The sequence below is a fragment of the Castanea sativa genome, chromosome 9 (assembly GCF_040712315.1).
Source record: "Castanea sativa cultivar Marrone di Chiusa Pesio chromosome 9, ASM4071231v1".
NCBI lineage: Eukaryota > Viridiplantae > Streptophyta > Magnoliopsida > Fagales > Fagaceae > Castanea > Castanea sativa.
This window is the reverse complement of record NC_134021.1, coordinates 21,145,409-21,217,497: the sequence shown is the minus strand read 5'-3', so window position 1 is coordinate 21,217,497 and position 72,089 is coordinate 21,145,409. Positions and strand designations below refer to the sequence as shown.

At 35.1% G+C, this 72,089-nt stretch overlaps 2 protein-coding genes and 1 pseudogene across 2 annotated transcripts; 2 read left to right on the top strand and 1 right to left on the bottom strand.

Moving 5' to 3' along the window:
• Positions 1-19,093: 19,093 nt before the first annotated feature.
• On the bottom strand, positions 19,094-21,949 carry LOC142609434 (glutathione S-transferase U8-like; annotated as a pseudogene).
• A 6,884-nt stretch (positions 21,950-28,833) lies between these two features.
• On the top strand, positions 28,834-29,232 carry LOC142608897 (uncharacterized). Its single transcript, XM_075780555.1, has one exon. It carries the CDS (start codon positions 28,834-28,836, stop codon positions 29,230-29,232), a length of 399 nt encoding a protein of 132 aa, XP_075636670.1.
• Positions 29,233-58,514: 29,282 nt separating this feature from the next.
• On the top strand, positions 58,515-60,528 carry LOC142608596 (glutathione S-transferase U8-like). The gene is made up of 2 exons (XM_075780286.1): positions 58,515-59,120; positions 59,912-60,528. Exons 1-2 carry the CDS (start codon positions 58,809-58,811, stop codon positions 60,284-60,286), a joined length of 687 nt encoding a protein of 228 aa, XP_075636401.1. The 5' UTR covers positions 58,515-58,808; the 3' UTR covers positions 60,287-60,528.
• The last annotated feature ends 11,561 nt before the right edge of the window (positions 60,529-72,089 follow it).

Sequence of the window (72,089 nt, the reverse complement as noted above, 5' to 3'; positions counted from 1 at the left end):
TAAAAAAACATAAATAGCTATTGAGTTTTTAAATTATTTTTAAGTCATAACAAAGTACAATTTAGTACGTGATTCTCAAAAAAAGAAAGAAAGTACAATTTAGTACCTAATCATTTTTATTTTATAATACTGAATAAAATAGTTTTTTTTTTTAAATGACTGAATAAAATAGTTAAGAGACATGCCCAAGCCCATTTGAATGTGCATATCTTTTTTTTTTTTCCCCAACGCTCAAGCCCATTTGAATAGTCAATGCTCACCACTTATTATAAATTTAAAAAAAAATAAAAATAAAAAACTAGATGAGATCTGAAGAGCCATTTGAATAGTCAATGGTCCATGCATTTAAAATTTGTTAAAGTTAAAAAATAACAAAACCCAAGAGGGAGTGGTTGACAGTAAGCCATCATTATAGTTGACAGCAATAAAGCACACAGTAAGTATTCAGAAGCAGCAAAGAACTCTACAACATTTTTAGTAATACTTTCACAATAAAATTTATGTGAAAAGTTGTTACTAATTTTAATTTGAACTCACCATTAAAATTATTTTTTTACTTACCAATATTAACTAATAACCATCTTTTACTTAAAATTTATTGTAAAATATTGTGAAAATATTACGGTAAATTGTGATTTTTTATTCTTTTTCTTTTTTTTCCTTGCATCACAGACCATACATTTCTCTTTTTTTTTTTTTTAATTTTTTTTCTCTTGATTTTTATCCTCCACACACGTTTCCCCATCCCATCCCATCCCCACTCATCTTATTTGACTCCTCTGTCCTCTCCTCTTTTACTTTTCTTTCTTCGTCTCTAGCTCTTCTTTCTCTTTCTCATTCTCTTTCTCTCATGCTCTCACCCTGTGACACACAATTACCAGCAGAGAACAAAGCTAGAAATCTCCCCTCTCGTCTCCGACTCTCCAGTTCCTTTCCTCCTCCAAAGTCCAAACTCGACGACGATCTCCCCTTCTTGCTCAAATCCCTAAATTACCCTTTCAAATTCAACAAATCCATTCTCAAAGCCCCTGGTACTCCTCACCACTAGCCTTCCATTCTCTCCATCATTCACAGGCTCGTCCAGATTGCTCTTTTCAACGATAATCTCTCCTTTTCTGTGTTTTTTTTTTTTATAATAAATTTTTTAAGGTTCAGATTCAAAGGGAACCGTGAGAAGCGGTCTGATCGTGGTTCTTAGAACTGTGAGGTCTGATCGCGGTTCCTACGGCTCCCTGATTTTTTCCCATAGAGCGGTTCTTGAGGCTAAAAGAACCGCAAACATGAGCGGTTCGAGGTTTTTCCGGTCGGACCGTACGGTCTGGTTCGGGTTTCAAAACTATGCTTTACAATGAATATATTTTAGCTTTTAACACAATAAAATAATATAAACATCACAATAAAATAATATAAATATTATAATAAAATAATATATCCACTGCAATAAAATAATATATGCACTCCAATAAAACACAATCAAAACCACCGCAACTGCTGCCACTACTGCCGCCACCATCGGTGTGATTTGATGCATAAATACTTAATTTGACATGTACACTGATAAAGAAAACAACAAATTCACTCGGCACAAATCAAATTCACACAATGCAAAAAAAAAAAACCCCAAAGCTTGGATCGACGGAAAACCAAAGCAATGGGCTGAGGAAGGCAGCGGCGGCACAGCCGGCTCTAACATATAAGCAAGAGAGGCAGTCGCTTAAGGCCCCGTGTAAAAAAAAGACCCCCTAATTTTAACCAATAGAGTTATTTCTTTCATTTTAATATTATTAATTAAGTCCAAATATTAGTCAATAAATAAAAGGCGAAAATGCACTTTTGGTCCCTACATTTTGGGTCAATTCCCATTTTGGTCCCAAAATTGATTTCTTTGCTAATGTCATCCCTAAAAAAAGAAAATCGTTTTTAAAATGGTCCTTTCCGTCAGGCTAGAAACGGAGAAATCCTACGTGGCTAACGGAATGTCATTCTTGACGTGGTGCTGACGTGGCTATTTAAATATTATTAAAAAAGATTATTTGGCATATTTAAATGCCATGTCAGCATTTTAATTTTTTTAAATAAAGCCACGTCAGAAAATTTATATAAAACAGAAATTAAATTTAAAAAAAAACCTTAAATCTAATTTAATTAAAAAAACTTGTTTCTAAAAAAAAAAAAAAAAAAAGGTGTTCTTCGTGTTCTTCCCCATCAAACCCAGGAAGAACTCAAACCCACATTCCCAGAAAACAAAATCATTAGTATTTAATAATGCTTAATGGAAAAAAAAAAAAGGGAGATCTAATTTAATTCCTAGTAGAACTCTTTCAACAAAATCAGACACATACACTCTCTCTCTCTCTCTCTCTCTCTCTCTCTCAAACTCAATCAACCATGGAAGATTCATCATCAAAAGACGACAGCCCACGAGTTCTCAGAGTGCTAGAAGCTCTAAAACAAGCCTCGCACGAGTTACAAGCCCACCCGAGCCCCAACTCGGACGAGCTCAACTCGTCCTCCGCCATTAACGCTCTCCTGGAGCTTGAAACCGAGTCCGACGCGCTTCTCTCCAGAGACCCAAATCTCTCTACCCTCTCTCAACACCTTTCCAACCTCAAAGCCCTCCTCGAGACCCTCAAGAATTCACGCCGCCACCACAGCATCCAATCGTTCTTGACTCGCCGAGTCTCGACTCACTCCATCTCCCGAGTCGCGGCTTCCATTGAGTCCGAAATTCAAGCCTGGATCGACCGCGAGAGCATCGAGACCTTGACGCGTGGACTACGCGAGCAACCAAAATTCAACAACGAGGACGAGTTGATAAGGTTTAACAAAGATGTGTTCGTGGGTTTGAGAGAGAGAGAGAGAGTGTATGTGTCTGATTTTGTTTCTGGGTATGTGTTTGTTGTTTGGTTGCTGGGTTTGTTTTCTGGGAATGTGGGTTTGAGTTCTTCCTGGGTTTGATGGGGAAGAACACGAAGAACACCTTTTTTTTTTTTTTTTTTAGAAACAAGTTTTTTTAATTAAATTAGATTTAAGGTTTTTTTTTAAATTTAATTTCTGTTTTATATAAATTTTCTGACGTGGCTTTATTTAAAAAAATTAAAATGCTGACATGGCATTTAAATATGCCAAATAATCTTTTTTAATAATATTTAAATAGCCACGTCAGCACCACGTCAGCAAACAGGACATTCCGTTAGCCACGTAGGATTTCTCTGTTTCTAGCCTGACGGAAAGGACCATTTTAAAAACGATTTTCTTTTTTTAGGGATGACATTAGCAAAGAAATCAATTTTGGGACCAAAATGGGAATTGACCCAAAATGTAGGGACCAAAAGTGCATTTTCGCCTAAATAAAATAGTATTTTTTTATGAAAAAGAATTCTACATTCACAATATTTTTCATAATACTTTCACAATAAATTCTAAGCAGCAGGATGTTACTGGCTGTTATTGGTCGTTAAAAAATTTATTTCAATGGTGGGTTCAATTTAGAATTAGTAACAAATTAACACCTAGAATTTGTTGTGAAAATGTTATAAATTTAGCACTTCTAAAAAAAAAAAAAATCAATACACAAAAAATTTCACAACAATTGAGTTGGCAAATTTTTACTAATTCTCATCTAGATCCACCACTAATGTCATTTTTTGACTTACCGTTATTAATCTGCCACATCAACAAATGTGAAATGTTTTGTCAATTTTTTTGTGTCTATAGACATTCTCAAAAAAAAAAAAAAAAAAAAAATCTAGGTGGTTCATATTAATTAGTAATTTTGCATCTAATAAGAGAATAGAGTCTAAGCAATATTTAGATTATTTTTTTAAAAGTAATTTTTAAATATATAAAAGTCCTCATTTTATTTTTCGCCTTAGGCCCCTCAATGCATAAAGTCCCCACTGAGCAGCGGCTTCGACGATGAAACCTAGAGCTTGGATCGACGATGAAACCCACGAAAACCAAAGAAACCCAGGCTTGTCGGTGTTGGGTGAGCGTTTAGATGGAGGACTGGGTGGAGGCGTGGGTCGAAGACGTTGAGACAGAGAGGTGAGAGTTCAGAAGGAGTTAAGAGAGGGGTTGGAGAGTTCAGAGGGAGTTAAGAGTGAGAGTGAGAGGAGAGTGAGAGTGAGAGGAGAGTGAAAGACACAGTCGGTTTAAGGCTGATCGGCGGCTTGGGAGAGTAAGCTTGAGAGAGTTTTGAGAGATGAGATGAGAGTGAATTGAGAGAGAGGCGTGAGAATAAAAGAAAGAAAAAAAAAAACCAACCTATATTATTTTAATTTGCCCAGAATAAAAACTTGTTTTTTTTTTTTAGCTCTAAGTTACTGTGCACATCTATCAATAAAGTTAAAAAAAAATGCCTTTCACTCCATTTTTGAATGGTGGTTTTTTGTGTTTTGGTGGAGCTAAAATAGCTATATAGCTATTTAGCTCCACTGATGCAAGTGCTCTAAACTAGCTAACTACTGTATAATACTAGCCAAGTCGACAGCCTTTGGGTCATGTGGCTCATCCAGCCCACTTAATGTATATGGGGTGGTGGGCTACTAAGTTGTACTGTAGTTCCCCTCATAGTCTTTACCTAACATGGGAAAATTTTTAGTTATGAGAGAGAGAGAGAGAGAGAGAGAGAGGCAAACTTGAAACATTTAGGGTTAATTTGGATATGGAGATGAAAAAATGGGAGGATGAAAAAAATTTAATTTTTCCTTGTGTATGTTTGATTGGAGGGATAGAAAAGTGGACGGATGGAAAAAGAAATTTTTTTTGGTTGAGGAGAAAAGTAAAAGGATAGAAAATGTAATTTATATAAATTACTTTTATGCCCTTATTACATACTACTTTATAAATATTTTCTTTTTATTCATTAAAGAAGAAGAAAAATATTACTTCTATTAATTAAAGTAAATTTATAAAAATTCTCGCATCACACATATTATATTAATTTAATTTTCTTTCTTATTATATTTTTTAATATAACAATTACTCTATTTTTTTTTTTATATAAAAGAAAGAAAGAGAGAAAGAAAAGTAGTATAATACTATTTTATTCCATCAATATATATATATGTTTGAGCTACACCTACACATCCTAATATTTGGCTGGGTATAAGTAAAACAGTGTGTTGAAAAAATAAAGAAGAAGACAAGGGATGGGTACAAGTAAAACAGTGTGTTGAAAAAATAAAGAAGAAGATAAGGGAACTGTAGAAGATGAGGGTTGTAAACGAGCTAAGCCGAGTATTAAAAGTTCAAGTTTGTTTATTTAATTTGTTGTTTTGAACACGAGCTGAACTTGAGCTCATCACCAAACAAGATTTTATGTTCAAGCTTGTTTGTGAGCTATTTAATTAACTTATTCTTTTTTTTATATATTGTGAAATTATGACTAAATTGTTTTACCACTACACAATTTTATGAATTTTACTACAAATAGGCTATTTATTTTATCAAACTTATACAATCCAATTTCAAATTTATATAAATTTATTTTCAAACAAGTATACTTATAAAAATATAATATTACATATAGTTTAAGTGAGCCCTCATGTTCACAAGCTTATTCATGATCACATTATTATATTTGAGTTTGACTCGTTTAATAATCAAGTTTAAACTTAAGACTTGAACTTAGCTTGTTTTCTAAACAAACAAACATAAATAAGCTTTTTCCTAAGCCAAGCTCAAGTTATTCATAAACAATTTGGTTCATTTACAACCCTAGATGTGTGGCTGGGTGCGTAGTTGAAAGTTATAGTAAGAGCTAGGGTGGATAGAAATGTAATTGGACCCAATTGAAGCAAGTTAGCACAAAATCACCGATATTTTCTCTCCAAATTGGAGATCACATTTTGGTGGGCTTGGGTGGAAAATACTTGGGACTGCCACTTTTCTCTCATCTTTTCTACCCTTAACCAAAAACAAAAAACACAATTTCTCCCTACTTTTCTCTTCCCCATTTTCCATTCCTCCAACCAAACAAAGCCTTAGTCTTTTGTCATGTTGTCTTGTGGAAATATAAGATATTCCATAACTTGGGACTGCCACTTTTCTCTCATCTTTTCTACCCTTAACCAAACAACAAAAAACACAATTTCTCCCTACTTTTCTCTTCCCCATTTTCCATGCCTCAAACTAAACAAAGCCTTAGTCTTTTGTCATGTTGTCTTGTGGAAATATAAGATATTCCATAACTTCCCCATTCCACAAGTGGAGAACACTTTATAGGAAAACTAAAATAGGGTAAGTTATAGGGGCGTAGCCGGAATTTTTTACTTGAGGGGGCTGAATTACATATTCATATGTTAGTCATAATTTATTAATATATGGTATACAAAATGATCAAATTTTAAAATATCATAAAATTATTTTTAAACTCAAATCAATGTATATAAATTGTCTAATTTGCTATAAAAATGTACCAAAAAATATTTCTTAAAAAAAGAACTTAGCATTTCCTGTAAAAGTTATGGTTGACGTTGATCCATCATATTATAAAATTAATTCAATACTAATTCTATGTGGAATTTCTTAACAGTTTCCTTTTCAAACTTTAAAACAACAATAACAATAAATCTTGTCTCTATGGCAACCTAAATTGTCTTCTAAACAATCAAGATTAGCACGACTTATCAAGCATCTAAATCCAAAATTAGAAGACAAAATAAGCTAGGGAAAATATGAGATGATGAGAAAAAAAGATCAAATTTGTGAAAAAAAACTCATAAGGTTGAGCAGTGCTACCAGTGCACAAAATATACACAAAGGAACACAATGCACTGCACTTTTATATGCTTATAAAATACAAAAAGAAAGGACATATGGTGTCTAGGAATTTGTTATGTTTGGTAAAATTTTATGTTTTAATTATGTGGGTCGACTTGATAAACTACTGGGGCAGACTAACTAAATGGGTCACTGCAGGATTTAAAAAGAAAGAATAGTCAAACTCTTGTATACTAGGCTCGATGATTTTTTTTTTTTTTTTTGGGCTAATCATTTCAATTCTTTTGTGGGGGCCAATCATTTCAATTCTAAAAACCCATCTTATTTTAATATACTATCGTAAAGGGATTTCATTAGTTTTCCCAATGTACAGAGTTGAGTAGAACTTTCTATAGCCGATGATAGTCTAGTATTCATCCTGTAGGGAATTTTCACGAATTCCTAAACTTGTGAGAAACAAAATATAGAGAAAAAACACACGCCAAAGAAAAATAATCACATGCACAAGACAGTATTTACGTGGTTCGGCAATTTGCCTACGTCCACAGAGTTGCAGGGATTTCACTATTATCAGGGAAAAATACAAAGTGCGGCTACAGTATTTTTCTCTCTCAAAACCGACTACAGAAAAAACCCTAATCACAAAAATTGTGTTTTCTACATCTTGCGCACAGAATTCACAATGGGCTACAAAATAGGCCAAAATTTTTTTCCCGGGGGCATTGCCCCCGGACCCCCAAATGGCTTATCCATAAGCACTCTAGCTTAGGCCTATCAACCCAAACCTTAAAAAATCTCCCATTAAAAAACCACACAACATTATTCAAGTTCAATTGAGTTGTCAACCAAATAAAACATAACTAAACTCCATAAAGCCCAACAAATCTCCCACTTGGAAACTAGTTCAATCATCAACATTAGTTGCTATCTTCCAAAGGCAATCCCTCATCCCTGCAACTCATCCTCCCATCCTTAAAAAGCTAGAAGGCCAACTAAAGCTACACACAGTTTCAACATTTCAATAGTGACACCCTTAGTCAACATGCTTACCGGGTTCTTGGATCCATAAACCTTCTCAAGTATTACCAACTTATCTTCAACAAAAGTACCAATATAAAATGGTATTTTGTTTGTATGTGCTTCGACTTTGAATGAAAAATTGTACTCTGACTGTCACTATGCAAAATGCCCATCTCTTGCTTTTTACCCAATTCATCTAAGAAGCCATGTGGCCAAATCATCTCCTTTCCAGCTTCAGTTGCTGCAACATACTCAACTTCTGTAGTAGACAGAGTAACAATCTTTTGCAAATTTGAGACCCAAGATATAGTTGTACCACCCAGAGTAAATACAAACCCAGTAGTGCTCTTTCTACTATCAATATCACCAGCAAAATCAGCATCTACATAACCCTGCAGTTTCAAACTTGCACCTGTGAAGCAAAGACATGTATCTGATGAACTCCTCAAATATCTCAGAATCCACTTGATTGCCCCCCAATGCTGCTTTCCTGGCATACTCATGAATCTGCTCACAACTCCCACTGCATGTGCAATGTTTGGCCTTGTACACACCATAGCATACATCAAGCTGCCAATATTTGAGACATAGGGCACCTTGCTCATACAGTCCCTCTCTTCTTCTGTTTTCGGTGACTGTTCTTTGCTTAGTTTGAAATGACTACCCAAGAGTGTGCTCATTGGTTTAGCTTCATTCATGTTAAATCTGCTGAGAACTTTCTTCACATACTCTAATTGTGAAAGCTTCAATGTACCATTAGCCTTGTCTCTAATGATTCTCATACCAAGGATTTGCTTTGCAGCTCCCAAATCCTTCATTGCAAACTGTTTTGACAATTGCTTCTTCAGATTATTAATCTCCTCAATGCTAGACCCTGCAATGAGCATATTATCCACATACAATAGTAAAATGATGTAAGAATTGTCAAAAAACTTAACATAACAACAGTGATAAACTTCACATCTCTTGAACCCAATTCTATGCATAAAACTGTCAAACTTCTTGTACCACTGTCAAACTTCTTGTACCACCGTCTAGGAGCTTGTTTTAGGCCATACAAGCTCTTTCTTAGTTTGCAGACTAGATTCTCTTGTCCCTGAACAATGATCCCTTCTGGCTGAATCATGTAAATGTCTTCCTCCAAGTCACCATGAAGGAATGCTGTCTTCACATCTAATTGCTCAAGATGTAAATTTTCTGTAGCCACTATTCCCAGTACCAGTCTAATTGTTGGCATCTTCACAGCTGGAGGAAATATCCTAGTGTAATCAATGCCCTGCTTCTATTGGAACCCTTTAACAACTAATCTGGCCTTGTAACATTTGCTACCATCATGATCATTCTTTATTCTGTATACCCACTTGTTGTGCAAAGTCTTCTTTCCTGCTGGCAATTTAGTCAGTTCCTATGTCTGATTCCCCAACAAGGAATCCATCTCATCCTTCATGGCTAACTCCCACTTGCTTGAATTCTCATTTTGCAAGGCTTCATCATAGCATTCTAGCTCACCACCATCAGTCAACAAGAGATAATTTAGAGCGGGTGAATAACGCTATGGAGGTCTAATGGTTTTGGAAGATCTGCAAACTTCAGCTACAGGTGTACTCTAATCTACCTGTGAGTCTACATTCTCCTTATTTTCTTCACCCATTTTCTGGACAGTGCTTTCAATCAATTCATCTAAGTTGATAAACTCAGATTTATCTTGATTTGTCCTTGTAACATCTGGCACTACAATTGACCTGTCCTTATACATAACCTGTTCCTTAAATATCACATTTCTACTTCTAATGATTTTCCTGTTTTGTTCATCCTAAAACCTATAGCCAAATTTCTCATCACCATAGCTAATGAAAAAACATATTTTAGACTTTTCATCAAGTTTACTACGAGCATCAGAATCAATATGAACATAAGAAACACAACCAAAAACTTTTAAATGGGAAAACTTTACCTCTTTACCGCTCCAAACCTCCGCAGGAAGTCTGAACTCCATAGGAACTGATGGTCCTCGGTATATTAAGTAAGCTGCAGTGCTAACATCATCAGCCCAGAAAGTTTTTGGTAGTCCAACATGCAACCTTATACTCCTAGCACGCTCATTAAGAGTTCTGTTCATGCGCTTAGTCACACCATTCTGCTGTGGTGTCCCAGGAATGGTCTTCTCCATCCTAATTCCTTGTGTAGCACAATATTCACTGAGCCCTCCATCTATGTACTCTCCTCCATTATTTAACCTCAAACATTTTACTTTCAAACCTGTTTTTATCTCAACCATAGCCTTCCACGTCTTAAAAGTTTCAAATACATCGGATTTATTTTTTAGAAAATAAACCCATACCTTTCTGCTTGAGTCATCAATGTAAGTAATGTAGTACCTTGAACCTCCAAGGGATGCAACTGGAGAAGGCCCCCACAAATCAGTGTGTACTACAATTTTTTAGCCTTCAGTGTCCTGCCAGTTTTCAAGAAGCTCTCATTTTTCTGCTTTCCTAAGATGCAGCTTTCACATATGTCAAAATCAATGGACTTCAATTCTGGTAGTTTTCCTTTTGACAACAGCATCTTCATCCCTTTCTCACTTATGTGACCAGGTCTGCGGTGCCATAGGCTTGTATCAGTACTTGCTTCAGCAACTGCAACTGTGTCTCTTGGACTTGAGGTCATATAGAGAGTATCAGTCTTCTTTCCATGAGCCAATACTCTAGCTCCCTTTGTAACCTTCCAAGTACCACCAACAAATAGTATTGCATGCCCTTCATCATCAAGTTGTCCAACAGAAATCAAATTCCTCCTTAGGTCAAGAATATGTCGAACCTTCTCTAGTAACCGAACAGACCCATCGGGCAACAATTTCCGGATGTCTCCTATACCCACAACATCCAAGATTGAACCATCAGTCAAATACACCTTACCAAAATCACCTGCAACATAATTTTGTATGATTTCTCGGTGTGGAGTGGTATGAAACGAAGCTCCTGAGTCCAGAACCCAATCATCAAGTGGACTGTCTACTGCAAGAAGTAATGCATCCTGTACCTCTTTTGTTACAGCATTAGCAGAGTCATCTTCATTCTTCTTCTTAGGATTTTTCAATTGCCACCTAAAGTGACCTATTTTCCCACAATTCCAGCATTGTATTTTGATCTGCCCCGGTTTGAATTTCTATCATTACCTCTACCTTTTGTCTCAAGGTTTAGGGCAGAACCAGATCCTGAGGTTTCACCTGCATCTCTTATGCGAACTTCCTTAGCTAGAATTAAATCCCGTATGTTGTTGTACTTCAGTTTTTCTTTTCCTATAGAATTACTTACTGCCATCCTCATTGCCTCCCAACTATTTGGCAAAGAAGCTAAAACGACCAGTGCACGGATCTCATTATCAAAATCAATTTCTACAAACGACAATTGATTTGTGAAAGTGTTAAATTCATTCAGATGTTGTGCTACTGATGCGTTCTCTGCCATCTTCAGATTGAACAGTTTCTTCATCAGATGCACCTTGTTGTTTGCTGACGGCTTATCATACATACCACACAAAGCCTTCATCAGATCTACAGTGGTCTTCTCTTTCACAACATTGTGTGCAACAGACCTAGACAACGTTAACCTGATAACTCCCAGTACTTGTTTGTTAAGAAGAGCCCATTCCTCATCCTTCATAGTCCCAGGTTTTGTCCCCAAAAGAGGCAGATGCAATTTCCTCCCATAGAGATAATCTTCAATCTGCATCCTTCAATATGCGAAGTTTGTGCCATCGAACTTTTCTATTCCAGACGCCTTTCCTGCTTCCTCTGCCATTGCTCCCACTCAAACCTAACCCTAGGCTCTAATACCAGATGTAGGGAATTTTCATGAATTCCTAAACCTGTGAGAAACAAAATATAGAGAAAAAACACACGCCAAAGAAAAATAATCACACGCACAAGACAGTATTTACATGGTTCAACAATTTGTCTACATCCACAGAGTTGTAGGGATTTCACTATTATCAGGGAAAAATACAAAGTGCGGCTACAATCTTTTTCTCTCTTAAAACCAACTACAGAAAAAACCCTAATCACAAAAACTGCGTTTTCTACATCCTACACACAGGATTCACAATGGGCTACAAAACGGGCCAAATTTTTTTTCTTGGGGGCATTGCCCCCGGACCCCTAGAAGTCTTGTCTATGGAGCAGAGGCTTAGGCCGACAGGCTCCCATTAAAAAACCATGCACCATTATTCAGGTTGGGTCGGGTTGTCAACCGGATTAAACACAACTAGGCTCCACAAAACCCAACACATCCAAGCTACAGTGGAGTAATGTGAAAACTTAATGTCTATTCTTGAGTTATTTGAGGCTGCACCAAGGCCATCTATAAACCGTCGAAAAATTTTGTTGTTTTTCAGTAAGAACACGAATTCGCAAGTTCAAGGTGCTATTTAGAATTTTTGGGGGCACGAGTCATAATGGATTGTGAGAAGCACCTTAGATTATCAACTGGAAAATCTAAGGTAAATACTTTCAAAGAACTCCAAGAAAAAATATCGAAGAGAGTAATGAGTTGGAAGGAGAAGTTCATTTTAAAAGCTAGTTGTGAAGTGTTGATAAAAACTGCAGCTCAGGCCATCCCTATCTACTCAATGAGCCTTTTTAGGATGCCACAGAGTTTGTGCGACACAATAAATTCCACACTAGCTAAATATTGGTGGGGACAAACAGAGGATGAGAAAATGATCCATTAAATTAATTGGAAGAAGCTGTGCTCACTAAAAATAAAAGGAGGGAAGGTTTTTTGGGATATTCATGCATTCAACCTCGCTATGCTTGCTAAACGGGCATGGAGATTGATCCATAATACTACCTCCTTATTTTACAGAGTATACTATATACAAGGCCCTGTATTTTCCGAGATATTCTTGTATTAAAGAAGAGTTGGGCACCAATCCATCTTCTGTTTGGCGAAGCCTTCTGGCAGCAAGGGAGATTCTTTGGGTGGGGTCTAAATGGAAGGTTGGAGATGACTAAGTGATAGATGTTAGGGAGCAGACTTGGTTGCCACACACCCCAGTGTTTAATGGTGAACCCCCTCCATCCGTGCAGGTCAGTGAGCTTATTGATGAATGTGGGATCGTGGAAAGATTTCCCTTTTGTTTGCACACAACATGGCAGGAGATTTTGTCCATGCCATTGAATTTACGTTCTTGAGATCAGCTAGTTTGGAAAGAATCCCGCTCACAGACTTTCTTAGTAAAATCATAAATGCAACGTACCAAGCTGCCCTCTGTCTGCAGCAGCAAGCATATCACAAATCAAAGCAGCATCATCAAGATTCAAGGCATGAAGAGGCATGGCAGAAGGCAGAGTAGATCAGTGTACTTGGCTAAGCTACTTGTAGTTTAGTGATAAATTGTATATAGCTTATACTGCATATAGTTTACTGGTTTGTATATTGTTTAGTGAAGCACGTGATTGCACATGTGAGCTTTTAGTTGTTTAGTTGATTTGTTAAGAGTTTGCTACAATTTCTAAGTTAGTTATTGTGATTTTTATATAAGGCCGTGTATCATTAAGTTACTCAATGAGAAATTCATTTTTAGCAAATCTCTCATATGGTATCAGAGCGTTCTCTCAAAATTCCCAAATTTCTAGGGTTTTGTGGGTTTCGTTCTTGTCGTCCATGAAAGCTTAAAGCTTCGTTCTTGAAAGCTTGAGGATTTCGTGGGTTTCATTCTTGTTGTTCTTGAAAGCTTGAAGCTTCGTTCTTGAAAGCTTGAAGGTTTCGTGTTTCTTCGTTCTTGTCGTTCTTGAAAGCTTGAAGCTACTTCAATGGCGTCTGCATCAAATTCTTCTTCATCCACCTCATCTGAGCAAGATCCAGTGCTGGTTGAAGACATGTCGAATCCTCTGTATCTTCTCCATTCTGAAAGTCCTGGAGCTATGCTCGTGTCTGAAGTTTTGACCGGTGAGAATTACCATGCCTGGGCTTGATCCATGAAGAAAGCCTTGATTGCAAAGAACAAATTTGGTTTTGTTGATGGCTCTATCACTCTTTCGTCTCCATTGATAAAAACTCCAACAGCTGTTGATTAGTATTACCTACAGAGACACAGCACTAGAAATCTGGAATGACCTTAGGGATACACATTCTTAAGGAAACGGACTTAGTATTTTTCAGTTGCAAAAGGATATTGCATCAATCAATCAAGGTGATTCTTTAATTACTACCTTTTTCACTTAATTAAAGGTGTATTGGGATCAACTCAAGATTTTTAGGCCTAATCCAACTTGTACTTGTGGAAAATGCACTTGTAATCTGTCCAAGAGAATTGAGAATTTTCATTTTCAAGATACAGTGATGCAATTCTTGATGGGGCTCAATGATTCTTATTCTCAAATCAAGGGACAGATTTTGTTAATGGAGCCACTTCCATCCATTAACAAAGTCTATTCCTTGTTGATTCAAGAAGAGAGACAGAGGAATATGGGAAATTCCAATGCTCATGTTGAGTCCATTGCTCTTGCCGTGAAAGGTTTCAATTCTACTTTTTCTGGAGGAAAGAATTCTAAAGGCAAGGATAGGCCTGTTTGCTCTCACTGTGGGAGACTTGGTCATACCATGGAGAAGTGTTTCAAGCTACATGGGTTCCCTCCTGGTTTTAAGCTTAAAGGGAAGACTTCAATGGTGAATCAAGTGAGTGTTCAAGATGATCTCACAGAGAATGGATAGTCATCCAATGATGTTGCTCAATTCACTTTTACTTAGGAGCAATGCCAACAATTTCTGACTATGCTAGGCAATCAGATACAAGCTGTTGCCCACCTCTTTAAAGATGTTCATATGACCAATAGTGTGATCAAGCCTCATTCAGATCAACCAGCAGCTTCTTCTACAACTGCTACCAAACCTAACAATGCTCTCACTATGTCAGGTATATCCTTCTTTGGGAATTCTGATTTGGGACATTCTATTTTTTCTGCACATATAGTCAATAAAACAGCCTTTAATGGAGATACTTGGGTTATTGACACTGGGGCAACTGATCATATTGTGCATTCTGTTCATTTATTCACTGCATTCACTACTGTCAATTGTGTGGTTGCACTTCCTAATGGTGAAACAGTTGTGGTAATTCACATAGGTTCTATTACACTTTCATCCACTTTTATCCTTCATAATGTTCTCTGTGTTCCTTCCTTTTCTTTTAATCTTTTGTCAGTTAGCCAACTCATTAAGACTTGTTCTTGTTATCTTGTTTTCTTGTCAAATTTATGTTTTATCCAGGACCTTATGTGCTGGAGGACGATTGGTGTGGGTGAAGTTCATGATGGGTTGTACTTGCTGCAACACAGCCCTTCAGATGCTTATACCCTTCCAATCAATTCCAAGGTTTTTCAATCCATCTTCAACTCTGTTTTCAAGTCTGTTTTTAGTCAACCTCAATCTCATGTACTCAATAATACTGTTGTACCTTCTTCTATATGGCATCTTAGATTAGGTCATCCCTCAGATGCTAAAGTTTCTTCCTTAAAGAATGTACTTCATGATTCTGTTTGTACTTTTAATAAAGATTGTGAGATTTGTCCACTTGCAAAGCACAAAAGACTTCCTTTTCCTTTTCCTAATCACATATCAGATTCTCCTTTTGACATTGTTCACCAGTGATATTTGGGGTCCCTATATTGTTCCTACTGTTGATGGACATAAATATTTTCTTACTATTGTTAATGATTGTACTAGATCAACTTGAGTTTATCTCATGAAGTCCAAGTCTGATACTAGATCCATTTTACAGTCCTTTTACACTATGATTAAAACTTAGTTCAATAAAGCCATCAAAATTTTTAGAACTGATAATGGCCTTGAATTTCAAATGACTGAATTCTTTAAGACTTATGGCATTATCCATCAACATAGTTGTGTTGCCACTCCTTAACAAAATTCAGTTGTGGAGAGGAAGCACCAACATATTTTATGTGTTGCAAGAGCCTTAAGAATTCAATCTAATGTTCCTATTGCCTATTGGGGTGACTGCATTCTCACTGCTGTGCACCTTATCAATAGACTTCCATCACCTCTTCTTCATGATAAAACTCCATTTGAATTGCTTTATGGCAAAGTTCTTGATTACAGCTCTCTTAGAGTCTTTGGTTGTTTATGTTTTGCTTCTACATTGGCTCAAAATAGACCTAAATTTGATCCTAGAGCTATCAAATGTGTTTTCTTGGGCTATCCCTTTGCTATTAAAGGTTACAAACTGCTTGATTTACATTCTAAGAGAATTTTTATATTGAGGGATGTTGTTTTTCATGAGTCTATTTTCCCTTTTCAGTCTCTTCCTTCTTCCACTTCTCCCTCTCCCTCTGATCCTTTGTCTCAACTTTTACTCCAAATGCTCCACCTTTACCTATAGATGATTTACATTCTAAATCTATTCCTGTTTTTGATGGTCTTCCATCTAATCATGTTCCTGATCTTGCTGATCACACTAATCATCCTACTTCTCAGCTTCTTGAAGATCATTTTTCTGATCTTCCTGAAGACTTCTCTGTGTTTTTACCTAATGATATTATTGATAATCCTCATTTGCAACCTGATCCTGTTCCATCCTTACCTAATCCTTCTGATTCTTCACTTAGAAGGTCCTTTAGGGTGTCTAAACCTCCTGCCTATCTTCAATCCTATAAGTGTAATACACTTTCCACTAGGTATCCTATAACTAATTTTGTTTCTTCTCACAAGTTATCCCCTAGCTATTCTCATTTTTGCAATAGCATTTCTGCTCTTAAAGAACCTCAGTTTTACCATCAAGCTGTTGGTGATCCTAATTGGGAGGCTGCCATGGCAGCTGAACTTGAAGCTTTAGAACAGAATCACACTTGGTCTATTGTCCCTTTGCCTTCCAACAAAAAGGTTGTTGGATGTAAGTGGGTTTTTCACATCAAGTATAAGGCTGATGGTAGCATTGAAAGGTATAAGGCTAGGCTTGTGGCAAAAGGATACACTCAGCAATAGGGTTTAGACTATACTGAGACATTCTCCCCTGTGGCTAAAATGGTCACAGTTAAGCTTTTCTTGGCTTTGGCTGCTGTGCATGGTTGGGTTCTTCAACAGTTAGACGTTAATAATGCCTTTTTAAATGGTGATTTGAATAAGGAAGTCTACATGTCTCTTCGTCCTGGTTTGCACAGCAAGGGGGAGTTGGATAGCAAGGGGGAGCTAGTTTGCAAATTGCACAAATAATTATATGGACTTAAGCAAGCTTCAAGACAATGGTTCTCCAAATTTTCAACTACCCTACTGCAGCTTGGTTTTGTACAATCCAAAGCAGATTATTCATTGTTTGTGAAGCAACATGGTAAGCTTTTTATAGCACTTCTAGTCTATGTTGATGACATACTTATTGCTAGTAATGATCTTAAAGTTGTTGAAGATCTCAAGTTGTCCTTGGATAAGCATTTCAAGTTCAAGGACTTAGGAAATTTGAGGTATTTCTTGGGTTTGGAAGTTGCAAGATCACAAAAGGGTATCTCTTTGTACCAAATGAAGTATGCCCTTGAAATTGTTCATGATGTTAGGTTGCTTGGCTGCAAACCTACTAGAACTCCTATGGAAGTAAATTTGAAATTTAGCATGGATGATGGTGAGTTATTACATGATGCTGGGATGTATAGGAGGTTAATAGGTAGACTATTGTTCTTAACATTTACTAGGCCAGATATTACGTACTTTGTGTGTAGGTTAAGTTAGTTTATGTCTAAGCCTAGAAAACCTCATTTAAAGGCAGCATATAGGATCATTTAATACATTAAAGGAACTACAAGACAAGGGTTATTTTTTCCATCAAACACTTCATTGCACATAAAAGCCTTTGCAGATGCAGATTGGGCTGCTTGCCCAGATTCTAGAAGGTCTATTATAGGTTTTTGCATCTTTCTAGGTGACTCCTTGATTTCCTGGAAATCTAAGAAACAAAATACTGTTTCTAGATCCACTGTAGAAGCCGAGTACAAATCAATGGCTGTGGCTGTATGTGAAGTAACGTGGATTCTCTATTTGCTAAAAGATTTGAATATTGCACATGACAAGGCCACTCTTTTGTTTAGTGACAGTGAGGTAGCAGTCCACATAGGGTCTAACCTTATGTTCCATTAACGTACAAAGCATATTGAAATAGATTGTCACATTGTGAGAGATAAGGTGCAAGATGGAGTTATAAGATTGATGAACATTAGAAGTCAATCTCAGTTGGCAGACTTGTTAACAAAGGCCTTGAACTTGACTCAATTCACAACCTTAATTAACAAGATGGGAATTCTGAATATTCATTCCAGTGGTGCACATCTTGAGGGGGAGTATCACAGATCAAAGCAGCAGCATCACGATTCAAGGCATGAAGAGGCAGAGCAAATCAGTGTACTTGGCTAAGTTACTTGTAGTTTAGTGATAAATTGTATATAGCTTATCCTGCATATAGTTTACTGGTTTGTATATTGTTTAGTGAAGCACGTGACTGCACATGTGAGCTTTTAGTTGTTAAGAGTCTGTTACAGTTGCTAAGTTAGTTACTGTGATTTGTATATAAGGCCGTGTATCATTAAGTTACTCAATGAGAAATTCATTTTTAGCAAATCTCTCATAAAGCAGGTGTCGAACATTCCTTGGCTGGGGGTGAACGCCCCATATGGCAAAAATTATGGTCTCTTAATGTAAGAAAGAACTTTCGTCTAGAGAGCATGCTCGAATATACAACCTATAAGAGATAACTTGAGTAAAAGGAAGCTGAATGTTGACCCACGTCGTAAAATCCTCTGCCAACATCCTGAAACAATTGGTCATCTGTTGTGGGAGTGCCCTCTAGCGCTAATGTCTGGGCTTGTTCAAAGGCAAGCTACATAAAAGCAAAAATGATGTCCAAGATTTTTTCTTGTTGTTTAAACGCTAGATAGAAAAGTTGGATCCCCAAGACCTTGAACATTGGGCAGTAACTTCTTGGGCTAGGAATGCTTACAATAGATTCTATTTTGGGAAAGCTCGAGTCCAACCGAAGAGAATCCTTGATAGTGCAATGGGTCTCCTTAGGAAACTTGGGTTTTTCTCCCTTCTCTTTAGTGGAGCCTTTCATTTGTATACATTTTGTTTCTTTATTGATACAAAATTCTATCTTTTCCATAAAAAAAAAGTTTTCCCAATGTTACATGTGCCTCCGCCCCTGGGTAAGCAAGTACACGGCTCAAAGGCTCAAACAAACACAAACTATTACAGACGAATCACATGAAATTACAAAGTACATAAGAACACGATTGATAACAAAGCGTCAATTATTATGTAGCACCAACTGTGAGTGGCGAGTGTGAGTTCACCTATTTGGAAGCATTACCCATCCCTAAGCGATTTCGCAGATAGGCAATATGTTTGTCTCTAGGAGGTAGATTTTCCTTGATGGCAGTGACGCACACAAACTCATTAGCCCAATTGTAAAGTTTGGAAATTTATCCTTTGTCAACAACTTTGTGTAGCTTCTTCAAAAACTCCAAGCCAGTAGGCTATGATGTTTGCAGCAATGTCTAGCAGTCCAATAGTCTCTCCACCAAAATACTTCTTTCCCTTGAGCTCATTTTCTCTTTCTCTTCGCTCCAGCAAGCTTTAAATATTACCGACAAGCACTAAAGAAAGAAAGAGAGAAAAATCAAATTCTGGTGTGACTTGTGGTCTATTTCTGATGTCACGAAAATCTGAAGAAAACATATACGATGCTCTCTTTGATGGACAGAAACTAAATAGTTAGATTAGGTTTGGTAGCAGTTTTTGTTTTCTATTTTCAAAAACTTATTTTTGGGAATATAAAGATAAAACATTTTTCTTGTATTTTTGAAATAAAAAACATTTTTGGTTGGCTGAAATTAAAAATATAGTTTTTTGAAAAAAAATAGAAAGTACTTAAATATGTTGTTACTAGGATTTGAATTCTAATGCTAACTCATTAAATGAGACAGATTCATTAAATTGAATGCATGTCATTGACTTTTGAAAATTAAAAACTGAAAACAGCATTTTGCATGTTTTTAGTTTCCTTCATAAATTGAGTTTTGAGAACAATTTTCGTTTTTAGCCCATTTTGAGTTGCCAAAGAAGTTTTGTAGTCTCAAAAATAAAAAATTATTTTTGAAAATAGAATATAAGGGGGAAAAATACCAAATATACCCTTAGCTTCTGCTTAGTAAACCTAGAATCCACGAATGGTTCATTGAATCCATAAGGAGATAAACTGGAATCTACTTGAGAAAGAATTTGACAAAGATTTTGTATTTTATTAATAATAATCTCTGAATTTTTTTTACTGATTTAGGGGCCTATTTAAGGGCTTCATAAAACTTGATAGACAAGATAATATATTTTAAAATAACTCCTAATTAATATCTAACTATAACAGGAATCAAATCTGACCTAAAAAACATTAAAAGCATCTAAGAATAAGAAAATAAATGCCCTAAACCTAAAATAAAGAAAATTACATAAAAATACCAAAAACAACTAATTACATAAATTGATTTGAATATTCTGTCCTACATCAATTTCTCTGGGTTGATAAATTGTATCTCTAGCGATTGCTTTAAAAAAGAAGAAGAAGATAATCAGTTAATGCATGGTATATCATTAGCACCTTTGTGTATGTTATTAGAATAATGGTTAAATGACTAAATTAGTAATTTCCTAACAGTTTAAATTTTTGGAACAATTGGTAATATATCATGGTATCAAAGAAGATAGTCATGAGCTTGAACTCTTTTTACACCCTACCTTCTATTGGTAATTTACAATTTGAAGAAGTTTAAGAGTAAATGATATTTTACCTTCTTGTCTATGAACATGGCCCAAAATTGGGCGTTGGCTCTCTCATAAGGATCTTTGGGTAAGATGGGGTGGTCTTTTCAGATCTCCTTAATGTATTCGAGAATAACAAGTGACTCAACCACTGGCTTTCCGTTGTGTACAAGCACGGGAACCTTCTTGTGAACTGGGTTGTATTTGAGGAGGGAAGGGCTCTTGTTGGTTATTTTTAGGACATATGTGGAATTTGTTATGAACATATGTCATTGAGAATTGGCTAATCCTTTGACAAAACACACTTTATTTGTAATTGGGTAGATTTAGGATGGTTTAAGTCTTCAAGCAACTTTGTGTTCAAGTCAAGAGTTAAAGCCATGCAAATCTGTTCAAGAATCAAGTGAAGAATTTCTGTATTTTAAAGCTCGATAGATAGCTCGACAAATTGTATCTATCGAGGTTTAAAAGGAGCTTTTAGCCCGATGCTCGACAACAGCTTGATAAATAGCCTATCTATCGAGGATTACGAAAATTAGATTTCTAGATTTGTTTTTCACACATATCCAAGTTATTTGTGTAGGGTTTATTTTCTCACAATCCTAGACATATGTAAGGATTATTTTAAGGGCTGTCTAGGGGAACACAACTGGATGCAACTTGATACAAAGGGATTATTCACTTAAATTGTAACCGGAGACAATTTTCCCTAATTCATCTTTCTCTTGAAGAAGCTATTGTGTTTGTACGCCGTAGGGTTTTGTAACCAAGGAACTTCTTGATCTTTATCGTGTGGATGATCTGAAGAGCTTTGCAGCCAACATCCGTCTCAAGTTGGTGTGTTAGTCAAGTACTGAGATTCGTGCAAAGGAGTAAGACGCGTACTAGGATCCGCGCATCAATTGGTTAGTCACATACTGGGAGTTGTGCATTGAAATGAGAGATTGTCACTATATTGCAAGTCCAATTGTGTATTGAAGTAAGGGTTCAACTGTAGGTTGGTATAAGGTATTAAGATTCATTTTATTTGTAATTGCTTGTTTTGATAATTGTGAATTCTTAGGAGTGGTGACCTTAAATTCACCCCATGGGGTTTTGGCTCGGTGGTTTTCCCTATTCGTAAACAAATCACCCGTGTCAAATTTAATTTCTGTTGCATTTAGTTATTTGGTGATTTTTTTGTGCTACCATGCGTATTGCATGTTAAATTGAATTAATTAATTTACTTGGCTAATTAATTGATTAATTTACCCAAGGGTTCAATATATTCTTGGCCTATCAGTTATATCTTCTTCATTGTATTTGTATTCAATTCCTTTCGGTTGCAGAGCCTTCTCTACTCTGCGACTAAAAGGGCTTCGCCACGTGCAAAACAACAATACTTCTTCGGCCATAATGACACTTTTTGTTCCTGCACTTGATAGAGTTTGTAATGAGATTCAAAGGCTTGGCTCTACCTTCTTAGTCTGATGCCCTTTTTAAGCCCAAGCACAATGGTTACTTAGTGGTTAAGCCTTTGGGTGTTTGTATTATTTATATTTCTTGGTCAATATAATAAGTTCTAAAATATGTGACTAGGTGGTCGTTGAAGACTTATTATAGTGATAGACTGGGGAAGAAGCTGCACAATTAATGAATCTGTCAAATTTGGGTTAAATGTGGTTAAATGTTAGTTTTTCTCTCTTCATTGAGCAAATGGTGCCATGGTGGTGGTAAGTGCTGGAGTGTCGTAACGGAAAATCCTAGGAACATTCATGATTCATTTCAGCCCATAGTTCATTGACAATCTCAGCAATGGTTGAGTTAAAGGATGACCTCTCAGCCTAATATATAGTCATTCAAAAGGCTCTAGAGCAAGAGAAGGTATACCGTGCATCTAGTGTATGGTTCCTCCCTCTCACATAAGGGTGCACTCACATATGAGAGAGAGAGGAAATATGCGTTTAGGATCTACCCGCATGTGAGAGGGAGGAAACATGCACCTACCCACCCCATGTGAAAGGAAGGAAACATGCACTATGAGAAATGGACTAAAGTACTAAACAATGATACTAGCGAAATCAACAGTCTTTGGGTCATATGCCTAATGGTGGGCTAGTACAGGTCCCTTTAACTATTTTACTAAATAAAAACTAGGAAAAAATCTTATCAAATAGAAAAAAATAAAAATAAAAATAAGAACAAGGAAAAAAAAAATTAAAACAGGCAAACTGGCTACGTATGACATGGACTAAATAAAGCCTATGCACGATAAATTTAATAACTAGAGGGGTTGTTAGGATGAGTAAACAATAATAATGAGCCACACTCATTAATCATGTGAGATGAGAGAATATTATAATACTATAGGGTAATTACACATAACCCACCTGTGGTTCGGGTGAAAATCAATTTGCCTACCCGTGGTTTGAAAAGTATCACTTAACCCATCTGTGGTATGTTTCCATCAATCTCCGTAACCCATCTCAAGCCCAGTGTTACAAAAACACCTCTTAACCCCAAAACACAACATAACGCGAATCAAAACACCCAAAACTTAGAAACTTTTCGAGAGAGAGACCTGTGGTGAGATCAACGTGTTCTTCGTGATTTTTATATCTCTTTTTTGGCTTGTCCCGATCTGGTGGTTTCATCTCGTCACGGTGGTTCTGGCTCTCGATAAGTGGTTACAAATTTTCTCGCCATTAATGGGTTGTGGCTGTCCATTTGGTGGTTTTGTGTCACCATTTGTTGGTTTTGTTGGTTTTTGCATTTGGGTTTGCTTTATTTTTTTTGCAGAAATCACGGTGGCCAGTGGTTATTTGTGGATTTGGTTATGGGTTCACAATAGAGAGAAAAGAAAGATAGAGGTTTTGAGTTTTAGAGAATTTGGTTATGGGTTCACAATCTCAATCTCACCACAGCCATATCAAACACCTGGCTTCTTTAAATTCTTCTCCAAATCGTCCTTGTATGTTGGTAAGGTTTTTTTTTTTTTTTTTTTTTTTTTTGAGGTTTAACACATACCCATTATTCAATTTTCTCTCTTTGTTTGGTTTCCAAGAAAATAAAAGGGAAAAAATATTGGGTATTGTAGTTTGTACTGTTTGAGCTTTATATTGCTGTGTAAAGGTTGAAACTTTTGATTTGTTTTCGATTGGGAAGGAGAAAGAAATTTTGAGTTTTGTGATTTATGTTATTGAGGTTCTTGTAAAGATGAGACACTTATTGAAAATTGAGCCAAATGGGTGTTTAAGACTAAGATTGAAAAGTTTGATTTCTTTTATAGTTATATATATGGTTGCTAAGAAAATTTAAGAGAACTTGGGAATGTGAAAAGAAAAAAAAAATTCTGGGTTTAATGACTTATGTTACTTGAATTTAGAAGCTTGCCTCTATTATGATAAAGTAAATATAAGATTTTTTTTTTTTTTTTTTTTTTTTGCGTAAAATTTGTTTTCTACTTCTGTTTGGTTTCTAAGAAAACTGGGTATGTTCTTCATGTTCAAAATTTATGTGAATTGAGAGAGAGACCAATACCACTTTTTGATCTTATTTCTCTTGCATTTTTGTGCTTTTTTTGTTTTGTTTTTGTTTTGGGAGGAGAGAAACATAAAATTTGAGCAAAAATACCTATTTACCCCTGATTTTAACAGAGGTGAGTTACGGAAAACAAACGGAACATATCACAGGTAGGTTAAGTGATACTTTTCAAACCATAGGTAGGCAAAGTGATTTTTGCCCAAACCACAGGTGGGTTTAGTGTAATTACCCCTAATATTATTGTACTCTTGTGTATTATGTAATTTTCTTACTAGGATAAGTTTCTTATAGTTTATTTGATTGAATTTCAAGTTATTTGGACAAAACAATTTGGTTTATCATTTGAGGGTTTAGGTGATATCCCAAATGTATTGGCATCCTTTATACCTATAGTGTCTCATATATGTGATCAAATCCCACCTCCCCATCTAAAGAAAAAAAAAAACCTTTGCTTTGTCATTCAATACATACGAGTCATTTGCTTGTGGTACATCTGATCTTATTTTGATGCGTGTGGTCCTCTCCTATTTCCTCCATAGGCGTAATACTTTGACATATTTCTTGACTATTTCTCACATTTTGCAAGGACTTTTTTAAATTAAAAACCTTTATGAAGTACTTAACATATAGAATAATTTCTAAATCGGTTGAAACTTAGTTCTCTAAAACCAGGGACGGAACCAGGATTTTAAGTTAAGGGAGGCGACTTTGACCTCTAGTTTGGCAGCATCTTAGTCGTGGAGGTTTTTTTTTTTTAGTTTTTAATGTGTGCATTTGTTAGGTAAAGACAAAATTATTCTATTTAAAACTTTTTAAAGGGCAGTTGTTTATTTGAGTAAAATTGGTTAATTAGACTTAATATTTTTTAGCTTTGCTATTGGTGATTTTTGTTGTTGCACAAATGTTTTTGGGCTAGTATATGTTGTTTTAGATTTTAGATCTATAAATTTTTTTAATGGCCTTTAAAATGAGAAAAGTGCTAGAAGTATATTGATAATATAGTGAGTAATTATTGATAAGTAAAAAAGCGATGCAAGTAATAAACCCAGATAGGAACCAATAAGAATTTGTACGTTTATAAAAATATTGTAAATAAGTTTGTATCTTTAATGTTACTCTAAAAAGATTCAATAATATTGTTAAAGGGGTAAAATGTAATTTTATAGAACAAAATTATTAAAATTAATGCATATATATATAAATATTTTTTTTTTTTAAATTAGGGGGGGCCACTGCCCCCCTTGGTCAATGAATGCCTCCGTCCCTGTCTAAAACCATTACAATATTTTCTTTCGAAAATGTTCTCGAATACAAGTGGCATGATTTTATAAATATTTTCAAACATTATGACACTATTCTCCACACATTATACCAAGGTATCTCACAACATAATGGTTGAGCTGAACAAAAACTTTGACATGTTTTGGACCCTACTATTTGGGCTCTCATCCATTTTGCATGTGTTTTTACCTCCTTTTGAGGGAAAACAGATCTCATTGTTGCTCACACTATTAATCGATTGTCTTTATCCTTTTTGCATAATCAACACCCTATAAACACCTATTTGGCACTCCTCGTAACTATAGTTAGCTTCTTGGGCTATGCCTAGTTTGTCATCCCTAACTTCACGAGCGCAATAAACTAAAATCACACTCTAAACATATGTTCCGTACAACTTATAACCAAGTGACATAGCCTTTTGTCTTATTGTCTTATGGAAACATAAGATTCATATTAAAAAAAAAAAAGGTAAACGTAAGATGTTCCATACCTAATACCTTCCCTATTCCACGGTCTCAATCTTTTGTTTGATTTTTTATTGAGTCACATTCTTTATAAAAAAAAAAAAAAAAATCTATTCAGGCAATTGCTCCTACTTTGGGAGAGTCCTAGTCATCTTTCCAATATGAGGAATATGATAATTCAACTACTTCAGACCTTCGCCACTTCATGATTTCAGTCAGGTAAGAGCTCCACCATCCCACATTAATTATTTAAATTATTATCATGCTTTAGCAACTTTACACGAATCTCACACATTTTTGTAGAGATAAATCTATAAGGTGAGTATAACAGACCAAAACTTGTAGAGATAAATCTGTTTAGGGACACTAGGCTCGCCTTGTAACCAAATATTTAATTTAGGAATAAGATATTAACTATGAGAAGATATTTGTCTTTGTTGCTCATTTATCCTCTGTTCACTCTTATTACGGTTGCCACCTCTTGTCATTTTGATATTTTTAAAGATGTATGTGAAGAATGTCAGTTTACATATTTTTATTTGACAGGATAACTGTTATGATTCAGACAAAGAGAGGAGATAAGCATGCATCAGGTAAGGAGTGAGCTGGTAGGGAGTTGATGGCTATCTGATTGTTATTTCAAGTTGTTGATTAGGATAAGTTGTTAGTTAGGGTTGTTATTTGTTGATTAGGATGAGTTGTTGGTTAGGATTAGTCATGATTTGAATTTACTGCAGAACTATCAAGATGTAATTTGAATTTCCCAGTTGAGCACTCTGCTTGAGACTATTTAAGAGCAGAAGCAATTAATAAATAGGGAAGCAAAATTTTAATCCAAAATTCTCTTCTTTCACCCCCATTCAGGAAACTAGTCATCTTGAACACGACTAACTTATCATTTTCTTTTTGTTAGCGTCATATTTTGTGTAATTGGCTAATCCTTTGACAAAATGCACTTTACTTATAATTGGGTAGATCTAAGATGGATTTAGTACTTCAAGAAATATGTTGTTTAAGTCAAGTATTCAAGACTGTATAGTTTTAGACCCCTTAACACAATATGTTTAACCTAATATTAAGCCAAGTTGATTAACAAGTTTGTTAATTAAAACTAGGTTAAACAAATATGTGTAAAACAAATATAGTGTGGAAAGTAAAGAACACAAAGATTTGATGACCCATGACAACCAAACCGGTAAAAAACTTGGGGAGGATTTAACCTAGCTATTCTTAAGGTAAAACAAATCCACTATGAAAGAATTGAATTTTGTATAATAGAACTTAGACCACTAACATCCTATTGCTACCTCGAGTAGAAAACTTACTATCATGACCACGTGACAGCTCCAAGTCCACAGACTACTTCTTTCTTTGATCCACTGCAACCACAAGTTCTCCTACTTGTGACTTTGAGTCTCCACTCAGAGATTTCAGATATTCGTTAAGTTCTTTATGCAGCAACTGAAGCGATCACCAAGCTCTTGACATCAATCTTGATCTTGATAACCCTAAGTGTGTATGAAGGTAAACACCTCTAGATCTCACAAGAGATTCAACACATAGCACATCAAAAACCTCTAAAACGTAGCTAGGTTTTTCTTTTTATATATGAAGTAAAACATAAAACCCTATACGTGAAACGAGCTTGGGCTGTGTTGGAAATTCTGTAGAAAATTAATTTTGCACGATTGTCGATCAATCGAATATAATTTTCGATTGATCGAGCCTTGCAGAATTTGTCCACTAATTTCTGCAATCACTCGATTCCAACTTTACAATAAAACATACTTTGAGCAAGCCTAAACCTAGATTCTATGTTTTGATTATGGTTTGCCAACACATTACACATTGAAGTTCTAACACATTAGTCCCTAAGATCTTAGAACCTAACAAAGATATGGAGATTGTTCTAAGAAACAAGTGAAGAAAAGCTGTTCATTAAATCTCGACAGATAGCTCGATAGATGCCTGCTATTTAGACTTAATGTGAAGCTCGATAGATAGCTCGACAGCAGCTCGATCTATTAAGAATTACGATTTTAGAATTTTCAAATCTGAAATTCGGTCTAGCCTTGCATATTTGTTTGGGGTTTCTTTTCTCATAACCCTAAACATATATAAGGCTTATTTTGAAGGCCACCACACACGGATACATAGATCAAAAGACTTATCTTCTTTATGTGAAGCTACTGCGTTTGTACACCATAAGGTTTAGTAACTGAGTGCTTCCAGATTTTCATTATTGATGAAGTCAAGAACTTTGCAGCCAACAACATCTGTTTAAGTTGCTGGAGTTAGTCACATACTTGGGATCTATGCAAAATGGTTAGTTATAAATTGAAGGTTTGTGCATCAAGGGAAAGAAGACTACTACAAGATCAAGTCTAATTGGGTATTGGAGCAAAGGTTCAACTGTAGGTTGGTATTTCGAGATAGGCCAAGGCTAGTTCATAAGATTCTTTATACTAGTAAATGCTTGATTATTGTTTAATGGATTCTTGGAAGCGGTGACCTTAAAATCACCCAGTGAGGTTTTTGCCTTTCGAGGTTTTTCCAATTTGTCAGCAAATTACCGTGTCTAATTTATTTTCCACTACACTTAGTATTTTGGTGATTTGTTGGTGCCTTCACATTTTGCATGCAAATTGAATCTAATTGATTAACTTGGATAATTGAATATTTAACCGGGGTCAAACTATCTTAACCCAACAAGTGGTATTAGAGTGGGCACATTTTATTAGGTTTTAATCTTTGCTATGATCCATTGACTCCTGTTGTTACGGATCATGGACAATCCTTGATAATTCCTCCATTATTTGATGCTATTAACTATGCATATTAGAAAGTATGCATGAGAGGTTTTTTGTAGTCTTTAGATGAAAAAGTCTGGTTGGCAGTTGAAGTAGGTTGGAAAAAGCCTGAAGAGCCACCCCTAGCATGGGATGATGCCAAGATCAAGGCGGCCAACTTTAATAGTGGAGCACTGAATGCTCTGTTTAGTGCTATACCAAATGAAGAATTCAAGAAGATCTCTTCCATTGACAATGCCAAGGAAGCTTGGACTTCTTCAAAATAATTATGAGGGTACTAAAACTGTTAAGAACTTTAAGCTCCAAAGGCTCACTACCAGTTTTGAGGAAATTAGGATGGATGAGGACGAATCATTTGATGAATTATATGCCAAGCTCAAGGACATAGTGAATTTAGCCTTCAATCTTGGAGAACAAATTCTGGAGCCTAAGATTGTTAGAAAGATCCTCAGATCTCTTCCAAAAAGATTCAATGCCAAGATCATTGTCATTGAAGAATCAAAAGACCTTGACTCTATTCCTTTAACAGAATTGATTGGGAACTTGCAAACCTATGAACTAGGGTTAGCAAGGGTTGGCAAAGGAAAGAACATTCCTTGAAGACCAAGAATGATGACAATGATGAGTCATTTGATGATGAGGATACCAAGCTAAAGTCATAATCACTAGACAATTCAAGAAGTTCATTAAAAATGCGAATGTTAAAATTGGTGATAAGGATCGCAAACAGATTGCTTACTTCCAATTTAAAGTCCCAAGACAAGGGCAAGAGAGAATCCAAGGATGCTGGTCAAGGTTACGGTATTCTTGTAGGACCAAAGTGCTATGGGTATCATGGATTTGGACATATGAAGTAAGAGTGTCCTACATACCTCAAATCCACTAGCAAGAGTAAAGCCCTAGCTACCATTGTAAGTGATTCAGAACTAGAAGCAGATTCCGATGAGAGTGACGAAGAAGGGATTGTAAGTGCTTTTATAGCTACTGTTGAATCTACTGAGGGAGAAGTAGAGGTAGTTGAAGAAGAAGAAGAGCTGATGGAAAAAGTTTGAAAAGATGGATGATCTAAATGACATTCACACTGCTTACACCAAACTCTACAAAGTCTCTGAGAAGCATGGAAAGCTCTACAAGTTTACCACAAGAAAGCTCAGTGAGTTGGATTTGGAATGTGAGGAAATCTCCACCAAGTTTAATGAAGCTAATCAAACTATTAGAACATTAAGATTTGAGAACAATCTTCTTGTTGAAAGGGCTAAGAAGTTGGATGCTGAACTATTTCAAGTTAGAGCTTGTTGGAAAATTTAGGCTCCGATTGTTAGACTTAACAAAGTTTAAATCCAAGTTGTTAATTAGATTTATTATGAATAAACCTTGTTAAAACAAACTAACATCAATATCATGCACATCGAAAAAGTAAATAAGACAAGATATGACGACCCAGGAAAACCAATGAAACAAACTAGTTTCACAGTAACAAAATTTGGGGGGAAACCTTCCCGAAAAGCAATTCACTATAGTAAAGAGAAGTTTCAAATCTTATACAAAACCTTTGTCCCTAGACTCTACAATCCTCATAGATGAACTTACAGTAGAAACCTTCTATCGCTTCAGAACCTCTGAACTCTTTAAAATATGAACACCACCCTTTTTCATGGATCCCAGTACGTGACTAACTCACCAACTTGAAGAAGATTGTTGGCTGCAAAGTTCTTCACTTCTGCAACAATGAAGATCAAGAAGCACTTGGTTACAAAACCCAACGGCGTACAAACGCAGTAGCTTCTTCAAGAGAAAGATGAACTAGGGCAAATTTTGTCTCTGGTCATAATTTGCATGAATAAAACTTTGGTTCATACTCGTGCGCCGTTTGATGGTCCTTAAAATAATCCTTATATATGTTTAGGGTTGTGGGAAAAGAAAGCCTAAACATGTACATACGGATTGGAGTGAAATCAGATAAAAAAAAATGATTTTCATAATTCTCGATAGATAGGGTACCTATCGAGCAACTGTCGAGCATCGGGTTAAAGTAGCCTTTTAAACCTTGATAGATGCTATTTGTCAAGCTAGTTGTCGAGTTTCAAAATTCAGCACTTCTTCACTTGTTTCTTGGACAGATTTACATGGCTTTAACACTTGGACTTGAAATTGATAGGCAAAAAATGTATTGACCCCTTGTGATGAATTAATTGATTAATTAGCCAAGTTGATTAATTAATCAGATTAACATACAATATACATGGCAACACAAAAAAATCACCAACTAAAATAAAATGTAGCGGAAAATAAAGTTAACACGGTGATTTGTTTATGAATGGGGAAATCATCCAAGGCAAAAACCCTACCGGGTGATTTTAAGGTCACTACTCTCGAGAATTCACTATTATCATAACAAACGGTTACAAGTAAAGGAATCCTAGTACCTTATACCAACCTACAGTTGAATCCTTACCCTAATACTCAATTGGACTTGTTCTGTAGTGACAATCTCTCCTTTTAATGCATGGCTCCCAGTATGTGACTAACCAATAGATGTGCGGATCCTAGTACGCGACTTAATCACCAACTTGAGAATGATGTTGGCTGCAAAATTCTTCAGTTCATCACACGATGAAGATCACAAAGCTCCTGGGTCACAAAACCCTACGGTCTACAAAACACAGCAGCTTCTTCAAGAGAAAGAAGAACTAGGGCAAATTAGGTTTCCAGTCACAATTTGCATGAACAACACTTTGCTTCACACTTGTACAACTGTGAAACCTGTGACGGCCCTTAAAATAATTCTTATATATGTTTAGGGTTGTGAGAAAAGAAAACCCAAACATCTATTCACGGATTAGATAAAAATCAAAACTGGAAAACTGACTTTCTTAAATCTCGATAGATACCCTATATATCAAGTAGCTGTCGAGCTTCGGACTTAAACAGCTTATTAAACCTCGATAGATACTAGCTGTCGAGATTTAAAATCCAGCACTTCATCACTTGATTCTTGGATAGATTGCATGGTTTTAACACTTGAACTTGAAACCTTATTCCTTGAAACATTAAACACATCCTAGATCTACCCAAATACAAGTAAAGTATATTTTGTCAAAGGATTAGCCAATTCTACATTGACATATATTCCTAACATGAATCATATATGTTCTAACAGAAACCTTGTTTCTTAAAGTATTAAACACATCCTAGATCTACCCAATTACAAGTAAAATGAATTTTGTCAAAGGATTAGCCAATTCTAAATAACATATGTTCCTAACATCATTCAAATATGTCCTAAAAGAGCTTGATTGGAAAAGACTTCAAGTGCTAAACTGGATGAAATGCTGAATGTGTTAGGATTAGTGCCCTTAAATCCTATTGTATGATGTTATGTATGACATTATGTATGACATTATGTATGACATGATGTATGACTTAATATTGTGATTGATAAAATTATTTTATTATTATCTAAAATAATGGTAACATGAAATATGGGACATTATCATATAGTCCATGAGATGCATTGTATGTGATTTGTGTGAAAAGTCACAGAAGATATAAATCACAAGTTCTTTGTAAACTCAGAATTTGCAGTTCGTAGTCGGTGATGAAATTGGGCATTTCATCTGCGAAGACTATAACGTGTCAACTAAGATGATTTATCTTGATCATGGAAGTGGAAACTTCTAGTTGATATGTTGATATGTTTTAAGAGTTAAAACATATTGAACTGGACCGCTGTGAGATTTATTATTCTTCTAACGACTGTCAAATGAATAATAAATCTCACGACTTCTATTTGCATGAACTCTTAATCCTGAGAGAATAATGGACCTGATCATGAAGTGTAGGTTGCTTTGATATATCAGGAGTGAGACCTGAAGTGACGGTCAAAACCTCAGTATGTTGGGCAGCCACATTTAGTGTTGATGGAACATATATTCTCAAGATGGAATTCATAGTCTCTTGATGGAGATATAAAATATTCCCTTGAGATAAGTTTAATGGTTTCAGTTATTCAGAGAGTTAGGCCTAACCACTTTAGTAAGAAATTACTAAAGTATATATATTTATGAAATTGGATTTCATAAATATATAATGAATAACTTTAAAGAATTAAACCGGGTACTCAAGGATAAGATGTAGTAATTTACAAAGTGGCAGTCTACATTTATGACTTTGTGTTACTACGAATATTTTATGAAGGGGTTACATGTACAATAAAGTCTTGGGAAATAATTTATTAATAAGGCCTAGAGTGCAATTATATTTATATAGTGGTATTAAATATAATTAATGGCAACTTTGGACTTGTCAAGAGTTGACGGAAAAGCCCAAGGCCCATTGGAGCTAGTGTCTTATTGGTCCCTTTTGGTCCCACTCCAAGCCACACACTAAAGCCCAATTGGAAAGGCCCAATAGGCCAGCCCAATTAGATAATCAGTTAGTTATAAAGGGAGTAACATACAGAATTTTTATTTGAAGAGATTAGAAAAGAAAAAGAAACGGTGTGTGAGAGAGTGTGAGACACACTTTCATTCTCCCTTTGAAAAACTGATTGAGAGACCACACATCTTGGGCATAAAGTGGAATTGGAGTGAAGATTAAAAGTGTTCCCAAGTGCTTCTAATCTTTGTTTTGAATTTCTCCACACCAAGGTACGCTATCTTGTTCTTAAATTCTGAAATTTACATGGTGCACGTTATCAATTATGAATGAAATAGATCCTAGTTCGTTGCTTCCGCTGTGGGTTTTGTATGAGATACAAAACCAGAATTTTTCCTTCAATTGGTATCAGAGCCAGGTTTTCATATCATGATTGTATAATATGTGATTAAATTTTAGAATTTAAGAAAAACCGTTGTCTTTATGTTTTTTAATTTTCTGCATCATATGAATATAATGAAGAGAATTGCATCACTTGTATATACATATCCGTTTCTTTACAAGGATATATTGTTTTTGTGTGAAGCCATGTCTTGTAGAAAAGTGCTTGGATATGAATACAATTGAGTGTTGATGCATTGATTGTTATTTCATAGTTGATGTACAGATTACATGCCTTATGGTAGTTATTAATTGATGAAGTAACCGCTTGAAAATGAAAACTGCTTCAGTTGTTGGACCCGACTTTAAATTCAATTTGCATTGTTTGAATTTGTTGCACGGGTTGACTTCACGCATGGCTTGGTCATTTTGAATACCTTAGAAAAGGTGATGGCCGAATATTATATATTAATCATATAAGGGATCCATTCCTTGATGGCCCACGGTTCATGCATGAACTTTTACATATAAAGTTGTTCTTTGCATGAGACAAAACTTAACTTCATGGATTGTCTTAAAATACAATTCCTTGATGGCCCACCATGATAAATAATAAGACAATTTCATGGCAATTGTCTTGTTGGACGTTGTCTTGATGTCCAATAAATATGTATATATATAATATAATGTAATTAAATAAATATTAATTGGTATATTATATTATATATTATATAATATAAATTTTTATATATAATAAAGGTTTTTATTACGTTATATATATTTACATATATTAATGCTAATTTAATGAAATTTACTCCTAATGAGATTAGGATTATATTTTTTTTTTCACGTGTCTAGCATTATTATCATTCTTGATCTTAAAAACCTTTATTTTAAAATATCTAGTGGGAGAGAGATTCAAGGGTTGGATCTCACGGCCTTCATTGTTGGTTCATAGTAGTGTGAAATATATACTTTGTCTTTGCCTCGAGCTTAGCATTCCATGCGGAGAGTATTTATTTCATGGTCCTACAAGATTGAATTTCTTGGTTTATAGTGGTTTGATAAACACCTTGTCTTAGCTTCGAGCTTTGCATTCCATGCGGAGGGTGTTTTATCATGGTACTACAAAATAAGCCTGTTAAAGGGATGAGATGTGGTTACACATGATTCTAGACAATGGTATACACTAGACTAAGTATTTTAGTATCCTCTATGCTGAGTTCTTACTATTATTACTTAGAGGCTAAATGTAAAACGGCATATTATTAGTGTTTGATAAGAGTTGTCATGATAGCACTAATAATGAGAATAGTTCTCAATCAATCATAGTATTTTATGTTCACTCTATGCTGAGGGATATTGAATATGAGATTGGGTTGTCGTTGCATATATTATTTTATGGTTTTATTAAGGTTCCATATTATATGCTTATATGCTAAATTGATAATGTCTAGTTTACTTATTATATTCATGTTTATTATTTTCAGATTTTATCATGGCATCATTTAGCCCACTTGTTTCTATTCTTAACCAAAACAAACTGACTGGATCCAACTATGTTGACTGGAAAAGAAATTTGGACATTGTTCTTACTGCTGAAGAGCACAAATATGTGCTTACTCAACCATGTCCTAACTTTCCTTCATTAGATGCTCCTCTTGAGGAAAAACAATGATATGATCGTTGGCAGAAATCTAATGAGATGGCCAAGTGCTACATCCTAGCATCTATCTCAAATGTTCTACAGCATCAAATGCAGGATGTAGAACTTGCTTCAGACATAATGCATAGTCTGAAGGAGATGTTTGGTGAGTAAGGCCGTTCTGCAAGGCAAGAAACCATGAGGCAAATTTATAATACCAAAATGGCTGCTAGAAGTTCAGTGAGAGAGCATTGTCTTAGGATGATTGCTAATCTGAACACATTAGAAGTTTTAGGTGCCGACATTGATGGAGAATCCCAAGTGGATATGATACTCCAGTCACTACCAGAATCATTCAAGGAATTCAGACTCAATTATAATATGAACAAAAAGATTTATTCTTTGTCTGAATTAATGAATGAGTTAGTGGCGGCGGAAGGCATCCTTGGTACTTCTAGTGTTGAAGCCAATGTGGGTGAAGCTTCTACTTCTCAACCTAAGTCGAAAGGCAAGGATAAGAAGAAAAAGAAGAAGGACTTCACTAAGAAAGATGGTAAACAAATTGCCTTAGGGGTTGCCAACAAAGGAAAGAAAACCAAAGGAAAGTGTTTCCATTGTGGTGAGAAAGGACATTGGAAGAGGAATTGTCCAACATTCAAGGCTGCCAAGAATAAGGGTATGAAAAGTTCATTTCTTCTTGAAATATGTTTGGTATAGAATCCAACAGATTCCTGGTGTGTGGATTCAGGTTGTACTAATCATATCTGCAATTCTTTGCAGGGGTTCCAGGAGACCAAAAAGTTGAATGAGGGAGAACTATTTCTCACTTTGGCTGATGGGAGCAAGATTCCGGTTGAAGCTGTTGGAGTGTTTAATTTGTGTTTTAAGTCTAGAGTTTTAATATTGGAAGATTGTTTGTATGTACCTAATGTTCGTAGGAATTTAATTTCTGCAACTTACTTAGGTAAACATGGATATTGTGTTATCCTGAAAGACAATGTTGTAATAAAGAAGGATAAAGTGTTTATCTGGTTTAGCAATATTGTAGATGGTCTTTATATTTTAACTCCTGATAAGCATGAATTATACAATTCTGAATTAGATACTAACTCTCATGTGAAATCATTAAAGAGAAAGTTTCCTTCTACTAGTGATGCATATCTATGGCACTTGCGTTTAGGTCATATTAATTCAAGTAGGATTCAAAGACTAATCAAAGATGGACTTTTACAGCCCATGGACTTTGATGGTTTTCCAGTTTGCGAATCTTGTTTGGAAGGTAAGATGACCAAACGACCTTTTAATGCAAAGGGTAGAAGAGCCCAAGATTTGCTAGAACTAGTACATTCAGATGTATGTGGTCCTATGTCAATCCAAGCAAGAGGTGGTTATGAGTATTTTATTACTTTCACTGATGATTACTCTAGATTTGGTTATGTGTACCTAATGAAACAAAAGTCCAAAACCTTTGAAAAGTTTAAAGAGTTTAGGGCTGAAGTTGAAAATCAATTGGGTAAACACATAGAGGCCATTCGATCTGATCGAGGTGGCGAATACCTTCTTGGTGACTTCAAGGATTACTTGACTAAAAATGGGATTATATCCCAGTTGACTGCACCTGGAACTCCACAATAAAATGGTATAGCAGAAAGAAGGAATAGGACTCTTTTAGATATGGTTAGGTCCATGTTGAGTTATTCAACTCTACCAATTTCTTTTTGGGGATATGCCTTAAATACTGCAATGTATCTTCTGAATTTAGTACCTTCGAAGTCTATTCCTAAAACACCTGTAGAGTTGTGGAATGGGCGTAAGCCTAGTATGAGACATCTCCACATTTGGGGTTGTCCAGCACATGTATTGAAAGGAAAGTCTGACAAGTTACAGTCTAAAACAGAAGTGGTATTTTTTGTAGGGTATCCAAAAGGAACAGTTGGAGGTTTATTCTATAGTCATAAGGATAATAAAGTGTTTGTTATCACAAATGCCAAATTCTTGGAAAATGACTATATGAATAATTTTACTCCTAGAAGTAGAGTTGTCTTGGCTGAAATGAATGAACCTGTAGTTGAACAACCAATGGATGAAACTAGGGATGATGTGACTGTATTAGATACACCACAAGATACTACTCATGAGATGTCTAGTACATAGGTGCCTCGTCGTAGTGGGAGAATTATTCGGCCTCCTATAAGATTTATAAGTTTGGGAGAAACTTATGAGGCTATCTCAGAAGAGGCTGAATCGGATCCTTACACTTATGATGAAGCAATGAATGATATAGATGCACATCATTGGGTCTAAGCTATGAAATCTGAATTGGATTCTATGAATTCAAATCATGTATGGGATCTTGTAAAGGCGCCTAACGGCATTAAACCTATTGGTTGCAAATGGGTTTACAAGAGAAAGAGAGGGATAGATGGAAATGTTGAAACCTTTAAAGCAAGACTAGTGGCGAAAGGGTACACACAAAAAGAAGGTATTGATTATGATGAAACTTTTTCACCAGTAGCCATGCTTAAATCTATCAGAATTCTCTTATCCATTGCTGCTCATTATGATTATGAGATTTGACAAATGGATGTCAAGACTGCATTTCTTAATGACAATTTTGAAGAAGAAATATACATGTTGCAACCAGAAGGTTTCATAGCAAAGAACCAAGAGCATATGGTATGCAAGTTGAATAGGTCCATTTATGGACTTAAACAAGCATCTAGGTCATGGAACATCAGATTTGATCAAGCAATCAAGTCATTTGGTTTTGAACAAAATCTTGATGAACCATGTGTGTACAAAAGGCATCGAGATAAAGTAGTAATGTTCCTAGTGCTTTATGTTGATGATATTCTACTCATTGGAAACGATGTAGGGGTAATGTCATCGGTTAAAGTTTGGTTGTCAAGCCAATTTGATATGAAGGACTTGGGTGAGGCTAACTTTATTCTAGGGATCAAGCTTTGGCGAGATCGCAAGAATAAGATGTTAGGCTTGTCACAAGCTGGATTTTGATATGAAGGACTTGGGTGAGGCTAACTTTATTCTAGGGATCAAGCTTTGGCGAGATCGCAAGAATAAGATGTTAGGCTTGTCACAAGCTGGATATATAGATAAGGTTCTAGAACGGTTTAGCATGCAAAACTCCAAGAAAGGATTGCTTCCTTTTAGACATGGAGTTCCTCTGTCTGATGACCAAAGACCTAAGACTCAAGAGGAAGAAAATATGATGAGACAAGTTCCTTATGCTTCTGCAGTGGGAAGTCTCATGTATGCCATGCTTTGTACTAGACCAGATATTTGTTATTCAGTTGGCATTGTCAGCCGATATCAATCAAATCCAGGACCAAAACATTGGCAAGCTGTAAAGCATATTCTCAAGTATCTTAGGAGAACGAGAGATTATATGCTTGTTTACCATAGTGAGGATTTGATTCCCATTGGCTATACAAATTCAGACTTTCAGTCAGATCTAGATTTCAGAAAATCCACTTCAGGATGTGTTTTCACCTTGGGAGGTGGAGCCATAGGTTGGAGGAGCGTTAAGCAATCTTGTATTGCGGACTCCACCATGGAAGCCGAGTACGTTGTTGCTTGTGAAGCAGCAAAGGAGGCTATTTGGCTCAAGAAATTCCTTTCTGATCTTGGTGTTGTGAGAATGGAGCAAGTTCCCATCACATTGTTTTGTGACAATAGTGGAGCGGTTGCACAATCCAAAGATCCAAGGAATCACAAGAAAGGAAAGCACATTGAGAGGAAGTACCACATCATTCGAGACATTGTTGCTCGTGGAGATGTTGTGGTAGCAAAGATTGAAAGTGCAAATAATCTAGCAGATCCTTTTACCAAAACCTTGCCTCAAAGGACTTTCGAGTCACATTTGGAGGGAATGGGAGTTAGATTAATGCAGAATAGTCTTTAGGGTAAGTGGGAGATTGTTAGGATTAGTGCCCTTAAATCCTATTGTATGATGTTATGTATGACATTATGTATGACATGATGTATGACATGATGTATGACATGATGTATGACTTAATATTGTGATTGATAAAATTATTTTATTATTATCTAAAATAATGGTAACATGAAATATGGGACATTATCATATAGTCCATGAGATGCATTGTATGTGATTTATGTGAAAAGTCACAGAAGATATAAATCACAAGTTCTTTGTAAACTCAGAATTTGCAGTTCGTAGTCGGTGATGAAATTGGACATTTCATCTGCGAAGACTATAACGTGTCAACTAAGATGATTTGTCTTGATCATGGAAGTGGAAACTTCTAGTTGATATGTTGATATGTTTTAAGAGTTAAAACATATTGAACTGGACCGCTGTGAGATTTATTATTCTTCTAACGACTGTCAAATGAATAATAAATCTCATGACTTCTATTTGCATGAACTCTTAATCCTGAGAGAATAATGGACCTGATCATGAAGTGTAGGTTGCTTTGATATATCAGGAGTGAGACCTGAAGTGACGGTCAAAACCTCAGTATGTTGGGCAGCCACATTTAGTGTTGATGGAACATATATTCTCAAGATGGAATTCATAGTCTCTTGATGGAGATATAAAATATTCCCTTGAGATAAGTTTAATGGTTTCAGTTGTTCAGAGAGTTAGGCCTAACCACTTTAGTAAGAAATTACTAAAGTATATATATTTATGAAATTGGATTTCATAAATATATAATGAATAACTTTAAAGAATTAAACCGGGTACCTCAAGGATAAGATGTAGTAATTTACAAAGTGACAGTCTACATTTATGACTTTGTGTTACTACGAATATTTTATGAAGGGGTTATATGTACAATAAAGTCTTGGGAAATAATTTATTAATAAGGCCTAGAGTGCAATTATATTTATATAGTGGTATTAAATATAATTAATGGCAACTTTGGACTTGTCAAGAGTTGACGGAAAAGCCCAAGGCCCATTGGAGCTAGTGTCTTATTGGTCCCTTTTGGTCCCACTCCAAGCCACACACTAAAGCCCAATTGGAAAGGCCCAAGAGGCCAGCCCAATTAGATAATCAGTTAGTTATAAAGGGAGTAACATACAGAATTTTTATTTGAAGAGATTAGAAAAGAAAAAGAAACGGTGTGTGAGAGAGTGTGAGACACACTTTCATTCTCCCTTTGAAAAACTGATTGAGAGACCACACATCTTGGGCGTAAAGTGGAATTGGAGTGAAGATTAAAAGTGTTCCCAAGTGCTTCTAATCTTTGTTTTGAATTTCTCCACACCAAGGTACGCTATCTTGTTCTTAAATTCTGAAATTTACATGGTGCACGTTATCAATCATGAATGAAATAGATCCTAGTTCGTTGCTTCCGCTGTGGGTTTTGTATGAGATACAAAACCAGAATTTTTCCTTCAGAATGTTCAGAAGTCAACATCTGACAGAACGGGTTTCGGGTATAACCACTCTTTCTCTTCTTGTAGTACCTTTTCTAATGCTTTGAATAAAGTTATTTTTGTTCCTCCTGCCAATAATGATAACTCTGAAAACAATAAGGTAACTGATAATGTGTCATCTCTGGGGAACCAAAATCAACTCCAACTTTCTTTAGCCCTTTTTGGTGAACTTCTTAACGCAACCATGTTGCTATCAAACCTCAATGGTTTCAGTTCTCCTCCTTATCCAACTAGACAAAAGTTCATGCAAAAGAAAGGATCTCCATCTAGGTCTCTTGTCTGGAAGGAAAAAGACTTTAAGTGATCTCTCCTCTTTTCTAATCTTTTGCATGGTTTGTGTTTTTGGTTTGAATCAATCTAGTTTTGATGTGTTTTTTATTTTTTTTGTTTTTGCTTTTTTTTTAAAAATTTCTTTTAATTAAAAAGAGGAAAAATCAGAAAAATACAAAAAATAGGTTATGTTTGTCTATACTATTACTTGTGTACCTTTGATGGCTTTTGAAACAAAGTTTGCCAACTTTGTATCATTTATAGCTTGGATGAGCATCTTCATGCACAACCAATTTTTATGATTTGGTTGATGTCTTATCTTTCATATCTTAAATCACTCTTTTTAACGGGAAGGACTAAAAAATCTTAAGAGAAAGACTTAAATAACCATCTCACCACTAAAACTTGTCAATCATAAAACATCTGTGTGCAATTCATAAAAATTGTGCTTGGTAAGGTGTAGCACTTGCATAGCAAAATAAGGATGTTCAAGCTTACATGATTAGGTATTTTTCTTTTCTCTCTCTTATATACTCATACATGATATGCTTAAAAGAAAAAATATGCAAAGATCATGAATCTCAATCACACTTTATATACCATCATTACCCATATATTGAGTAGAGAGTTTTTCAAAAGAGAAAACCCTAGCCTCAACCCTTGAGAGTGTGAGATTGTCATACTCACAATTCTACACACTATCCATTGTGGTTTTCCTCTACTCTTACCTCTCCATTTCTAAATTCTTGAGAGGTTGATAGCCTAAACACTTACCACACCCATACTGAGTGTCCAGTGAGTTTTGGTGCTGCTGGGAAGCATTGGAAGAAGCCAAGCTTTGGCGGATGCAATCGGGCGCATTGCAGGATCCGGAAAGCTAGACAAGACATGGTTCTGAGAAGCCTTGTTGGAGTAGGAGTTTGGATTAAGTGCATTGGGTAGACTAGGCTTGGAGGGTCTTTTGCTATTTGTGTATCCCAACTTATTGTCTAGTGGATTGATTAATTACTTGGAGGGCAGCGGAGAGGTTTTTCGCCGAGTTCTTCGGTTTCCTCTTCGATAACACATCGGCATGTTATCTTATGTTTGCATCTCTCTTCCCTACTCTTTTAGCTTACATTTTACTGCTGTGTTTTATTGAATATGGCTTACAGTAGCGGTTTTGTTTTTTCACTCACATTTACTCTATTCCACACTTAGTTTAAGTTAGAGTAAAATCAACCGAGCCGTAAACTTTTAATTTGGGGTCTAAATAGCTCTTGTGTTTTTAACACAATTTCGAGCTTTCAATTGGTATTAGAGCGGGTGCACTTGCTGTGGTTTCATTACCTAAGTGCGATCCAAGACCCTTTTTGTGATGGATTGGTCACAATCTCTCAATGCTCCACCATTCTTTGATGGAAGCAACTATGCTTTTTGGAAAGTTCATATGAGGGCATTTCTTTGCTCTATAGATGAGTCTGTATGGGATTCCGTTGAGAATGAGTATGTTAGACCCACAACAGCCAAGTCCAAATGGGACAAGGCAGCTCTTACATTGGCAAATGCCAATAGCAAAGCAATTAACACAATTTTTTGTGGTGTGTTTACTGATGAATTTAACAGGATATCACATGTGAAGACTGCTAAGGAAGCTTGAACGATTCTTGAGACTGCCTACAAAGGTACCAAGAAGGTTAAGGACACAAAACATTAAATGCTTACCACTCGATTTGAAAAGCTCAAGATGAGTGACGATGAGTCATTTGATTCATTCTATGGGAAGTTCAATGAAATCGTGATTGCCAAGCTCAATCTCGGTGAAAAGATTGAGGATGCTAATGTGGTGAGAAAGATCTTGAGGTCCTTACCAGAGAGTTATCGTGCGAAGATTACTGCTATAGAAGAAAGCAAAGATTTGGATGAGATTAAGATTCAAGAGTTAATTGGATCTCTCCAAACATATGAACTCGGACTGCTTTCTCATAAGCCAAGCAAATCGCTTGCACTCAAAACCATCAATGAGAGGATGGACGACTCTTCTAAAGAAGATAATGTAGAGAAAGAAGTTGCATTCCTTGCAAAGAACTTCCGAAAATTTCTGAAGATGAAGAAAAGTGGAAAGTCCTTTGGCAAAGGAAAGTTCTCATCATCCAAAGGTGGTAGAAAGGAGTTCAAGAAGAAAGATGGGAAGGGCTCTTAATCCCCCCAAGCAGTTGTGTGCTTTAAATGCAACGACCATGGTCACATTAAGAAAGAATGTCCCAATTACTTGAAAGGGAAAGGTAAGGTGTTTGCTACTACTCTTAGTGACTCCGAAAGCTCAAATTCAGACACAGAAGAAGAATGAGACAGTGACGGAAATTATAGGGATTTCATGACAATTACCTCCATTGAATCTAAGGATGATTTGAGCAATTTGGTAAATGAACTTGGTGAGCATTCAGAAGGTGAGGAAGTTGAAGAATCGGAAGACGAAGATGTATGCCAAAATGAAGGAGAGAGCAATCTTCAAGAAGCATATGACTCTTTGCTAGAAGATTGTGGAAAATATGCCAAGGTTGCAAACCATGCTGTGAGAAAGATGAAGAAAATTGAAGAGGAGCATAAGTGTACTCTTGTGCAACTCAAGGAAGCAAAATGTGAAGTAGAAGGACTCAAGGGAAAGCTAGTTGAAGCTTACTCTAAGATCAAGTTTCTAGAGCTTAAGATAATCCAAGCCAATATCAAGGTTGAGTGTATTTCCACCAGAAACTTGACAGTGTGTTGTCGTCACAAAAATCTTCACATGAAGGAAGCTCCAACAGCGAACCGAAGAAGGAAGTAAGGTTCGTATCAACTAAGAGTGTTGAGAAACTTAAAGAAGTGGTGACTGAGATTGAGACCCCTACTGTTGAGAAAAGAACCATTGGTGTAAGACTAAAAGGTAAAGGGAAGTCATTACCCAAAAATCAGAGGGGGCCTCAAGTGAAGCATGTGTGTCATCATTATGGCGTTCAAGGGCACACAAGACCCAACTGTTTCAAGCTTCATACACTCAAGAAAGCTGATTCCATGCGTGGCCAAGAAAGCACAAAGAAGAAACCAAAGGAAGAAATTGAAGGACATCTCATTGGAGACGTCATGGAAATGCCGAAGAACATCTCTCTATGCCTTGCTAGCTTCACTTCGAGGTTGGAAAGCTATGTTGGTCGTGCATCTCCATTCAAGGCTCTCACCCAAAACACTCGAAAAGTGTTGGTGAAAAAGGGTACCCATGCTTGATTTATTTCCTATGTCCATGATTCAATACTTCCATGTTTAGGTTCATAGGTTTATGCATCATGTCAAGCAAAATCTTTTTGTGTCATTGCTTCCGATTTATAGCATGTTTCTTCTGCTAGCTGTTTTTGTTTTTGTCTTTGTTGATCTTACTTTTCATGTTATTTTTTTGAGCGTGTTGAAAAATTCAAAAACTCATAAAAATTGAAAAATCTTCAAAAAGTTTGGTTGCTTGTGTTGTGTATATTAGATGTGAGTTTGGCCTAGTTCTTTTGTACTAATGGCGTAGTGCATTTATGAGCTTAGCTTGTTTTGTATGCACATCTATCTTTGTGGGAAAAATCTTGAAATCTATGTGTGTTTGTTGTAAATCGATCTTCAAGCTTGTCATGAATGATTCGTCAATAGTCTTGTTGGTCTTGATACTTGCATAGACTTGTGTCTATATCTTTTCCCACGTTTTTATGTTTTTTCTTAAAGAGCTCATCAAATGTCAAATCTCGAAAAGAGATATTGAGCTACAAAAGCCGTCACACACACTAGTATTTAACTAGGAAAAAGGGAAAGCGACTTGTATTGAAATGTATGGTGCCTCAAAAAGCCAAAAGCTTACTTTCTTACAAAGTTAAAATATTAAAAGTTCAGGCATCAATCTTAATATGAGATGTACTTTGTTAAAAAATGATCACATGTTATGTTTTGTAAAGAAGCCAAATGAAAAACTTCAAAGTTATGTAATCATTCTTGTGGGAGATCATATATGTTCATTTCTATAATTGAGATAGTCCACTTGACTTAGCACTAGTTGTGTATGACTTGATTGAATTGATCATTGAAGCTTCACTCTAGACTAAAGACTTTTCCACATTTGATACTCACACACAACACACAAGACTTTGTTCAATGAATGCTTATTTCATTTGTGTGATTGTACATGATCAAATGTGATGTGTATACTCAATTGCTTGTCGATCAAAACTAAAAAGATTTTTGAGTATTTTTATATGTTTTTGAGAGTGTTTTTATACTTTCGTGTTTTAAGTTTTTTTTTTTTGTTTCAAAATACTTTTTTGTGTTTTCTTCAAAAAACTGGTTCAGAGGCGTTTTCGCGAGTATCTCGCGACTTAGAGCTACCTGCGAAAAATTCTTAAGGGATATTAAAAAGTCACATTTTCATCTAGAGAGTCTCGCTACTGCCTCGCGAGTATTTCGCGACTAAACACTACTCGCGAAATGTTTTTAGGCAAAAACTGGAATTTTTCAAGTTTACATAGAAACTTTTACAAGTGTCCCACGACCGTGTCGCTACTAAAAGCTTCTTGTGAAAGCTTCCATGTGTCTCGCGACTAATCTCACGACTCTCTAACCCATGAAAAACATGTGTTTTTAGTTTTTATGTAGCAGATGTGACATTTTTTTTCAAACTACTTCATTTCCCTCACTTTGCCTCTCGAACCCCTCTCAACCCAAAACTCTCTCTCACTTAAACCTCATCACTTTCAAGCAAAAATCTCTGCAAAATCATTTCAAGGTATGTTTATCTAAACATTGTTTTCACTTTTGTCTTAGATTTTTGCAGTTTTCAACTTAGGGTTTTAAAAATTGGGGATTTTCGAAAAAAGGGTTAGGATTCTAATTTTTGTGAAAATTTCTTCAAAATTTTGATTGGGCTGAGTCCCATTTGCTGTGTTTGTCTTTGTGTTGGCCCCTTGTGGCATTCTGAACATGTATTTAGGCAGATTTCTTTGTGTTCATGCATTGTTCATTCATGTAGAACTATGTTGCATGCTATGTGTTCGACAAAATGTCCAAGTGACATTTTTGTGTTGGTTTAGGCTCAAATGAGTTCCTATGTTTGGGATTACCCTTGATTAACCATGCTTGACATGTTTTAATCATTAGGTGTGTGTTTTACACACTTTACCCATTGTGTGCCTCACAATGCCATGTCATGCATCACCTAGGCACACACTATGCATCAGCACATGTGCACACATGCACAGTCATTGTTTTGTATGCATTGCGTTTATGTTTACATGTTTCATTACATATAACATGTTGTTTTGGGTTTACTATCTCTGTTTTAAGATGTTTATAGTTTTGTTTTGGACTAACTTGAATCTAATCAAGTGTTTGTGGTCTATTTTGTATTCTTTTTGTTTGTGCTTTATATCTGTTTTGCAAATGTCACCCTTCAAGAAATTAGCTGTAAAAGGGGGAAGCAGCAAAGGAAAAGAACCAGTGATAGACCTTGATAGTTTTACCCCGAAGCCAAAGAGGACCAGATCTTCTATAGGGCTTTACGATGTTAACAAGTTCAGGTCATACACTGCATCTCAAAATTATGAGAAATATTTCAAAGATGCCCCCCTGCTGATTGAGAGAGTAGTGGACCAAGCTTCTCTCCTCGATACTAGCATTCCAAAATGGTTTGCTACCAAGGATTGGAACTTTCTTTTGTCAGATTTTGTTGAACCATACGAGAATATGGTAAAGGAATTCTATTCAAATGCAATAGACGAGGGAGATGAGTTGAAATGTTGGGCCAGAGGAAAGTATTTCATAATAACACCCACTTATCTTGCTAACATTCTACGTATCAATCGGCCTATGTATCCAAAGCCCCCGGTGTACGATGCACTAGATCCCGAGCAAGATTTTCTTCGGGAAACTCTAGGAAAGAACTTGGAATTCTCTTCCAATGGCAAAGCGGTAAGTGTTGCATCATTATCACTCGAATTGAGACTGCTCACATCAATCATGTTCCATAACCTTTATCCTCTCTCAAGTACCGGTTACATGAATCTCGGTCGGGCTTTATTTCTCCATGACTTGGTCCATGATGAAGAGATTGACATTTGCTTGCATGTCTTCCACATCCCTCGCAAAACTACCGAGAGGACTGCCTCAAGGACTTGCCTTCCCTTCAGCTGCCTTATCTCAAAAATTCTAAAGCTGAAAGGTGTTCATCCATTAGAAGATGAGAGACCATACCCACGACCTACTCCAATCAGCGCGCGTTCTCTCAGTGCCAGCATTAATCACACTCGGAAGGCAACCAAACAAGAGAGTATTAATCCTCATGCTAGTTCAAGCTCTAGCTCTCATGCTTTAGATAAGAGTTAGACATAATTATGTCATCGATGCAAGACATCACCGCCAAGATATCCAGACTTGCCTCTATCACGCACTCTCATCATATTTGCTTCGACACAAAGTTCACTTCTCTCCAAACTCAATTGGATCAAATTCAAAGGAAACTAGAGGAGGATGAAGACTAGCTTCTTTGGCCATTCTGGTCAAAAAGGGGGAGAAAATTTTGAGGGGGAGTAGCACATTTTGAGGGGGAGATACATAGAGACTTAGACTTTTGGTTTTTTTTTTTTTTTTTTTTTTTGTGGTTTAGTAGTTTATTTGCTTATGCCATAGTCTAGAACTCTTTTCTTTTAGATTGCTTTCTTTTAAAGCTTTAAGTACTTTGATTTAAATTCAGTTTATATTCAGTACTTTGTGTTTATATCTTTGTTTTGTAGCATTTTTTTGTACGTATAGTTTATCTTGTGTACTACACTCTTGTTCCCTTGTTGGATCGTGTATCCTTAATGCAAATACTTTGGTATTTTGCATTGGTTGAGTGTTTTGGACATGAAATTGATTCTTGCTTTGCACTTAATTGGATTGTGTGTCCGGATGATCGTTTACTAGTTAAATGATCATTGTAGTCATTCCGTAATGACTGTTCTTGTATGATCAAGTTATGCTTCATTGCTTATATCTTGCTGTTTACCTTGATTGCATTATACTTGCTTATATATGCACCTTGTATTCTGTTGGAAAATCTGATTTTGTATCTCATACAAAACACATAGCGGAAACAACAAACAAGGTGCTTGTTACGGTGAAATTCAAGATAGCATACCTTGGTATGGTGAAATTCAAAACAAAAGATTAGAAGTACTTGAAAACACTTTTAATCTTCAATCCAAATTCCACTTTACGCCCAAGAAGTGTGGTCTCTCAATCAGTTTCCAAGGGAGAATAATTGAGTGTCTTCACTCATACATACATACCATTTCACAATGATGTCTCTCTTTTTCTCTAATAAAGAATTCTGTATATTTCTCCCTTTATAACTAACTGATTATCTAATTAGGCTGACCTATTAGGCCTTTCCAATTGGGCTTTAGTGTGTGGCTTGGAGTGGGACCAAAAGGGACCAATAAGATACTAGCTCCAATGGGCCTTGGGCTTTTCTGTCAACTCTTGACAAGTCTAAAGTTACCATTAATTATATTTAATACCACTATATAAATATAATTGCACTCTAGGCCTTATTAATAAATTATATCCCAAGACTCTAATAATATCATTTGACCCCTCCATGAAATTTCCATAGTGAACAAAGTCATAATAAACTGTTACTTTGTAAACAACTGTTTTATCCTTGAGTATTTTGTTTAATCTTTTAGTTATTCACATTTATTGAAATCCAATTTCAATAAATATAATCTTTATTAACTCCTTACTAAAGTGGGCGCCCTGAATAACCAGTTCCCATTAAACTTATCTCAAGGGGATATTTCGTGTCTTTACTAAAAGAGATTATGGATTCCATCTTAAGAATATGTGTTCCCTCAACACTACGTGTGGTTACCCAACATATTGAGGTTTTGACCGTGAATATTAGATCTCACTCCTGATATATCAAAGTAACCTACATTTCATGATCAGGTCCACTACCCTCTCAGGATTAAGAGTCTATGAAATTAGAAGTCGTGAGATTAATTATTCGGGTAACAGTTGTTGATTGAATATCTAATCTCACAGCGGTCTAGTTCAATATGTCTTAACCCTTAAGACACATCAACACATCAACTAGAAGTCTCCACTTCCATGATCAAGACAAATCATCTTAGTTGATGTGTTATAGTCTTCGCAGATGAAATGCTCAATTTCATCACTAACTACGAACTACATTTTGAGTTTACAAGGAATTTGTGATTTACATCTTCTGTGACTAAATCACATAAATCACATACAATGCATCTCATGGACTATGATAATGTCCCATTAGTTCAATTATAAATAGTCTCATATAAATAAAAATTTAATTATTTATGACATGCCAATAAATTGGATTTTAGGGCATAAACCCCAACAATCTCCCACTTGCCCTTAAAGAAAATTTACCATATATCCGACACTTATTTCCCTTTGGAGTAATTCATAATCACATTAACGCAAGGTTTGGAAACAAGTTTCAGCCAGATTTATTGTATAAATTATCTTTGCCACTACTACATTTTACGTACTCATATCTCTCTAATGAGACAATATTTACGTTTAATGTGTATCTTCACCACCTAGGATGAACACATATTTTGAAGTCCAACTTCATGAATCACAATCAAACTACAAGTCAGTATTTGTATAACCAGTAACCATCTAATCCTCACTTTGGTAGACAAGCATATAATCCCTCATTCTCCTAAGATATTTGAGTATATGCTTTACTCACACTAAATTAAGCGATCTTAGATTCAATTGATATTTACTTACCATGACCACCGCAAAATAGATATTTAGCCTAGTGTATAGAATAGCATAAAGACTTTCTATTGATATAGAAAAAGGAACCGTCTTAATATTCTCTTCCTTTTATATGTCTTAGGACTATAGTCCTATATAAAGGAACTTCAAACTTAAAAGGAAAGAATCATTTCTTGAAGTATTACATGCTATACTTGGCTAAAATCTAATCTATTTAAGTAGTATAAGATAGACCCAACATCCTAATTTCTGAATTTTAACAAAGTTTAAATTCTTAGGATGTGACCGGTCTTTCCAAAGTACTTTATATCAAACTGGACTAGACAACAAAAAACGGCATTGATGACAATAGCTCCACATCATTCTAAATGATTAGAATGTCATGAACATACATTAAGAAATTTATTATTCTATATAGCTTTTACACACATAAGGCTTTTTAATACTTGATCAAAATCAAAGAATTTGATTGCTTGATCAAAGATGATATTTTATGATTTAGATGCTTGCTTTAGTCCATAAATGGACTTTAAGCAACTTGCATACTAAACACTACTAGTTCTTTGCTATGAACAAGTCTAGTTACATCATATAGATGTCTTCCTCAAGATTTCTACTAAAAGAAACTTTCTTGATATCCATTGCCATATTTCATCCAAATGAAATATAATGGATAAGAGAATCTAGATAGGGTCAAACTTGACTATTGGTGAAAAAATCTTTTCATAGTCGAACCATTTCTTTCTGAATAAATCTCTTCGCCACTAGTCTTAACTTTGAAGGTTTGCATCTTCAAATCTATCAATCTCATTTACTTGTAGACCTATTTGAAAACAATAGGCTTAATGCCACTAGGCGCCTCTAAAAGTTCTAGACTTTAAATAGAATCTAATTCTATTCGCATATCCTTGATCCAATAATTTATATTCATATCATCTATTGCCTTTACGTAGGACTGAGGATCAAATTCATCTCTTTATGGAATGACTTCAAAAGTTTAGCCCAAAAGTATGAATTTATTTGGTAATTGATAATTCTCCAACTACGATATTGTACCGTGTAATAGTTATCTACAGAATAATGTCTTGTGGTGTATCTAATACAACCATCTTATTTCTAAATGTATTTTATAGTTGCCTTACAACAAATTCTAACATTTTTCTTCCAGAACATTCTACCTTTAAAAGAGTCATATTCCTCCTTTATGTATGCACTGACTTAAAGAAGTCATTGGAACTTTATTCCTTTTATGAAAAGGAGCCCTAGATCATATTATCCTTTAGATAGAATTCATAGATTGGGAATATAACAAAATAATGGTTCTAAAAACCCATCTTTTACCAATCTTGAATATCATTTAGATTAATAAGATCTAGACATAAGTGCCTAAACATACAATACCAAAGGATGAAACTTTCTCATTAAAAAGTAAAACATGTAAACTTCCATCTAAAAGACAATCATGGACAATGCTTAGCTTTACTAAAACGGAAACACTTTCCTTTTGGTCATACTTTTAAGTCTAATTTCCTTTTGGCAACTACTAGGGCAACTAGCATGTCCAACTGTTTGGTATTATAATTCCTATTCTTACCACCTTTACCTTTTGGTTAAGGCTAAGAATTTGAATTAAATCACATTGATCTTAGCCTTTGCTTTTAGGATGTCTTCCGTTGTGCAGAACTTACTTATCAATTCAGATAATATAAAAGGAATTTATTTATTTTCAAAACAATCTAAATTGATCAAATGATTCTAACAAGGACTTATGGATCATATCCATATGAGATTAACATTTAATCTCTACATCCAAGAATTCCAATTTATTTTTTTAAAAAAAATATTTTCATAAAATGATATAGAATTGGAACTCCTTAAGCCTTTCTTAGCACCCAATATGATTCATACCAAACATCTCATTTAGACTTAATATAAAGTCTAAGTCTAGTACTAACCCTTGCATCTCATGCTTTAGTACAATTGAGATAGAAGCCAATGTAACATTTTAGCATTTCTATGGAGACTATGATCACATCATAAGCTATCTTCCATAAATGCATCATGTATAGGAAATTATGACAATGTTGAATCGAAACATAAATATGTACTTCAGCTCCTTTAAGCACCATATCCAAAATTATTTCTTAGTTAATGTGATTCTATTAAAATATTAGTTAGAGAACAAAACTTTATGACAACTTTAATTTGAGACTATGAACTTAAATACCAGGACATTATATTTTGCAACCATAACCATATAATGTGGAACCCTAAAACCATATTATATTAGGTGCAACGACAACCCAATCCCACAATTAATATTCCTTGGTAGCGAGTTTATACCAATCACTATGATCAGGTGAGAAATATTCTCATTATTAATGCTATCATGGTAACTCTTACCAAACAAAAATAATTTGCCGCTTTTCCTTCAGCCTCTAAGTAATAATGACATAGCTCTTTTGGGAGGTTAACATTACACTTAGTCTAGTGTATACCATTATCTAGAATCATCTGTGGCCACATTTCATCTCCCTTTATAGTGTTTAAACTTGTAGTACCATGAAATAATACACTCTCCTTTGGGATCGCGAGGCATATACGCCAAGATGAGGTGCTTGTTCACACTACTTTAAACGGGTAAGTTCAATCTTGTAGTACTATGAAGTAAACACCCTCCTTTGGGATCGCGAGGCATATATGCTAAGACGAGGTGCTTACCCACACTACTATGAACCGATAATAGAGGCCGTGAGATCCAACCCTTGTATCTCTCTCCCACTAGAAATTTTAAAACAAGTGGATTGTCTTAAAATCATTGTGATCTAATCACAATTTTAACCCTACACATCAAATGTGTTTAAATTGAATGTGATGTTACTAAGTCATGTCACAATAGCGTAACGAACATTCGCGTAATCACAAAGAAGTTTAACCATGTAATCCATGAAGTAAATACCCTCCGCTTGGAATGCAAGACTCAAAGTCAAGACAAGGTACCGACTCACATTACAATAAACTTAACAAAAGGGTGATTTTAGCACTCCCACTTGTTATTTGGGTTTTTCTTAAATAATTGTGATCCTATCACAACTAATAACCTTGCAGTTATTGGATATTCTAATCTCATTAGAATCACTAACTAAAATGGAAGTCCTAAACTATTTAGGATTCCTTAAACACTAATGAATCAAAAATTAGTTATATAGAACTCTATCCTTAATTTACTAGATAAAGGATTCTAATCTCATTAGAAACTATATACCTTTTAATTAGAATTTTAATCTCATTAAAAACCTCTAATTAAAATAAATTAAGGACTTTTAATCATAAAATAATTTAGGACTTAGAGTTCTATTTAACTAACATCTTTGATCTCATTAGGTCTTTTAGTTAGATAATGATTAACGTATGTCCTTAACTTTATAGGACTATAAAATTAATCACACAACCTTGTTTTTTATCAAAATTTTAACACTTAGTCAAAAACAAGTGAAATTTCAAAATTCAGTGCCTTCGATCAGTTCTCGATTCCTCTTCAATCAATCGAAAAAATACATTCGATCGATTGAAAGGAATTCTCGATCGATTGAAACTCGTAAAAATGAATTTTTCAAGAATTTTCAAGTAACCGTTTTTGACATCTTTATTGTTCTTCCATCAAAAACACCTTTTGATTTTATCAACGAAGATTTACAGATCAAACTTTAAGGTATTCAAGATCATTATCAAGAACCATAATAATGCTAGGAAACCCTTGAAAACATAATCCTAATCTCATTAGGAATAAATTTCATAATCTTAGCATTAACAAGATAGCATTTATATATATATATATATATATATATATATATATATACACACACACGTGCATCTCCATATAAATTGCAACATATGAAACACACATTAATATATGGATTCAAGACATCCAAAATATATAAAAATTTGAATGCATATGAAAGCATATATACATCCAAGGCAATTAACATGCAATTATCTCATGTTGATAAGATGGCCAAGCCGTGAAATAAAGTCCAAGCCATGCAATGTAGTCCAAGCGGTGTAAGAATTGATCAAGCAGTGCATTAACAAAATGGACATGACAGTTATATAACTGTTACATTCAATCCGTATATTTATATACCTTGGCATGGATTGTTATTTATTATAAAGCTTTTGCTTTATGCATGATCTCGTGGACCCCATGTGGCAAATTTCATTCCGCCATTAACTGCTTTCAATTATATATATGCTAGTTCTTAATGCCGACAAGATCATGTTAACGGTACAATGTTAAAGTGCATGCTTATAACATGGCCATCTTATACGGATTGAAGGAAAGTTATAAACAAATAACACATATAAACCCATATATATAAGACCAATACTTCCAAGCGGTGCAAAAGAAATCCAAGCAGTGTAATAATCTTGATTCACGCATATAGTAGTTATTGAAATGCCATTCAATAACTACATCAAACATATATATCCTTGGCCATAAAAGACACGGCACCATATATATATATATATATATATATATATATATATATATATATATATATATTACAAACCAAGATTTCTATTGATGGTTATTGAATGAAATTCAATAACTACTCCCAACTGCCAATAATATCCAATCCCTGCACTCTTGGAATCATGCAAAACAATATATCGCATATATTGATCAATGCACACAAGGTTTATAGAACTATATCTTTATGCAGAAATTTGAAAACACAAAGATAACGGTTTTCTTAAATTCTAAAACTCAATCACATGTTATACAAGCATGAGATGAAAACCTGGCTCTGATACCAATTGTTGGAAAATCTGGTTTTGTATCTTATACAAAATACATAGCAGAAACAACAAACAATGATCTATTTCATTCACGATTGATAACATGCGCAATGTAAATTTTAGAATTTAAGAACAAGATAGCGTATCTTGGTGCAGTGAAATTCAAAACAAAAGATTAGAAGTACTTGGAAACACTTTTAATCTTCACTCCAATTCCACTTTTCGCCCAAGAAGTATGGTCTCTCAATTAGTTTCCAAGGAAGAATAATGGAATGGTTTTACTCACACAAACACACCATTTCACAATGATGTCTCTCTTTTTCTCTAATAAAAAATTTTGTATGTTTCTCCCTTTATAACTAACTGATTATCTAATTGGACTAGCCTATTGGGTCTTTCCAATTGGGCTTTAGTGTTTGACTTGGAGTGAGACCAAAAGGAACCAATAAGACATTAGCTCTAATGGGCCTTGGACTTTTCTGTCAACTCTTAACAAGTTCAAAGTTACCATTAATTATATTTAATACCACTATATAAATATAATTTCACTTTAGGCCTTATTAATAAATTATATCCCAAGACTCTAATAATATCATTTGACCTCTCCATGAAATATCCATAGTGAACAAAGTCATAATAAACTGTCACTTTGTAAACAACTGTTTTATCCTTGGGTACCCGGTTTAATCTTTTAGTTATTCACATATATTGAAATCCAATTTCAATAAATATAATCTTTAGTAACTCTTTACTAAAGTGGACGCCCTGAATAACCAGTTCCCATTAAACTTATCTCAAGGGGATATTTCGTGTCTCTACTAAAAGAGATTATGGATTCCATCTTGAGAATATGTGTTCCCTCAACACTATGTGTGGTTACCCAACATACTGAGATTTTGACCGTGAATATTATATCTCACTCCTGATATATCAAAGTAACCTACGTTTCATGATCAGGTCCACTACCCTCTCAGGATTAAGAGTCTATGAAATTAGAAGTCGTGAGATTAATTATTCGGGTGACAGTTGTTGAGTGAATAACTAATCTCACAGCGGTCCAGTTCAATATGTCTTAACCCTTAAGACACATCAACACATCAACTAGAAGTCTCCACTTCCATGATCAAGACAAATCATCTTAGTTGATGTGTTATAGTCTTCGCAGATGAAACGTCCAATGTCATCACCGACTACGAACTACATTTTGAGTTTACAAGGAACTTGTGATTTACATCTTTTGTGACTAAATCACATAAATCAAATATAATGCATCTCAAGGACTATGATAATGTCTCATTAGTTCATTTATAAATAGTGTCATATAAATAAAAAATTAATTATTTATGACATGCCAATAAATTGGATTTTAGGGCATAAACCCTAACATATACAACTTGTCATAAGCTTAATGAAAGTTTTGTTTGTGTGCAAGTGTTTCAGGATACAGGTGTATTCGTGCAAGTGCTTCACAGCTTCTACATTAAGTGTGAGTGAGTTTTGCCAATGTTCCCAAACTCACGTTAAGTCTAAAGTTTGTTATAGGGTGTTTTGTCACGGAATAGCCAAAGGGGGAGATTGTAAAGTTGTGATTTACAACTGTTTTGTGTTGGCTTTAATTCCGTGCCAAATTTGATTGTAATTTTGGTCAATCTTTTATACCCTGTACTTTATGTGGGATTTTATTATAAAGGTTGTGTGATAGAGAGAGAGTGTGTGAAGACTCAAGCATGTGAAGACATAAGTTTTCTCGCGGGTAGCTCGCAACTAAGCATCCCACAAAATGATGCATGTGCCCTGCACATAACTGGAATGTGAAGAGTCATGATAGATGGTGACAACTGGTTTTCGCGAGTGTCTTAGAGTAAGGCTTTCTTGTGAGATACCCGTGAAACAATCTATTTTGTTATTTTGTTCTATTTACTCCACTACATTCTAAATCACACTATATATACCATAATTATCCACATATTGAGTAGAGAGCTTTTCAGAAGAGAAAACCCTAGCCTCAACCCTTGAGAGTGTGAGATTGTCATACCCACAATTCTACACACTATTCATTGTGGTTTTCCTCTACTCTTACCTCTCCATTTCTAAATCCTTGAGAGGTTGATAGCCCAAACACTTACCATACCCATACTGAGTGTCCAGTGAGTTTTGGTGCTGTTGGGAAGCATTGGAAGAAGCCAAGCTTTGGCGGATGCAATCGGGCGCATTACGGGATCCGGAAAGCTAAACAAGACACGGTTTCGAGAAACCTTGTTGGAGTAGGAGCTTGGAGGGCTTAGGTGCATTGGGTAGACTAGGCTTGAAGGGTCTTTTGCTATTCGTGTATCCCAACTTATTGTATAGTGGATCGATTTACCGCTTAGAGGGCGGTGGAGAGGTTTTTCACCGAGTTTTTCGGTTTCCTCTTCGATAACATATCGGCGTGTTATCTTATGTTTGCATCTCTCTTCCCTACTCTTTTAGCTTACATTGTACTGGTGTGTTTTATTGAATATGGCCTAGAATAGTGGTTTGTTTGTTCGCTCACATTTACTCTATTCCGCACTTAGTTTAAGTTAAAGTAAAATCAACCGAACTGTAATCTTTTAATTTGGGGTCTAAATAGCTTTTGTGTTTTTAACACAATTCCGAGCTTTCACTCGTGTTGGAAATATGACTAGGACTCTTCCAAAGTAGGATCAATTGCCTCTATAGATGCTTTTTTTTTTTTGGGTGGGTAAAGAATGAGACTCAATAAAGAGATCAACAAAAGATTGAAATTGTGGAATAGGGAAGGTATGTATAATCTTATGTTTCCATAAGACAATATGACAAAAGGCTAAGTTATTTGGTTATAAGTTGTAACATTTATACCTTTTCTTTGTTTAAGATTGTAACCTAGAAATATTGAGAGTATGATTGTAATTTATTGCACTCATGAAGTTGAAAAATGAAAAACTAGGTATAGCTAGAGTGCCTAAGCTAACTATAGTTAGGAAAAGTGCCAAATAGGTATTCATAGGGTGTTGATTTTGCAAAAGGGACAAGGAAAATCGATAAATGGTTTGAGAAACAGTAAGATCTGTTTTCCCTCAAAAGGAGTCATGAACATATCAAAATTTAGTGTCCAAAAACATATTAAAATTTGCTTTATGCTCAACCATGATGTTGTGAATCGATGTACCTAGGGGGAAGTGGGATTCAAACACAAACATGAGACAATATAAACTAGTATAAAGTATGCCGATATTATTGGGTTTTCATTTAAACCTCAAGAGGTAAAGAAAAACTATTTTGTCCAATTAACACGAAATTCAATAAAATAAACTATAAGAAACTTATCCTAGTAAGAAAATTACACATTACTTTAGAGTACAATAATGTTATAATATTTTCTAGTCTTACACAATTAGTGAGTCTCACCATAAATTTTTATTAGTGACTCGTTATTATTTGAGGAGAGAGGATTTAACATTATAGTATTAACAAATTATTGTTTACTCAACCTAACAAACCCCTTAGTCATTAAATTTATCGTGCATAGGCTTCAGTCCACACAATACATAGCAAAGTTTGCCTGTTTTAATTTTTCCCCCTTATTTTTTTATTTTTATTTTTATGTATTTGATAAGATTTTTCTCCTGCTTAAGATTTTTAAGTAAAGAATTTGAGACAACCTGTACTAGCCCAGCAGGCTGTTGACTTTGCTAGTATTGTAGTTTAGTACTTTAGTCTGTTGCTCGAGTCTAGAGCCTTCCGAAAGACTATGGGTCCGTTTGGATAGAACTTATTGTTGAAAACTGAAAACTGAAAACTGAAAACACTGTAGCAAAATAATTTTAAAATGTGTGAATAGTACCGCGGGACCCATTTTTAATGAAAAAGTGGCTGAAAAGTGAAATTTGTGGGTCCGTGAACAGTGCACGGATGCACTGTTCACGGAAGACTGGTCAACATCTGCGGCTTGAAAAAAAAAAAAAAAAAAAAAAAAAGCTTGAAACGCAAAACGCAAAACGCAGCCTTGAATCCAAACACATTCTATATATTAATATTCTGGCTGAGGTCATCCTTCAGCTCAGCCCTTGCTGAGATCATCAATGAGCTATGGGCTCAAATGAATCCTGAATGTTCCAAGGATTTTCCATTATTTAACCACGATATATAACAGCATAAAGAAATCTGAATTAAATAAATAAGGAGAGATAGACGAATATCAATTGGGTTTTTTGCTCTTTAAATAATAACCTGCATTTGAACGACCCGTTAATTGTGCGACTTCTTCCCCAAGTCTATCACTGTAAGTCTTCAACCACCACCTTGTCCCACATTCTAGAACTTATTGATCAAGAAACAAAAAAAAAAATACAAACAGCCAAGGGCTTAGCCACTACGTAACCATTTTGCCTAGGCTCTATAAAAAGGGCATCAGACCCAGAAGGTAGAGCCAAGCCTTTGAATCTCATTACAGACTCTGTAAAGTGCAGGAACAAAGAGTGTCATTATGGCCGAAGAAGTATTGGTGTTTGGTGCGTGGGGAAGCCCTTTTAGTCGCAGAGTAGAGATGGCTCTGAAACTGAAAGGAATTGAGTACAAATACATTGAAGAAGATCTGACCAACAAGAGCCCTTCCCTCCTCAAATACAACCCAGTTCACAAAAAGATTCCCGTGCTCGTACACAATGGAAAGCCTGTGGCTGAGTCACTCGTTATTCTAGAATACATTGATGAAACCTGGAAAGACCACCCCATCTTGCCCAAAGATCCTTATGAGAGAGCCAATGCCCGATTCTGGGCCAAGTTCATAGACGAGAAGGTAAAATATCATTTACTTTTAAACTTCTTCAAATTGTAAATTTATGATGTAATAAACAAACTCAGCGCGGTTCTAGTCGTTTTTGTTTTTGTTTTTAAAGTTTTGAGGCGTCATTGTTTTTATATATCCGGTAAAAATACCATTTTGGTTTGCACATTTTGTGGTCATTGACAATTTCAACATTACATTTTGGTCCGTATTATTTTAATTTGGATTAAATTTATGTATTTTTTTTAAAATTTTTTTAGTAGATATTAGGAAAGAGGGAATATCAAATAACCAGGCACCACATAGTATGTTATTATGAACCTAATTACCTGCTGAGTAACGTATAATTCTGTAGGCATGACTTTTCAGGTTTTTTTTTTTTTTTTTTTTTGGGGGGGGGGGTTAGTTCTTGAAAATCATAGTGACCTTCACAATTATAAATGGCAACATCATTCTAATACTCCTCTCACGTGTGGGCCAAGAGGTGGGTTTTTTATTTTTATTTTTTTAAATAGAAGGTAGGGTATAAACAAAGTTCAAGCTCATGATTATCTTCATTGATATTTGATACCAAGATATATTACAAATTATTTCAAAAATTTTAGAGGTTAGGAAATGATTAATTTAATTATTTGACCATTATTCTAATAACATATCCAAAAACATCTAATGATAAGCCATTTATAACGAATTATCTATTTGTGTTTTTTGCATACTCACTCGTTAGAGATACAATTTGTCAACCTAGAGAAATACACTGCAAGTCATACTAGATTTTGAATTTTCTCTATTTCTTTTTTTAGTGCTTGTCTGCAATATTTAAAGCTTGCTGGGGTGAAGAGTACGAGCATGAGAAGGCAGAGAAAGAGCATGAGAAGGCTGTGAAAGAAGTATCTGAACTTCTACAATTTCTAGAAAATGAGCTCAAGGAAAAGAGGTATTTTGGTGGAGAGACTGTTGGACTGCTAGACATTGCTGCTAACATCATAGGCTACTGGCTTGGAGTTTTTGAAGAAGCTTCGGGGGCAGAGTTGTTGACAAGGGAGAAATTTCCCAAACTTTGCAATTGGGCTAATGAGTTTGTGTGCGTCACTGCCATTAAGGAAAATCTACCTGCTAGAGACAAACTCATTGCCTATTTGCGAAATCGCTTTGGGGCTGGTAATGCTTCCAAATAGGTGAACTTACATACGCCACTCACAGTTGGTGCATGTTATTGCATAATAAAATTGACCGCTTTGTCATCAATCGGGTTCATACGTAATTTGTAATTTCTTATAATTCGTGTTTGTAATAGTTTTATGTATTTGTTTGAGCCATTGAGCCCTGTACTTGCTTACCTTGTTGCAGTTTTTCTATAAAGTGTTCTCCACTCTTGGTTATTTTATCAAATAAAATTTTTGTAAACTAACATTCTTCACATGCGTCTAGAAAATATCAAAATGACAAGAAGTGACAACTGTAATAAGAGTGTGAACAAAGGATAAATCAGCAACAGAGACAAACATTTTCTCATAGTCAATATCTAATTGCAAAGTTAAACATTTGGCTTTGGCTACAAGGGAAGCCTTGTAGCCCTAAACAAATTTATCTCTGCAAGTTTTGGTCTTGTATACACCTAATAAGTAATAACTCCCTTGAGGTAGATCACCAAGTCCTATGTCTAAGTTTTAGCATGTGTATCCAATTATTCTTTCATACCCTGTTACCACAAAGGGTTAATGAGGCGGCGCAGAATGTGTGAGATTCGTGTAAGGTTGCTAATGCCAGATATTGTTGGAAAATCTAGTTTTGTATCTCATACAAAACACACAGCGGAAGCAACAAACATGGATTAATTTCATTCATGATTGATAACATACACAATGTAAATTTCAGATTTTATGAACAAGATAGCGTACCTTGGTGCGGTAAAATTAAAAAAAAAAAAAGATTAGAAGTACTTGGAAACACTTTTAATCTTCACTCCAATTCCACTTTACGCCCAAGAAGTGTGGTCTCTCAATCAGTTTTCAAGGAAGAATAATTGAGTAGCTTCACTCACACATACACCCACTTTCATACAATGATGTCTCTCTTTTTCTAATAAAAAATTTTGTATGTTTCTCCCTTTATAACTAACTGATTATCTAATTGGGTTAGCCTATTGGGCCTTTCCAATTGCGCTTTAGTGTGTGGCTTGGAGTGGGATCAAAAGGGACCAATAAGACACTAGCTCCAATGGGCCTTAGGCTTTTTTGTCAACTTTTGACAAGTCCAAAGTTATCATTAATTATATTTAATACTACTATATAAATATAATTGCATTCTAGTCCTTATTAATAAATTATATCCTAAGACTCTAATAATGCCATTTAACCCCTCCATGAAATATTCATTGACCCCTCCATGAAATATCCATAGTAAACAAAGTCATAATAAACTGTCACTTTGTAAACAACTATTTTATCCTTGAGTACCCGGTTTAATCTTTTAGTTATTTACATTTATTGAAATCCAATTTCAATACATATAAGCTTTAGTAACTCCTTACTAAAGTGGGTGATTTGAATAACTAGTTCCCATTAAACTTATCTCAATGGGATATTTCATGTCTCTATAAAAAGAGATTATGGATTCCATCTTAAGAACATGTGTTCTCTCAACACTACGTGTGGTTACCCAACATACTGGGTTTTGACTGTGAATATTAGATCTCACTCCTGATATATCGAAGTAACCTACATTTCATGATCGGGTTCACTACCCTCTCAGGATCAAGAGTCTATGAAATTAGAAGTCGTAAGATTAATTATTCAAGTGATAGTTGTTGATTGAATAATTAATCTCACAGCGGTCCAATTCAATATGTCTTAACTCTTAAGACACATCAACACATCAACTAGAAGTCTCCACTTCCATGATCAAGAGAAATCATCTTAATTGATGTGTTATAGTCTTCGCAAATGAAACGCTCAATTTCATCACCGACTACGAACTACATTTTGAGTTTACAAGAAAATTGTGATTTACATCTTCTTTGACTAAATCACATAAATCACATATAATGCATCTCATGGACTATGATAATGTCCCATTAGTTCATTTATAAATAGTCTCATATAATTAAATAATTTAATTATTTATGACATGCCAATAAATTAGATTTTTAGGGCATAAACCCCAACATATATGTTGATAACAATTTAAATAATGAATGTGGGATGTGGAGCTCTTACCTACCAGAACTGACGAAGGTCTGAAGTAGTTGTATTATCAGATTCCTCATATTGGAAAGATGACTAGGACTCTCCCAAAGTAGGACCACTTGCCTCTACAGATTTTTTTATTATTATAAGGAATTAGACTCAATAAAGAGATCAAAAAAAGATTGTGTTAAGGATATATTTTATGTAATTGGCTAATCTTTTGACAAAACGCACTTTACTTGTATTTGGGTAGATCTAGGATGTGTTTAATACTTCAAAGAACAAGAGTTCAAGTCTAGTATTGAAGTCATGCAAATCTATTCAAGAAACAAGTGAAGAAGTGCTGATTTATTAAAGCTCGATAGCTACTCGACAGATAGCTACTAGATAGATAGCTATCTATTGAGGTCTTGACAGCTATCTCAATAGCTGTATCTATCGAGCTTTACGAAATTCAGATTTCTAGATCTGATTTTCAGCCCATGTTGACATGTATGTATAGGGTTTCTTTTTTCACAACCCTGGACATGTATAAGGCTTATTTTAAATACCATCACATATGAGAATACAAGGAGAACACATGAAAAAAGGTGACCGAAGCCTTATTCTCTCTAAAAGAAGCTACTACATTTTTGCGCCTTAGAGTTTTGTAACTAAGTACTTGATCTTTATTGTTGATGAAGTGAGAAACTTTGCAGCCAACATTCTTCTTCCTCAATTTGGTGAGTGAGTCACGTACTGGGATCCGTGCATCCAAGGGTGGCATTTATATATTGAAGATTTCAGAGGTTCTAAAGCGATAAAAGGTTTCTGATGTAAGTTTATCTACGGGGATTGTAGAGTTTAGGGACAAAGGTTTTGTACTAGATCTGAAACTTCTCTTTACTATAGTGAATTGCTTTTCGAGAAGGTTTCCTCCCAGGTTTTTTTTTACTGTGAAACTAGTTTATTTCTTTGGTTTTCTTGGGTCATCATATCTTGTCTTATTTATTTTTTCGCTGCATTATTTGTGACATGATATTGATGTTTGTTTGTTTTAACAAGTTTTATTCATAATAAATCTAATTAACAACTTGGGTTTAAAATTTGTTAATTCTATCAACCGGGGTCTAAATTTCCCAACAAGTGGTATCAGAGCAGACACACTCTGATTAGGGTTAATCTTTGTGTGTGATCCATTAACCCCCGTTTGTCATGAGTAGAGGACAATCTTTGATTATACCTCCTTTATTTGATGGCACTAATTATGTGTACTGGAAAGTTCGTATGGAAGTCTTTTTGCAGGCTCTAGGTGAATAGGTATGGCAAGTTATTGAAGTTGGCTAGATTAAGCCAAAGAAAGCGCTAGTGGATTGGGATGATGCAACAATCACAGCGGAAAATTTCAACAGTAGGGCCTTGAATGCTTTGTTTTGTGGGGTGACCAATGAGGAATTCAAGAAAATATCATCCATGGAAGTTGCCAAAGAAGCATGGACCATTCTTGAGACCAGCTATGAAGGTACCAAGGTAGTAAAAACTGTGAAGTTTCAAAGACTCACTAGTAGTTTTGAAGAAATAAGGATGGAGGGGGATGAGACCTTTGATGAGTTCTATGCTAAATTCGAGGATATTGTGAATTCTGCCTTCAATATTGGAGAATCTATAATAAAATCCAAAATTGTTAAGAAAATTCTTAGGTCCTTACTTGAAAGATTTCATGCCATGATCACTACCATTGAAGAAGTCAAGGACATTGATCAAATTCCTTTGACTGAGCTTGTAGGGAACCTTCAAACCTATGAGATAGGATTAGGCTCAATGGAAACAAGTGGAAAGAGTAAAAACTTAGCTCTTAAAGGTATAAAGAAAGAGATTAAGGACTCTGAAGATGAAGATGAAAGTGAAGATGAAGAGGAAGAAGATGATGATGATGATGATGATGAGGATGAGGATCTAACCTTCATAACTGATGGGATTGTCAAGCTTCTTTAGTTTAGGAAAAAGGATAAGGGCAAACCTTCTAGAAAATCTAAATCCTCTAGGAAAGGTAAGAATGAGAAACCCCTCATCCAATGCTTTGAGTGCAAGGGTTTTGGTCATATGAGGATAGAGTGCCCAAACTATCTTAAGCTCAATTGAAGGAAAACCCCAAATCGAGTAGTTTCAAGCCTTAGAAAATTAAAATTTTCCCAATTCAACAAATTGATCAAATTAATTCACATAGATCAGTTTTATATAGTTCCACAACAAAAATCCATTGATCAATTTCCAAGGAAAAGGCTTAAATCAACAAAAACCCCAATATTCATTAGGTTCGAAATATGCCCAATATGCATGACAAAAATGCATTAAACATGAAAATAAGTGAAAAAGGAGGGGCAAAAAGGTCTTACTAGCCATAGAAGACAAAAACCTTGCAAAAAATTCAAGGGAAAACGACAAAAATTTGAATTGACTCCTTGACCGATCGAAGAGAGGAAAAAACTTTTGAAAAAGTGATGAACACGCGAAATGCTAAAGGTTTTAAAAAAATCTCCATGCAATTTTCAATTGATCGAAAATTACATTCGATCGATCCAGCATCAATCGAGAATCGATCGAGTAGAACAGATACAACCCAAAATTTTAATCGCATTTTCGATTGATCAAAAAACACACTCGATCGATCAAAAATCTAGAAAAAACAATTTTTTGAAAAACAGAGCAGTTTTTATGCAGAAACTCCACAAAGCATAGTATTTTATGAATAAAATGCATGAGTATGAGATAAAATGCTTTTCAAAAACACTTATATTGAACCCAGATCTCCCAAAATTAAGATTTTCAATCAATTTTCCTTAAATTCTCAAACTTCAAACACATTTTTCATTTGAACTCAAGGAAGTTTCAATCTTAGATGGCCAAAACAAAATCACACACAATAATATGTACAAAGTTTAGCAAAGAGTAACTTGTGTAGTATGTGCAACTAGCAAAAACTTGATATACATGTGAGGTGATATGTGAATAGTAATCAAGCACAATTTCTACAATATCCATCACATAAATTTAAAAGAGACTATCCCTGAAAGAGTTACATCATATAACTCTCACATCTCCTAGAATAAAAGTTTGCAATCATGTAAGTTTCTTGATTTGCCTCATAATGTACACACCAATTTTATTTGATTGATTTAATTATAGTCCAATAATGTACACACCAATTTTAACATTCAAACCGAGGCGACACCTATGTTCTTTTTGTGCATGTGCTACATTTTCTCGAGCACAAAATTTTACGATATGCATTAAGGTATTCATGATTGGCTAGTAAACAGTGGTGAGATAGTTATTTATGCCTTTCTCATTAAGATCAAGCCCGACAATCAAAGGCATGTGACTTCAAGATCAAGCTAAAGTGATCAAAAACTATAAACGTCTTCCCACATAACATGCAGTACAAAGTTCAAACTAGTAAAGTGAAATAGAATAAGCTCATCCAAGCTAAACAAGGTACATAAACATGTTATGTAAAAATAAATTGGCCAACCTTGATTTCAAATACAAGAAAAATAATGCAAAACACATTTTGCTTCCCTTTTCCCTTTTTTTTTTATTTTTTTTTTTAAGAAATAACAAAAACAACTTATAATGAAATGCATCAATGTTATGCAATGCAAATCCTACATAAATAAAGAAAAGAAAAGAAACAAAGAAGAATGGTCACAAAGAGAAGAGCGATGAAGCACAAGGACCATGTCATAAAGACTCAATTAGATTGAGCCTTTTGCATCTAAAGCTTTTTAGATGCAACTCTAGCATTGGAGTTATTATTTAAATTAGAATTCTAAGCAACTCTAGGATTGTAATAAAGGTTTAAAGCCTTTACCAACTCACCAATAAGTACCATAGGATCTTGTGCTTGAGGCACAGACACTTTTGGTTTATTTGCTTGCTTAGCAGCTTGCAATTTGAAACAGTATGGGCGTATGTGCCTAGAATTTCCACAAAAATGACAAATCCATGCAGGTCTATCATGCAACTTGCTATCATGACAAAGCATGTTCTCAATCTTCACATTATTCAACAATTCATTAGCATCAAACAGTTTCACAAGAAAATTTTTCTTATCAAGTTCAAGAGATGCAATTTTCTTTAAGCCTAGATCAACACTCATAGCATCCTTTGCAGCAACTTTGCAAAGCTTATTTTAGGCTTCTTGTAAATCTGCATCCTCAAAGAGTTCCCCATCAGAAGGGTTCTCCTCAACAACAACACTTTCATCAACTATAGCAGTAGCAGTGAAAGCAATGAAGTTTTCATCCTCATCACTACCAGACTCATTGTCAGAAACTTCATCATCACTAAGGGTTATAGCCATAGCCTTACTCTTGGACCTCAAGAATGTTGGACATTTAGATTTCACATGACCATATCCTTGACAACCAAAACATTGTTGACCCATAAAATTATTAGAAGATTGACCTACTTTTTCTTTAGGTTTCTCATTATTGTTCACTTTAGTGGGTTCATTCCTCCTAAAATTTCTAGGTTCAACATTGTTTTTACCTCTTGCCCTTCTGTTGTTGTTCTTAAGAAAGTTTCTAAAGTGTTTGGCAAGATAGAAAATCTCTGTAGCAGAGAGCTCATCATCGAATCCACTCACATCAACATCATCAAGAGACTTAAGAGCTAGTGATTTGGATTTGCTAGTCTTAGGTAGATCCAACTCATAGGACTGAAGAGATCCTACAAGTTCATCAATAGGGATGGAGTCCACATCCTTCCTTTCAGTGATGGCAATTACTTTGGGTCTAAAATCTTTAGTTAAAGATCTAAGAATCTTCCAAACAATTTTAGGTTGATTAAGATTTCACCCAAATTATAAGCAGAATTAACAATATCATTAAGCTTAGCATAGAATTCATCAAAAGTTTCTTCATCAGACATCCTAATGCTTTCAAATCTAGTTGTTAACTACTACAATTTATTGATCTTAATTGCCTTTGTGTCTTCATGCACAGTTTGGAGAATTTTCCATGCAGTGTGAGCAACCTCAACATTAGAGATTCTCTTGAATTCTTCTGTCGAAACAGCATTGAAAATAGCATTCATAACTTTGCTATTAAAAGCGGTTGCTTCTTTTTGAGAAGTTTGCCACTCACTCACTAGAGTAGTTGTCTTCTCCCTTCCGTATTCAACGGAGTTCCAGACTCTCTTATCAATAGATTTCAGGAATGCTTTCATCCTTACTTTCCAATAAGCATAATTATTCCTATCAAAGTGAGGTGGGATTACAAGAGAGTGACCGTGTTCCATGACAACATGGGTCGAGGACCAACTCTTAGATCAAAGGATCTAAACACAAGAGTTAACCTGCTTTGATACTACTTGTACGTTTTTAGAACCCTTAAACACAACCAGATTAACCTAGTTAATTAGCCAAGTGATTACTTAGTCAAATTAAACAGATCTAGGTTAACACAAATATATCATATCATTATAAAGTGCGAAAAATAAAGAACACAACAATATGATAACCCAGGAAAACCAAACCGGTAAAAAACCTAGGGAGGATTTAACCTAGCTATCCTCAAGGTAAAACAAATCAACTATGAAAGAATTGAAGTTTACACAACAGCGACTTAGACCACTAACATCCTATTGCTACCTCGAGTAGGAAACTTACTACAACGACCACATGACAACTTCGAGTCCACGGACTACTTCTTTCTTAGATTCCCAGCAAGCACAAGCACTCTCGCTTGTATATCTTTAAGCTCTTAAATTTGTAACTAAATTGATCACCAAGCTCTTGACATCAATCTAGATCTTGATAACCCTAAGTGTATGTGAAGGCAAACACCTCTACATCTCACAAAGATTCACACACACAGCATAAAGAGCAACGTTAAAATGTGGCTAAGGTTTTCCCTTTTATATTTAAGACAACATAAAACCCTACACGTCAAACGGGCTTGGACTGAGTTGAAAAATTCTGCAGAAAAACAATCTGCACGAGCTTCGATCGATCGAGTCTAATTTTCAATTGATCGAGCTAGGCAGATTTACACAGTAAATCCTGCAGTGCATTCGATTCCAACTTTACACTTAAACATAATTTGAGCAAGTCTAAAACAAGACTAAACATTTTGATCATGGTTTGCCAACATTACAAAATGAAGTTCTAATACATTTAAACCTAAAGTCTTAGAACCCAACACAATGCATGAACATGATGAAATATTCCTGAAATACATGTTCAAATGCCTTATGGGGCCACGAAAAACATCAACAACCAAAATGGGACTAAGCCCAATTAACAAAATTGAAAGAATTTTGCACAAAATAAGTTTTTCCCAACTCCCATTCAAAATAAACTCAACCCTAGGTTTTAAGGAATCTAAAATTTAAACTAAGGATTTGAAAGATGAAATAGGTTAGAATTTACCTTAGTGAAGTCAAAGAGGCAAAATCCAAGCAAGATAGATTGAGGTTTAAAGAAATTTTGTGTTTTGGAGAGAGGGGGTCGCGAGGAGCAAAAAGAAAAAATATTTGAAAAACTGACAATTCGAGCCCTTTAAAAAACTATCTTTTCGCATATTTCGCGAGTTAGTGACTTGCCAGCCACTCATGAGTTACTTGCGAAATGTGCAAGTGCACAGGGCAAAGTTTCATAGTTCAGGTCTGAATCGCGAAGTACTTGCGAATGAGTCGCGAAGCTCTATCTGAATTTGTGAAGGAACTGAAATTTCCTCAAAAATTCTCACGGCTTGATTCCACTCACAAAGGCAGTCGCGAAATGGCTAAACGCCAAGTTTTTCAACACAAAATTTTTGACATTTTAAGAAAAACTTTCAAAACACAATTGACAAAAATCACTTCCAAAATCAAATAAAATACTCAAAAGTCTTTTTGGGTTTGATCAGCAAGCAATTAAGCATACACACATCAGATTTAAACACGTACAATCACACAAATGAAATAAATATCCATTGAACATTAGACTTGTGTGTTGTGTGTGAGTATCAAGGATGAATTAGTCCATAGTCTAGTATGAAGTTTCAATGATCAATTCAATCAAGTCATACACAAATAGCACGAAGTCAAGTGACCTATCTCACTAGTAGAAATGAACATATATGATTCCTCAGCAAAACATGTTACCCCTTGTGTATGTAACATGCATATTCAATTTGAAGATGTTCTATGGCTACAATGGAAGATAATGGCCAATGGTGGCATTGCTTGGTTTAAATTTGCAATTTGAAAGCCAATTGGGGGGGGGGGGGGAGTAGGGAACAGTAATTATACAGTAAGTACAGCCACTAGATAAATTTTAAAGTTTAGAACTTGTAGGCACAAAAAGTCCTTGTAACTTTGGTCTTGAACTCTTGCAAGTTCCAAATAATTCGACTGCTTGAGAAGAGGATTTGAGCAACATTATAAAATTAAAGTGATATGGTGGTGTATTCTTGATGCATTGCTTTTTAAGCCAGTATTAAGACATTGCTTTTTATTATTACGATTATACTGAATTTTGTTCCAATATAAGGTGTTTTGCTTTTGGGGGTTTGATGGTTATTAGTTTTTGCTGCATTGGTTGTGTAATACCACACACGCTTACGTAATTCTTCTTGATGGTTAGTTGGTTGATTGGTTGGATAAAAGCACCCTTTGCATTGTTCATTTCCTGCGAGTAGAGCATGCTTCTTCGATCAAATCACTCAAAATAACAAGAATTTTAGTGTTTTTTTTTGTTCCTTATACTATATTGTCTCTATCTATACTGTTATTCAATTGGCTTGAATATTTCCCTTTAGTTTCTAAGTTAGTTTCTCTTCTTACCAGAAAGGTTGGGACATATAATATAGGAATATGGCCAATAATTATATCTGGTTTTTTTTAGTCTTTATGAAGGAAATATGCATGTATGCAGCGGAAAATAAATGGATCTACTTAATTCGTAATTGATAACATGCACTATGTAAATTTCAGAATATAGAATCAAGAGAGTGTACCTTGGTGCAGTGAATTTCAAAACTAAAGATCATAAGTTCTTGAGAACGCTTTTAATCTTCACTCCAATTCCACTAACGCCCAAGATGTGTGGTCTCTTAATCAGTTTTTGTTCAAGGGAGAAAGAAAGAGTGTCCAACACTCACATACACACCATTTCACAATGATGTCTCTCTTTTTCATACATTAAAATTTTGTATGTTTCTCTCCTTATAACTGATTATCTAATTGGGCTAGCCTTTTGGGCCTTTCCAATTGGGCTTTAGTATGTGGCTTGGAGTGGGACCAAAAGGGACCAATAAGACACTAGCTCCAATGGGTCTTGGGCTTTTCTGTCAACTCTTGACAAGTACAAAGTTACCATTAACTATATTTAATATCACTATATAAATATAGTTGCACTCTAGGCCTTATTTATAAATTATATCCCAAGACTTTATTATACATGCAGCCCCTTCATAAAATATTCGTAGTAATACAAAGTCATGAATGTAGACTACCACTTTGTAAATTACTACATCTTATCCTTAAGTACCCGGTTTAATCCTTTAAAGTTATTCATCATATATTTATGAAATCCAATTTCATAAATATATACTTTAGTAACTTCTTACCAAAGTGGTTAGGCCTAACTCTCTGAATAACTGAACCCATTAAACTTATCTCAAGGGAATACTTTATATCTCCGTTAAGAGACTATGAATTTCATCTTGAGAATATATGTTCCATTAATATTAAATGTGGCTGCCCAACATACTGAGGTTTTGATCGTTACTTTAGATCTCACTCCTGATATATCAAAGCAACCTACATTTCATGATCAGATCCATTATCCTCTTAGGATTAAGAGCTCATGTAAATAGAAGTCGTGAGATTTATTATTCATTTGACAGTCGTTAGGAGAATAATAAATCTCACAGCGGTCTAGTTCAATATGTCTTAACTCTTAAAACATATCATCATATCAACTATAAATCTCCATTTCCATGATCAAGACAAATCATCTTAGTTGATACGTTATAGTTTTCGCGATGAAACGCCCAATTTCATCATCGACTATGAACTAAAATTTTGAGTTTACAAAGAACTTGTGACTTATATCTTCTGTGACTAAATCACATAAATCACATACTATGCATCTCATGGACTATATGATAATGTCCAATATTTATGTTACCATTATTTTAGATTATAATAAAACAACTTTATCAATCACAATATTAAGTCATACACATACATAATATCATACATAACATTATACAATAGGATTTAAGGGCACTAATCCTAACACTTTATGCTTCACAAAGTTTGTTGATGGAGTATGTTTTCTTAGTCTTTTGCATGTTATGCATTTTGGCAAAAGTGGGGATAATGTGGGCTCATGCCACCTAGGTTTGCCGCTTGTCACAATTTCTTTTGGCACAAAATGGTAGATATGGTCCATACCTTGTTCTCCTTCAGTACCAATAAATCAAACTTTGTGACATGTGACATGCTCCAGACCTTGGTCCCCTATGAAAACTACTTGGTGTTTGTAATATGAATATATGATTTATAAAGGTAGGTTTAGTTATTCTGAATTGTAGAATGATCTTGGCCTAGATCCCACTCAGAATCAAATATCACTATACATCGAAGTATCCATTTGGACCTCAAAATATTTGGTTGAGTTCCTTCAATTGATAAATGGTATCTTGAATATCTTGAACTTTACACTTGAAAAAAAAGGAGGAACCAAACATGAGAGCTCTAATATTGTTTGTTGTGTTGACCATGTTGCTTTATTGAATTCCATTTAACTTCTATATCCTCT

Bases quoted from the DNA above. Each gene is read 5' to 3' on its own strand.
- LOC142608596 (XM_075780286.1), top strand. From the start codon at position 58,809: ATGGCCGAAGAAGTATTGGTGTTTGGTGCGTGGGGAAGCCCTTTTAGT. The intron at 59,121-59,911 runs GTAAAATATCAT...TTCTTTTTTTAG, and splicing joins CCAAGTTCATAGACGAGAAG to TGCTTGTCTGCAATATTTAA.
- LOC142608897 (XM_075780555.1), top strand. From the start codon at position 28,834: ATGAAGAATTCAAGAAGATCTCTTCCATTGACAATGCCAAGGAAGCTT.